A 72,089-nucleotide genomic window follows, 5' to 3' on the forward strand; every position below is an offset into this window, starting at 1 on the left:
AAAATCCAAATGCCTTTATTTATATAGAATATGATACAATAAGTCCAAAATACAATCATCAAATGATTGGCTCTAGGGCTCTAGCTAACAACGGGTACCACACGACCCGTGCCACGGCCGTGCGAGATCTGCACGGCCAGCTCCTCCCTCTCTTTGGGTAGAGTGGCACGACCGTACGAGATCCGCATAGCCAACTTCCTCTTCCCTTCAGGTTGAGTGTCACGGCCGTGCGAGATCTGCACGGCAGTGTCTTCCTTCAGCTCAGGTCTGCATTGCACGGTCGTGTGAGGTTCACACGACCGTGTGCTTCTTGGCTACTGGTCATGAGGCACGGTCGTACGAGGTTGCACGACCGTGTGCTGCTCTCTCTCAGGAATGGCCACACGGCTCTGTAGGGTTGCACGGCCGATGTCAAGCGGCTCCCTGCTTTGCTCTAATGCGTCGACAATCGCTATTTTTGCTCCAAAAGTTATCCCTGTCAACACAAAACCAAACAAAGATCAAATATCCGATAAAAGAGTAATTAATGCAGAATAAACAATAGGAGAGATGATCGTGTAAAGAATATATGTAAATTAAGCAAGTGAATGTGTGTTAAAACATGTATAAACGATCATAATATCTACACACATCACACCCCCAGACTCGAACATTTGCTTGTCCTCAAGCAAAACGCTGCAATCTATGTCCATGAGTTCCTATAGTGTATCATAATCTCTAGTGCATTCACCTAACTCTATCAATTAGTTTCATTGATAAACATGATTGTGGAGTAACCCAAGATGGCCTAAGCATAAGTTCTCTGTGCTCGGTGCAATAAGTGACTCAACTCTTCAAGTTTCAATTTTCTGTCCTAGTCAAGTCGTCATACAATTGAGTTCCTAATGTTCCCGGTGATAGGCATTTACCTGCTACACACTTGGTTCGTTTTCCTTAAATTATACAAGATCTCAAAGGATACTACTCGGAATCAAGAGAAACATAATATTTATTTTCCTAGTAACCTAACTCGGTCTCAAAAGGATAAATTGTTACTTTCCACTCATGACAACTATTTTTTATCCCTTATTCAACTCTTTTTTTTTAAGCGCCATAGAAGTGTAGCACTAATCACAAATGCACGATGCAAATATTGGGATTTAGATTTTTCCGAATGAGCTTCCATGATCCGAGGTCATCTAGTAACCAAAATGTAACTAAGGAATCCCCATGGGAACACAAGTACTAAACAAATTGGATGAATCATAATTATTTCAAAATATTTCAACTATTTAAGCTTAAGTAAAGTGAAAGTAAGATCCTTAAGGTTAGGCCAAGACTTATACTAAACTCCGTACAATACTTAGCTTATTTCATACTACTAAAGATAGAGAAAGGAGATACACCAAACATACTACCACTATCTCTACACCACATGAACTAAGAAAATATACGTGCTAGTCATTTTGCTATCAGACAAGTCAACAGAAAAAGTAGAAGGTTTGATGCTTTCAAGTATGCCTCAAAACTATTTTTTTCATTTTTTTTATCAAAATAAACACGATGAAAAACAACAAGTAAGAAAAGAACGTGCAATATGAGACTGAAAGATAAAATGAAATGCAAGTAGATAAAGCAAACTAGATAAATATGCAGAAAGAAAAAGAAAAGGACTCGACTCAACTCAGGTTGTGCAAAAACAACATCCCCCCAGACTTAGACTTTTCATCGTCTCGATGATAATCAAAATGATGGCGGGGGAGGGGGATAAGGGGATCCTTGTCGTGTGTCGGAGGAAAATCTAGGCATACCAGGGAGGTGGCCAATGTGCTGATGATATTGGTAAAGAGCGTCTACTTGTTGTCTAGTAATATCCATATCATTCATGAAATTCCTCATTATCTCCTGGTCAATCTCATAATCCTGAACAAATCTTGTCACCTGACTATGAAAGTCCCTAGTAAACTGAAAATGGTCCTGTACCTCACTAAACTAGTCGTCAGACAACTTGAAGAAACCCTCCAACAATTGTTGTAGGGTAGTGTGCTTCTCATAAAGCGAGTCTAAGGAGGCACGAAAATTAGAAAAATCAAATCTGGAAGGTCCCGTACCATAGGCAAAAGAGTGCCTAGCGGGTTCCGGATATCCGTAGGGTTGTGGGAGTCCTGATGACGAGGGCTCTTGGCGGTGCTCAGTATTTCCTATAAAGGAGGGAACAAACTAGGGTTCTGAATCAATGATCTCCCAGTTCGCGGGGTTGTGAACTGAAGTGCGCTCAGGACAAGGAAAGGGTAATGGGAAACCATCGTTCCTAGGAAAAGCAAACTCATTCTCATCCCGACAGATCATCTTCATTGTAAGGCAAGAATCGATGTCGATCTTATCATTACCATGAATGACCTCCAGCCTATCAAGCTCACAACCCATATTTATTGCTATTTGGATACTTAAACTGCCAAACACTATCATCCCCGAAGATGTTTTACCTGCTCTCAACAAATTTTGTAAGAAATGAGACCCAGAATCAAAGTTGACTTTATTTAGCATCACCCAAAGAGAATAAAGTTCCACTTTCCTAACAACTCCATCACTCTCACCTCGACCAAAGATTTTTTTCCTCATCACACGGTGAAGGTATCTAAAAGTGGGGTTTTGCATGCGGGCATCCCTTTGCTCTAGAGGGTTCATAAGGGTTATTTGATCTAGTGATTGAAGTCTAAAATTCCTTCCAGTTAATATTACTATCAAATCCACAGGCACCACCAGTGGGTAAATCAAAACAAGTATTAAAATCACTAAACGCCCATCGAATTTCTTTGTTCATCAACCTAAAAGTTATGCCCCCTATGTAGTCATCCTCAGAAGAAAATTTAACATCAATTAAACTTAAAAACTCAAGGACTAGGCGGGGGTAAGTTGGTAAACGTGTGTATATAATGTCATTCCATTCTAAGGAGCTAATTATCCAATTTATGTCATCCCTAATTCCTAACCTATCCATGGTAGTTGGATCCATATGTCTAGTGCACATGATTTTTCTAACAACAAGCATATCATATCTAGCTTTATGTTCTTGATTTCTAAAAATAATATTAAATTCATTGTCATTATCTTCGTTGCGTGCCACCCTTTTTCCTTTGCCCTTGGAAGAAGAAACCTTTCCTTGGCCTTTATCTCCTCCCGGCGCATCTCCTTCGCTAGATCTACTGCTTCCTTGTCGGAGTCTCTTCAGGATTTGAGACATGATATGCAAGGTGAATTGGGTGGAGGTGGATATTGGGGATAGAGGAGGTGAATCTTGAAGATGGAGAAGGAGAAAGAAGAAGAATAGTGGAATTGTTCCTCTCTTTTCGGATTTAGGGTTCGAAGAAAACTTAGATCTAGATCTAGATCATGGTAAAGATGAGTCTTAGATGTAGGTAATGAAGGTTGATGAGGCGTAGTGAGGAGAGAAAGGTTTTTGGGAGAGGAAGAGATGGGAATTAAAGCTTTTTAAGGTGGTTGTCAGCGCACACGAGTAAGACACGACCGTGTGCTAAAGATACGGTCTGGTGACTGGGTCGCCGCACGATCATGTCGGTTGGCACGCCCCCTTCTTTTCTCCTCTCGGTCGAGATTGCACGGTCGTGTCAATCAACATGACCCCATGCTTTCTTCTCCTCGGGTGGCTCCGCACGGTCGTGCCAGTTGGCATGGCCCCTCCTTTCTTCCTCTCGCTAAGAACGCACGGCCATGTCAATCGACACGACCCGTGCATTCTTCTCCTCGGATGGCTTCGCACGACCGTGTAGAATCACATGGCCGATTCCCTTGCGCGTGTAGTGCCTCGCCTTTTTCCTTTTTGACCCCTTCGACGTCCCCACACCCATGAAACGATCACGGCCAGCTCATGGAGGCTAATGCACTCCCTAAAAATAAAGACCTAACAATAAAAATACTCGATTGAACTAACTAAAAAAAATATAGAAGGACAATTGGATAACGAATTAAAACGAAACCCTTGGATTGCCTCACAAGAAGCGCTTGTTTTAGGTCTTTAGCTCGACCCCGTATCAGTTAATGTGGACTAAACCCATGGAGGCACGACTCTCCTTCAAGAGTTAATGCTCCAGTTTGCTCCTTCAGTTTCGCTCGTGCAGGATAAATATACTTCTTATTGCTTGTTGGAGGCAACCTCTCAAGCTTTGCCAAATCACGCATCATGTCCGGCTCCCTCCCATGGAAACTGCATTCCTCAGCTTTGTCTATATTCTATTTGTTGGAATTTCTCTGAGAAGATGAGATGCAGTCAGGAGAATCAAATAAATTGAATTCTAACCTTTCTTTACCGATCACCAAGGATAATTTATGACTTTTCACATCGATGAGGGTTCTAGCGGTGGCAAGGAATGGTCTTCCAAGGATAATTGGGATCTTGGGATCCTCCTTCATATCCAGGACAACAAAATCAGCGGGAATGATGCATCCGCCTATCTCTACTAGCACGTCTTCCACTATACCCATTGGGTATCTACATGAATGGTCAACCAATTGTAGTACCATAGTAGTAAGTCTGATGTTCTGGAGTTCTAGTTTCTTGCATAACGAGTATGGAAGTAGGCTGACACTCGCTCCCAAGTCACAGAAAGCCCTGTGTATGAGCTCAGAGCCTATTTTACACGGTATAGAAAAACTCCTGGGTCCTGGAGCTTTGGGGGAATGTCTGTCATGAGTAGAGCGCTGCACTTCTCCATCAATGCTACAGTCTCGAAATCGCCTTCTATCTTCTGTTAGATAGAATACCTTTAAAAAATTTGGCAAACTTCGGCGTTTGGTGCAGTGCGTCTATCAGAGATACTTCAATGCAAATTTCTTTAATCTTCTTAAGAAATCGGTGGAACTCTTCATCTTTTTGGGATGTTATTAGCTTTTGGGGGAAAGAAATCGTCTGATTTTATGGGGGAAGCGGAAGAGTCCCTTCAACTTTCTTGGTAATCTCCCCCCTATCCTTGTTCTGGACCAAATTAGGGATGAGAGGAGAGGACTCTTCTTCTAATTCAATTCCTTTCTGGGCAGTCATTTGGAGATCTCCCAAAGTCCTTCCACTCCTTAGCTCAATGCGGTTGCAATGTTCCACCAGATTTATGTCGGGTTTTCCCGGAAATGCTCCTGGCGTTCTTAAAAAGGACTGAGCTATCTGGGCGATCTACCTATCTTGCATCTTTTGATGCTTTTCAGAATTCTCCATTCTTTGATTCAATTTCTTAATTTTGTTCTTCATTTCTTTTTGCTCCAAGAGAACTTCTTCAAGCATCTTTTCAATTCTGGATAGTTGAGAGGATTGTTGTTGTTGATGAGTCTGTTGTCCAGATTGGTAGCTTTTTTGCCTAGGTTGGTAACTTGGCTTTGCTGGTCCTTGATCTTGATTGCCCTGGTAAGAAAATTTTGGATGGTTCCTCCACCCAAGGTTGTATGTATTGGAGTAGGGATTGTTTTGCCTTTGGTTATATCCGACTATCGCATCGCATTACTCAAGTTGGTTTATTTGTGATTGTATAGGCCCTAGGAGGCAAGTATCTTGAGCATGATCCGAACTTCCACAAGTTTTGCATACACACACTATTGCATTGGCAGTGTTATTCCCCATGGTCTCAAACTTCTTGGTCAGAGCATCCAGCTTTACAGACATAAGCGTGATTGCATCTACGTCAAATTTTCCTGATGCCTTGACTGGATACCTAGGGAAGGAACCTCCAAATCTCTCGATTGCCCACTGATGATGGTTCTGGGCCACATTCTCTATTATTTCTTCAGCTTCATCAAGGCTCTTGTTTATCAATGCCCCTCCTACAGCAGAATCGAGGGACACCTTCGTGTGATAGTTGATTCCATTGTAGAATGTGTGTAGCACCAACCACTTCTCGAGGCCATGATGGGGGCACTGTCTCAGCATACTCTTGAATCTGTTTCATGCTTCGAATAACGATTCTGAGTCTATCCGTTTGAAGTTTGCAATTAAATTCCTCATGTGCACAGTTTTACTCGGCGAGTAGAATTTGTCCAGAAATTTCTGCTCACACTGCTCCCAAGATGTAATGTTGTTTGCTGGTAAAGAATTAAGTCACTGCTTGGTTCTATCTTTCAGGAAAAATCCAAAAAGAAGTAATCTTACTATTTCTGGCGGGACCCCATTCACTTTCATAGTGCTACAGATCTCATAGAAAAGCTCCAGGTGATGATTTGGATCATCATGTGGTCCTCCAAATTGATTTTGCTAGACCATGTAGATTACTACAGGCTTGATTTCAAAATTGTTGGCTTCAATTGGTGGTCGTGTGATACTAGACCGAAGCCCTCGTGCATAAGGTGATGCGTAGTCCTTCAAAAGCTTATCAGCCATTTCGGAAGTTTCTTGTTCCATTTGGAGTTTTTGCAAGTTTTTTCTCCTCAGGTAAGTTCTATCAATTTCTAGATCGAACGGCGGAAGTTTTCCTGAAAGATTAGCTCTTCGCATGAAAAAACAAGATATTGAATAATCCAAGTATAGAGTAAAAGAAAGAGTTAAAAATCTTTTTTATGTTTTAATAAGAATGCAGAAAGTAAAGCTAAAATAAAGAAAAATAAAGTCTAGTCTAATCCAATATGATTATCACTAATATTATAGACGTAGTCCCCGATAACGATGTCAAAAACTGGTTACGCTTCCGCAAGTACACGGATACATTGTCAGTAATAAAAGATTATCGATCCCACGAGAACTAGTTATAAGCACTAGTGATTGTTCACGTAGAATTAGCTAAACTACCGATGGTTGTAGATGAACTATTTCTTAAGAAGAAAAAAACATGGGAAGTAGATGTGAGAACTAGTGAGAGAGAGAGAGAGTTTTACTCAGCTTGGGAAGAGCTCTAGGAGTTCGGTTTCGTTGTGGTGGTAGTTGATGTTCATGTTCTATCCTTTCCTCATTGGCAATCAACACGTACTCATCGGAAGTTCAAGTTATTACCCTTAAGTACTAAACAGAGAAAATTCTTGTGAAATCCTGTTACGGTTAACCCCTGTCACTAGGGTGTCTCGGTAGATCACAAGAATGCAAATCTGATCGGTATCATTAAGGATAGAGATAGGGGTTTGGTTTGGTTTCCTACTTCCTTGTGAGGAATTACCTCTCCTTTCAAGGGAGTATCCTAGATGTTCGTGAACGGGTTACCCCTGTCACTAGGGCCCCTCGGGTATACGATCTAAGATCTTATCTTTACGAAATTAGCAATTTCTACACAATCAATTAATACGACATGATAATCTGAAGCAAGTTTCATGCATATCAAATAGAAACAAGACAAGTGAAATCATTCAATGAGAAAAAAGCATAAACATAAGTCTTACACCAATACCTATCCACAACTACTCCCTGATCCTAGAATAAAGAATCTACTCCATAGACGCAGGAGAAAAAATCCGAAGATATAGTATAATTAGACATATAATCCCAAACAAGAAGAGAGAGGGAAAAGATATGCTTATTCAATGTCGTCCAGTGATCTTCGGATCTAATCCTTTGCTTCTGGAGTTGATGCGGTGATGGAGGTGATCTCGGATCATTGAACGGAGGTACAGGACAGCATGGAACAACACTAAGGTATATCTCTCTCTGACGGCTCCCCCCAGGAGAAGGGTTAAAGGCCCTTTTTATAGGCTAGGGCACGGGCGCCACACGGCCCGTGCCACGGTCGTGCGAGATCTGCACGGCCAGCTCCTCCCTCTCTTCGGGTAGAGTAGCACGACCATACGAGATCCGCACGACCAACTTCCTCTTCCCTTCGGGTTGAGTGGCACGATCGTGCGAGATCCGCACGGCAGTGTTTTCCTTCAGCTCGGGTCTGCATTGCACGGCCATGTGCTTCTTGACTACTGGTCGTGAGGCACGGTCGTGCAAGGTTGCATGGCCATGTGCTGCTCTCTCTCGGGAATGGTACGGCTGTGCAGGATTGCACAACCAGTGTCAAGTGGCTCCCTGCTTTGCTCCGATGCATCGACAATCATTGTTTTCACTCCAAAAGTTATCCCTGCCAACATAAAACCAAACAAAGAGCATATCTCTGACAAAAGAGTAATTAATACAAAATATACAATAGGAGAAATAATCGTGTAAAGAATATATGCAAATTAAGCAAGTGAATGTGCGTTAAAACATACATAAACGATCATAATATCTACGCACATCAGTAGCCTTGGCAACGTAAGTCCATTCAGCGATGTAAGTCCAAGTGTGTATCCTTAGTAACGTAAGTCCATTATTTTTTAGCATGTTTATTTGCTATTATATTTTTCCTAACTTAAACGTATTGTCAAACATAAAAAAGAGGAAGATTATTGGAGCAATCCCAATGGTCCGTGCCCATATGTTTTGGTTTTTGGGCAAAGGATTAAGTTAGGTTCACCCTTATATTTGATATGTGTATTTGAGTTGCGCAAGTTTACAAGATACACATATGACTCAAGTTGATGGCTTCGAGCCCAGTGAAGGATAGAGCATCCGAGGGACCATGGACAAGGCATCAAAGACAAGGGCCGAGGGAAGTGACTTCGAGGCATACGCCAAGGATGGCATTGGAGGCGAGCCGTGGGATTGGATACATCCGAGGGATGAGAGCCAAAAGGAGTAGGCTTGAAGGTAAGAGGTCAAAGCTACAACGAAAAAGAGTCAAGTGAGTCGTAAGGGTGAGGGTCCGAGTGCTGAGAGACTGTACTCGGGATACCAGTCGACTGATGGAAATGGAAGTTGACTGGTATAGTTGACTGGACAGTCGACTGGGAGCGAACAGAATACTTCTGTTCACTCAGTCAATATGGAGCAGTCGACTTGTACTTTCACCAGTCGACTGGTATTGAGCCGTTAGGTTGTAACGGTCAAATCTCAACAGAGGGCAGTCGACTTGCACTTTCATCAGTCGACTGGTGGGCGGGGTTTTCCAACCCGTGGCCTATATAACTAAGGCTTGGAAGCTTAATTAAGGTTGACGAAATAGAGGTGGTTAACCCCTATTAGTAGTCTACCTTGAAGCTGTGTTTGGTGTGTGGTGTATTGATCAAGGTTGTGTGAGGTTTGCTCCACCGAGAAGGAGTTCGTGCTAGCTAGAGTTCCGGGGCTTGATCCACCGAAGGATCACAGGGATCATCCATCTTATGGGCAGCCGTGGAGTAGGAGCAAGTTATCTCTGAACCACGTTAAACTGACGTGTTAGTGGTTTGCTTGTCTTTAACTTTCTTGTTTATATTTCTTTGTATTTTCGCTGCACAAGCTAACCATTGTAGGAAGCTATCGATTTGGGGGCATTGACTATTCAACCCCCCTTCTAGCCGGCCATATACAAGATCCCCAACAAGAACTACTCCATAACTTGGAAGAAGTCATTGGAGATAAATTGTTCATGGGGAACTCAGCAACTCGGACATCATGAGCCAAGAAAAAGTGGTGCTAAATCTGATCTCGGGTAAAGAGTTGACTCTCAACAATATATTATATGTTTTGGAGATTCATAAGAATCTATTGTCCGGATCACTTCTGAGCAAGCATGACTTTCACATTATTTTTGAGTCGGACATAGTTGTTCTATCTAAGAATGGAATATTTTTAGGAAAGGGTTATGTAACTGATGAGCTATTTAAGCTCAATGTAATGGCGATAACGCATAAGATTAATAAAATTGCAAACTTTTCATTTATATGCTTGAACTACAATGTATTGCATAAATTAATTAACATGCAAAGCATACCAACATTCCACCTTAACCCAAAACATAAATGTGAATTTTGTGTTGAAGCAAAAATGACAAGGTCATCTTTTCAACATGTTGAAAGATGCAATGAACCACTCGACTTAATTCACACTACGTGTGTGATTTCAAAGGTACACCGACTCGTGATGGAAATAAATACTTCATCGCTTTTGTAGATGATAACACAAAATCCTATTATATGTATCTTTTCAAAAGTAAGAATGAAGCTATAGAGAAATTCATTCTCTATACGAATGTAGTTGAAAACTAACTTAATAAGAAGATTAAGGTGGTTCAAAGTGACCGAGACGGTAAGTATGTTTCACCATTCGCTAAGTTGTGTGCTGAACATGAAATCAAACACAAAATAATAGCTCTTTATACTCCTTAGCAAAATGGAGTTGCTGAGTGAAAGAATTAAACTCTAAACGAGATGATGAATGCTCTTCTATTGAGCTCTGGACTACCAGAGTTTATATAGGGTAAAGTTGTCTTAACAGCTAATTACCTTTTAAATAAGGTACCCAAAAAAATAGATAAGAACCCTTATGAGTTGTGGAATGGAAGATAATCGTCCTACAAATATTTGTGTATATAGGGGTATCTTGCCAAAGTTTTGGTGTCTGATCCGAAAAAAAATAAAATAGGACCAAAAACTATTGATTGTATATTTATTGGATATCCACATAATAGCAGTGCATATCAATTTTTTATGTATGAGTTATAAATATCGGATATACACAAGAACTCGATAATAGAATTTCGAAATGCCTCATTCTTTTAGTATGTGTTTCTGTATAAAATTTGAGAGAAAGCAAGCTCCTCAAAACGGACATATGAAACACAAGAAGAAGATGATGATGATGAACTAGTTGAGGCTGAATTTAGACGAAATAAAAGAGCTCGGGTGGAAAAATCATATGGAACAAATTTTATCACTTTCATATTGAAAAGTGAGCCTCATAATTACTCAAAAGCAGTCAATTCTTATGATTGACCTCACTGGAAGGAGGTAATTACATCTGAAATAGAGTCTATCTTGTAAAATCACACCTGGAAACTTATAGATATTTCTCAGGAAAGAAAACCACTAGGTTGCAAGTGGATTTTCAAGAAGAAAATGAAATCAAATGGCACGATTGATAAGTATAAGGCCGGATTGGTAATCAAAAGATATTGACAATGAGAATGCCCTGATTACTTTGATATGTATTCTCCGGTGTCAAGAATAACTTCCATTAGAGTATTGTTGGCTATCGCTGCTCTATGAAATTTAGAAATACATCAGATGAATATAAAGACAACTTTTCTAAACGAGGATTTAGAAGAAGAAATCTATATGGAACAACCTAAAAAAATTTCTGTGCCAGGGTAGGAAAATAAGGTTTGTAGATTGGTGAACTTATTGTACGGTTTGAAACAAACACCAAAGCAGTGACATGAAAAAATTAATAATGTCATGAAGGAATGTGGATTTAAAATCAATGAATGTGATAAATGTGTCTACATGAAAATCACAAAAAATGACTATGTCATGTTATGCCTATATGTAGATGACATATTTATCATTAGGAGTAATGATAAGATAATTAAATCCACTAAAGACACGTTGAACTCAAGATTTGATATGAAAGACATGAGCCTAGCTGATGTGATTTTAGGAATCAAAATTTTTAGAATAACAGGAAGACTTATTCTCAATCAGTTCTATTACGTGGGCAAGATTCTTGAAAGATTCATCAAGGGTGATACTGCGTTGGCACGAACACTGATAGATAATTGTCAATATATATCAAAGAATTAAGGTGAAAGTATCTCTCAGATAAAGTCTCTTGAGTGATCAAAAGTCTAATGTACATGATAAATTGTACATGACGAGACTTAGCCTACGCAATGAGTAAACTGAGTAAATGCACAAGTAATCATGGTGTTCAGCACTGGAAAGGGATAACAAAAGTATTGAGGTACTTGAAGTATACTCGTGAATATGGACTTCACTATATGAGTATCATGCTATAATTGAAGGATACAACGATGCTAATTGAATATCTGACATGAAAAAATTGAAATCTACTAGTGGATATATATTCACTTTGAGAAGTGTAACCATTTCATGGAAATCTTTTAAGCAAACCGTAATAACTAAATCCATAATGGAATATGAGTTTGTAGCTCTTGATAAATGTGGTAAAGAGGTTGAATGGTTATAACAATTCTTAGAAGATATTCTGAGATGACTAAAATGGGTGTTGATAATTTGCATACATTATGATAGTCCATCATCAATTGGTCAGGCACAAAGTCATCTGTATAATGGTAACCCTAGACATATACGTCATAGACATAATATTATTAAACAACTACTCTCAACGGGAGTTATTATTGTTGACTATGTGAAGTCAAAGGATATCTTAGCAGATCCGTTAACCAAAAGGTTAAACGGAGAGTTGTTGCAAGCACATCACGAGGGATAGGCTTGATGCCAATAAGAAATGTTGATGCAAAGAAAACCCAACCTATGTAGACTTGAGATCCCAAGAACTAGGTTCAAAGGGATAATCTAACTACACTGATAAAGTTACTCACTATGGGCGAACAATCTAATAGATCAGTGAAGGATGAAGATTAAGCACATGGCTTTTAATGATCCAATAGAGTAATGTGGAATGCTCTTAAAAGATCACCTATGTGAGAAAAAAGTGGGGTTGCTTCAAAGAAAATTGAAGACACAATTCTTTGAGCTTCTCACAAAATCATACATATTTATAGCTAAGAACGAATACACTCATGAGAATTGAGTTGTATCAGAGAGAGTTCTGAATGAGATATGTCAATATTTACACAAACGGCAGAATAGTTCAAGGACATCATATCTACTGTCAGCCAGTAAGCAAACAAATCTTCATAAGGAAATGTTCAAAGGGTAAAATCTACCTGTCCTATATTGGATTCAACTGCTGAATACTATCACATACCCTGTTTCCATTCATGTGGGGGATTGTTAGAAATGTGAATGGAAAAAGGAGGAAAGTGACTCCTTTATGTATGGGTTTAGTCTCACATTAGAAGTTTCAAGACACTATGTTGGTTTATATTGTTGCACATATATTGATGATATGAACAAATGCATGGAGAGGAGCTCTCTCTCTGCGTGGGTGTACAAAGGAATGCAAATGTAGGGCTCGGATTGCACTGAACCAAGTTGACTCGTGTACGAGCATGATCTATGCTCATCGAATGTTGGACCGTCAGGGCAAAATTTGCCCAAGTGAATGAATCAACGTTTTGCCACCTAAATATTTTGCTTATTGCTTAAATATAATAGATGCATTAATCAATAATTAATGAAGAATTTATAACCTCTAGCCGTTGAGCTGGAGGGGTTAATAGACAATAAATGACTTTAATTTGATCATTGAATACTGCAAGGGTCTAAGCTCCTATATAAGAAGATTGTGATCAAGAGCAAGAAGAGAGCTAATAGCAAAGTTTTTCCTCCACCTTCGTTCCCCCAAATTCTCTCTTCGCCAAGCATTTCCGCCCGGTGATTTGCCCATGAAAGCAATCGGGTACTTTCTCAGTTCATCATGAACAATCAATGTTTGGTTGTGTAAATGGTTCTGCTGTTGTATCCTGGCAAATAGACATCCATCATAACCTCAAAGCATAGCCGGAGAAGGACGAATCTGTTTTAAGGAAACTGCTTGAAACAGTCCTCGGCATGTTCTTTTCAACACTTGGGACTCTCCAGTCTAGATTCTCTAGTCGGGATTCTGCAGTCGAGATTCTACAGTTAGGAGTCAGCACTCAAAAGTATGCAGTCTTCTATAACTCGAACTTTGCAGTCTTCTACAACTCGGACTCTCAAGTCAGGAGCCTCCAATTGGAACTCTCAAGTCAGGAGCCTTCAATCGTGACTCTTCAGTCGGGAACCTCTAAACGAGAGCCTCCAGTCAGGAACCTCTAGACGGGAGCCTCCAGTTGGGAACCTCCAGTCGGGACTCCGTATCCAGGAGTATCAAGTCGGGAGTCTCAAGTCAGGAGTTTGCACTCTGGAGTCTACACTTGGACTCTGCACTTGGGAGTCTGCACTCTGGTTCTGGTCAACTCAGTCATCCCAAGCAACTCTTCCTTTCCTGCTTGGCAGTATGAGATTATCAACTCAGGTCAACTCAACAGATAAGTCTGATGTGATTTTATCATTTTAATTCGGACTATTCCTCTATCTCCGATAAGATTCCGATAAGATTATCCAACCCAATATCAAACATAGCAATTAACTAATGGGACTCTTAATAATTCTCAGAACACCTTAATTAGATGGCAAAAATCTTCTACTCTCGAGTCATCGTATTGAGTATCTAGTACGCAAGCATATTCAATATCCTTATTCCAAAAAATTACATTGTCTAAGCCATATGGACTGACTAATTAAAAAGAATCCAGAATATGAATACGATTGATAACTGTCTAATTACATAATCATCACACAAAGAATCCAGAATATATTAATTCACAAAAGATCATTGTTAATTACGGAGTTGGGCAATAAAAAAATGATAATCCTAGTTACCCTCATTGACTATCTCTTGGGTGACCGGTCCAGTCCCACGGAAATTTCTTACCGATTACCAGGATAAATCAAGAAGTACACGTAACGATCAATCCAGAAACTTAGCATCCTTTGATTACGCTCCTCATTTGGAGAAAAACAGAGTTGGGCAATAAGCACAAAGATTGAGTTGTAAATGAGAGGGCAAATTCATGGGAAAAAATGTAGTTTTAGTTTGGGTAACTTTGGACCAAGCTTTCTCCATCTAGTCTCTCTAGCCATCCTCTCTAATTAAAACATGGAGGCAGGAAGTTAAACAAGCATTTCATCACAACATCAAGAATTAGGCGAACCGCTAGCGGAAGAAAATGGCCATCAACTACTAAATAGCACAATTGGAACACACGGAAGTGTAACATTCAAAATGGAACCATCGGATCATTAAATAGAATAAAACCTAGATTTACCTCCTATATATAATGACTAATAAGCGCCTGAAGTCATTATATAAAACCTCAAATGATATCACTAAGCAATGATAACATATTAATGACAATTACATTTAGTAATCTTTTTAAATAAAGGATGGCGTTGTAATTTTTATCCTAACTAGATGTTTGATTGTTTCCTAGTGTAAGACATCACAGAAGGGAATCACGAACAAATATTAATAAATAGTAGATAATTAGCGCAAAGAAGATCTACAATTTAACTGGATCACTCAGATCACTCCTAATTGGAGTAGGAAAATTCTGCATTGCTACACAACGCAGTACACATATGTTAATGATACACAATAACATAGCATATTTTGTTTCCTAAGAAACAAGCAAGCCCAACTAAAACAATTTCCTATAGTGACAATCTCTCAGTAGACTTCAATAATCTTGATGCTGACTGTAGGAGTGCCGCAGTTAAGACTCCATATCAGAGTGATCCAAGTCCTCTCTGTAAACCTCAAAATCTTCAGGTGTCCAACGACACAAAAGATGAAGGCGAAAAGTTGCCATCTTAATGTCAAGCAACCTCTGCAAGTATTTACAATGTGTTTCAATTAGTATGCGTCTTCCAACTTTTTAATCAAAGAATAAAAGGTCCCCTGCTTAGTTAGCAGCCATTTAGTGCTATAAATAACAAGTAAAATATTGTTGATGGTATGAATATAGATTTACCAATGTGCGAGCTGCTTCTGGTGACAAAGACATGCCTTCTTCACACACAACAAAGTCCGAAACCAGTTCGACGATTCCTAAGTTTAAAGGTCAAAAAAAAGCCCTCGGCGTTATTTATAATCATCTGAAAACATCAGTGTTTAAATTTTAAAATAACTTAAAACAAACACATGAGAAAGCATATATATATGAGAAGCACAAGAACCTTTATTTAAGCGAACTGGAACACCCTGTTTCCGAAGATATGGCTCCATTTCATGTGTGAACTGCTCCAATGGACCTTCTTTCAAGTCAACCTGCAATTTTATGGAACAGGAAAGTCAGATATGAACATTACTGTACTACAGCAATAATAACTTCCATGCCTTTTCAGTAGCTATGAACCCCATCCTTGCAAAATCATATCCTTCATACTCCCTGAATACTCTGCATAAGTATTGAGGAAAGATTTGTTAAGAATTTCCTGTGTAATAATAAATCAAAATCCAATTAAAATATATATTATCCAATAAATAGTAAGTCTGAAGTTTCATCAATGACATAGTGTTGCTGTGATCAAGATAACTTTCCTTCGTCAGATATATAAATTTTAGTTATGCATCTGCCTATAAGCAACTAGGTTGCAAGGTCAAAAATTTCTAGACAAATATTGTGTCACTATAATTTTATATTCTTTGTTAAATTCCTTAATTGGTTGTAAGGAAGCATAAAGGTAAACGTTTGGAGTCTGCAAACCTTAAAGACAGATTCACAAATGCTTAGAAGACTAGCTATTTGATTTATCTGATTAAAGCTGTGACAACAATAATATGAAATATGCATAGTTCAAGTACAAAATATAAAAATAAATCAATTAATTAGTCTTTTATCAGAATTATATACGGAATACAAATAAATTTTACCAGCTTTAGTCACTAAAAGACAACTTTATTGGACCAGCCAAAAGCCTTAATTTTAATCAAGTATCATAATGCCAATATAGTATAAGATTCATATCATGAATCCATAATTGGAGACGAAATAGAATATTCCTTCTATCATTTTAGTAAAGAAATTTGGTTGCTTTGTTCACTATAAAAGAAAAATGATTTATCAAAACATAATATACCAACATGAATTATCCTCAACTTGCTCCATTAAAAAGAACACAAAATCATAGTAAATAAGTAAATAGTTTAACATGATAATTATTCAGAACATAAGAACTCCCGTTTCTTGTTTTCAAGAACCTAAAGATATTAGCAATTGTTAAGTAACTTAGATAAGTAGAGACGTAGCTATTTCTTTACTAGATTTCATGACAAACAAGGGAACAGAACTTCTAGTCAAATAAAACGTATTTCTTCCTATCTCCACCTTTAAGAAAGGTACGATGATTGCTTAATTGGTAATAGAATCATTGTTACATGATTTTATCAGCATTTAAAAAAGGCTTTCCAAGGCATCAAAGTGTACAACTTAGTTTTGCCAGCAATTTGTGTCAAAGACAGGGAGGTAACTTAGACTAGATACCGTCCAACTTGTGGTCAAATTCTAAAAGTAATTACACAAAAAAGGTAACACCCTTGCATTTATTTTAATGCAGCAAGCAGAAATAAGAAAAACATAAAGAACCACAAATTATGTATAAAACCATGAGGTAAAATATGTAAAGCTAATAAAACCTCTACTCTCTCTTTATTCCTCTCATTTCTATCTTCACATTTGCTTTCATGTATACTTGCCTGCCAGAATGATATTCAGTAGGAAGTGATAATCCTATAATTAGTTCACTCTTATGAATTTGATGAGGTAATTTAAAGTGAAACTTTGCCACATGAACCATCCATGGGTTTTTCAAGGTGTGACAAGTGAACTTTGACTAATGTAAGACCAAAAAATTGAAGCAGCAAAGATTCAAACATACAAGATATGTAGACTTGCAGAGCAATTCAATTCTGAAAAATCCAAATTGACTCAAAAACAATGTTTATTTAAAAATTAAGAAACAACCAAATTAATAAGCCTACTAGATAAGTAGTCACTGTGGGGTGATTTCTAAGTAGACAAGCCCCTAGTTCTGGATTTATAAAAAGGAACCCCTTCTTATGAAGTGAAGCACACGAAGTGCAGATGGAGCAATCAGAGTGAAGGAAAAAAACATATCTAACAACCATTTGCCTAAAATGCAAGATATTGAAGTGGACTATAAATATTGAAGTGAACTATAAAAGACAAAATTTTCAAAATCTAGGCTCTAATAGTGGTGTCAAGTCAACCAAGTGAGTCATCGCAGAATAGTTATTGATCATTGTTTTTTAAATTGTAAATAAGCATTGAATAAATAATAAAATGAAAAGAATGAGATCCATTATTTCCCATAGCTCTTCCATAGATTAAATCATTAAACTCAATTTTCAATTATATAGACGATCCACTTATCGTTGGTAGGTGCTATTGTTACTAAAAATGACTTGCACTGATAAAAACTAGGGTAAATTGCAGCCTACACGTTTGTTACTTGAGATATTATGCCATTTTTTTAGCCTTTGAATTTCACATCATAGGTAAATCATCTACATTGCTTTGTTGTACAATAACATGCTAATGTAAACCTTGTACTAATGAAAGCTAAGTCTACCTCACTAATGTTTATTATAATTTAGAATTGAAGTATATAAAAGTATGGTGAAGCAGGTCAAAAAAGGATTACCTCTCAACTTCTTCTTTAGAGAGATTAGTGAAGAGAAGCCCAGCATCATGACGAATAAACTGACAAAGAACATATCTCGGCATGAACAATGGAATGATTAATTAATAAAGCAAAACAAAAAATCTCACTTTAGAAAGTTTATAAATGCCAGGCTTGACTTCATCAGCTACGGACCGCCCTAAAGCTAACTGCATCACTTTGTTCGATCCAAGAAAAAATCTGCACCAAGGGATTTTATCGTCTAGCCATCATTAGTAAAGAATAACAAGAAATGACATCAAATTTTCTACATCCAGAATATTCTCAACAGAATACCTGCTGTTGGACTTGAGCTGATCTCTGAACTCCTTGAATTTCTGATTCCTCATATTCTCGAAAGTAAATACGTACGCAGAAGGGTAACATTCAACCGCCTCCTTGATAGCGTTCACGATGGCCTCTTTGTGCTCCCTCCCCTTCTTCTTCGTCTTCGACAGGGTCACTGCGCTCATCAAACAAAGCAAGAATCACAAGTCGAAACACACCGAAAAATACCTTTTCGCTAAACAAGTAGATTGCTTGTCAGTGAAATTGATCAGCTACAAGATTCGCCTCACCGGGCCGGTTGCGTTTAGATTTCGGCATCTTCGCGGGGAGGATTTGCTTCTCTACGCCGCCTTTTGCTCTTCGCCAAGGGTTTTAGAACGGCTGTCTCGGAATCGTTTATATAACAAATTAGGGCATCGGACAAAGAGTCAAATGTTGTGACGGATGAAATTGGGCCACCAGTTACTCATGCTTCAGGAGTTAAAATAATTGGGCCGTCGAAACAAAAAAAATTCTATTTCCTTTTAGTTTTCTTTAAAATATATATATATTAGAAATTAAAAATAAAAATGATTTTTAAAAAATAAAAATAAAAAAAAAATTTGAATATTTCAACAGCATTTTTTACTTCAGGATAAAATTTTGGAAAGTATAATATTTGAGACGTAGTTTTCACATCTCTTACAATAAATAAAATCGTAAACTTGAAATTTCTTGTTTAATATTATTATCCTTCATCGTAAATATTAAATTCGGAATCGATTTTATAATAATTATAATTTTAAAGTTATTATAATACATATTTTATATGTAAAAATATTTATATTATAACAACTATATTTTATAATTATTACAATGTAAATTCAACCTACTATATTTATATTACAAGAGCTATGATTTATAATTGTTAAAAGTATTTTATAGTGATGGAGTGGGATGCCTCGTGGATGCCTCTTGATTTAAAATGATTAAAAAAAAAAAAAAAAAAAGATTAGCCATTCTATGATTTCAAAAAATAAGGGCAGTGTTTTGATTTTTGTCCCTAAAAAAATTGCAAAGGTAACTTATAAAATTGCAAGCATAACGCCACCCACTTTATTGTTTTTTAGGCCACCGACGTTCCTTTGTGCACACGCGAAGCGGATCGGCCACCGACGGCCTCACAACTGAAAACACTTTTAAAAACGTCCGAGTCCCTTCTGTTTCGGTCGCAGCTCGAAAACCCTTAGCAGGATCCGGCGATGATGTCCTCCGCCGCCGCCACTCCGTCGACTCTCCCCATCTCGAACCCAACTCCTTCCACCGCCGCCCCTACCGCCCCGGTCGCTACCCCGGCCTTCCGTCTCTTCCTCTCCCGCCTCTCCGATTCCGTCCAACGCTCGCTTTCCAACCGACGCCCGTGGTCGGAACTTGTCGACCGATCCGCCTTCTCCCGCCCGGAATCCCTCTCCGACGCCGCCTCCCGCCTCCGCAAAAACCTCTCCTACTTCCGCGTCAATTACGCGGCCATCATCGCCGCCGTTCTTGCCATCTCCCTCATCACTAATCCGTTCTCCCTCGCCGTCCTACTCGCCCTACTCGCTGCCTGGTGCCTTCTCTACCTCTTCCGCCCGTCAGATTCGCCACTGGTAATCTTCGACCGCACCTTCTCTGATCGCGAGACCCTCGCCAGCCTCGTCCTCGCCACCGTGTTTGTCCTCTTCCTTACCTCGGTCGGATCTCTTCTGATCTCGGCTCTAGTTGCCGGTTCTGCCATCGTCGGAGTCCATGGGGCTTTCCACGTCCCGGATGATCTGTTCCTCGATGAGCGGGAGGCGGGCGCCTCTAGCGGGCTCCTATCCTTTCTTGGTGGAACTGCTCCATCCTTCGCCTCGGCGGCTCCTGCCGTCATAGCGACTGCCCGAGTCTGATAAAGCGATACACTGCTCAGTGAGGCCCTCATGATCTTTCCATTTCGTACTTTTGTTGGCAGGATAAGAAGTATAGAAGAATCGTCGAATTTTGTAAGGTATCTGTGAGGTTTCCCCTTTGTTCTTGTTTTCTTTCTAATGAATGCCTGGATTGATAATGTTCTGTGGATCTGTGGAAGTAGTTTCACATCGAATTGACCTGCATTTTATTTGTATATATGTTGCTTGTGGAAATGCTAATTGTCATTTTGTTATCACAAGTGTTGATAGCAATAGATGTAGATCTTAGTTTTTGATAATATTTTCCCTCTTCTCAAGTTCTGATCTATAATGCAAAAAATGTAGAGGGAAAATTAGATCTGGTGCTGCATAATCAAGTTCTTTCTATTTACTGTATAGAGAAATACAAAAGAATAAAAGTAAGAGATTTTTCTTTCCTAGGAGGATCCTTAGTGATGGTCATTTGATGTTAAAGTTGGAGTTTCTTGTACATCTTTTGCTCTTTGTAGTTTATTATTGTTCAGCACCTACTTATCTTTGAGTCCCTTGATAATGTTTGATGAAAAGATTTATTCTTTGAAATTAACATATGCTATGAACACTGAGATTTTAGCCCTACTAGTCGTCAAGAATATATTTCTGATATGGGATTATCGCCATTAAGGTTTATCCTACTCAACATCTTGTTGCTTTCCCATAGAAATTCTCTCAAAATAATGTTGTTTAGAAAGCCACCTTACACAAACACATATTGGGAAATATCTAAATAATTCCTATTTATTAGATAATAAATTGACTTGCAACAACTTATGATTAGCAGTTTGTGAAGACACTGATGATTATCTTATTATTTCTTTGTTGAACATACAGATATTTTGAATAAGAAGTTTATCTGAATTTTGTGATTTTTTTTCTTGTGAATGATGTTTTGTACGTAAGAACTTTAGAACTTATTGTTGTACTGTAGTATTTAAAACTTAAATTTAATTGGAGTAAAATTATTGTTTTATACACAGATTCCAAATTTTAATTTGGTTCTAAATTTAGAATTCATGTGGAGCTCCAGTGTTAAAAGAAAATCATTAAAATATCCAAGCCTTACTAATTGTTGATAAATTAAAATTTTCGACCTGCCTGGAACGGCCGATGTGTTTTTTTTTCACAATATCCTTTGAACAACAGATGGCTAGCCAAAATTTTTTTTAATTATTGAGCAATTAGAAAAATATCATTTTAAAACATAATTACATTACTGAAAATTTTGATTTCTAAAGTATTATATAAGATTGAATATTTTTTTTATAAAATTGCTATTCATCTCTAGTATTCACTATAAAAAAAATTACAATTACTGATGGAAATTTTCGTCTTAATTTTGTCGGTATATTCGATGAGTAATGAAATTATGATGGAAATGGTTTGTTGGGAGATAATTTGTTAGAAACGATTTTATTGACAAAATCTAAATTTTGAAGTAAAAATTTTTGATAGAAACTAAATTTTCGTCAGTAATATATATTCTGTCGGTAAATATTGATGGAATATATGTTTTCGTCAGTAAATTTATTTGACGTTTACCAATGGAAATAGTATTTCTGTCAGTGTTTATCAATGAAAATAGTGTTTCTATCCGTGTGTTCCAACATAAACACTATTTTCATCCATAAGCCCTTTTGGTAATTTTTAACGGAATTTTTATTTCACCAAAAATTATCGATGGAAATAGTATATTTCATCAGTAAATATCAACATCGTTATTATGATACGTGACGAGGTTTACCGACAGAACAGTATTCGGTCGGTATTTCGTCGATAATAAAAAAAATTATAAGAAACAATTCATATTCAGGATGTACTCTGTTTATAATTTTCATATTCATGATGTACTCTGTTTATAATATCCATAATATCAAAAACACAAATAAACTAACATTCATACAAACAAACATACTAAATTATGGAAAAAGACTAATAAAACATATCTAAATATTCATAATAAAAACAAGCACAATCTAAACAAATCACAAACACAATAATAAAAACAAACTAAATTATCCAAATTTACAAAATCATATATCTAAATTCATACCATGATAGAAAAAACTCTAAATAATGCATCCATATAATAGTAATATAAAATCCTACAGAAAGTCAAATACGATATATTATCATCAGATTGATATATAATTAAAAATTTTACCTATATGTATAATTAATTTTACATGTAATAAAAAAGATACTTGGATAGAAATGAGCAGATGATGATGACGATCAATATATCAATAGGGGCTCCTAAAATATATAGTAATATAATTTTTAGAAATAAGTAGATTAGAATATAAAACAGAATAAATATATTTTATATGATTTATGTATAATAAATAAAAAAATTAAGTTGTCATTGAACAAATTTTTTTAAAAAAACTAATCAACACAGTCTGATGGATCTTGAGTTCCCTGTGACTCAAAATCATGTGATGTCGAGGTCCAAGAGGCAATGACTGATCATATATGGGCTAAGAGAGCTTCTTGATTCACATCCCGTTCGACCCTCCTCTGCTCCTCCTCAACTCTCCTCTGCTTATTAGCAGTCCTCCTCTACTCCTCAGCAGCAATCCACTGAACCATATAGGTCATCCTCTGATTTATTGAGTTTAGTTGAGTGTGTAATTCTTGATTTTTGTGTATTAAAGATTGCACCTCAGTAGAAGAAGAGGAACTAGCACAACTCCTAAGAGTCCTCAAACGATCGAATACAACTTTGACCTGAGAGTCAAGACCATAGAGAGTGAAGTGTTTTATCCTTCCATCGATAACATCATAATATGTCTCATTTATTGTCTTGGTGGATAGAGGTTGTGACTCCCCCTTCTGTTGGTGGCTGAAATGCCTCAGCCACTCCATTTGTCATTTGCTCCTATGTAAAAAAATATAATATAATTAATATCTAATTTGATCATAATTACTAAAGTTAATAAAGATCGGAATAGTTAAATATAATAAAGTTAATAATCTTACGTGTATGGCCTAAGATCGAGGATCAACAAATATATCATCCTTCTTCTTGTGGATCTTGAGAAAGACCTCCATACGAGTGGGTTGTCAGGCTAGATCACATTCTTACATACACAAATAATTTGGGACAAAATTATACAAGTTTGATAATAAATATAAAATTTACTTATATAATTTTAAATTAAACTCACTAGTCATGGCATGCTCAACAATAGATCTGGATTATGACGTATGTCGAGCAGTTCAATGCCCTTCTTTCTTATATAATATAAAAGGTCTCTGTACAGTTTTGCACAAATATATATTTCAAGTGTCTACAAATTGTGCCTCATGCTCCTCCTAGATATATTTTTTCTGCAATTATAAGTTAAAAATTTACTATATTAAAAGATAAATATATTATACAATATCAAACATATTAAATTTACTTACCACAAATTTGTTATAATAGAAAGTCTTCATCTCCTGGTTTACATGTCTCCATGTAGTACTAAAAGTGCATGCTCTCTCTTTAAATTTTCTACTGATATATATCACTACTCAATGGTGTAAAACTACATAAACAATTATTAAGATATGAGAAATATGTTATAAATAAATTCATATATGACCTTGAATTACTAATAACAAAAAATACTTATGACTCTCCAATAACCCTAAGCACCCATCTGGAGTAAAACTGCATAAAAAAATATTAAGATATGAGAAATATATTATAAATAAAATCATATATGAACGTGAATTACTAATAACGAAAAATACTTACAACTCTCCAAAAACCCTAAGCACCTTGTAGCCATGGAGTGCTATTGTCTGCTGCTCTACTATAATAATGTCTATAAAATAACATTACAGCATATCATAATAAATTTTACTAATGATAATATAAATACAAAACAATATAGAAGCATAACTTATTTAATGAACAATAATGTTAATATTTAATTATCATTAGCATCTGACTAATTAACATTAACAGTTTTTAAGTCCTCATCATTAGACTTTGTTAGTTTAACAAGATCCTCACTATTGGACATCTCTCCATATCTATTTCCTCGTAAGTGACATTAATATTTACAAGTAATTGAGATGTGGATTAAAGTTGTGAATCGACCGAATACCCCTCCACTTTGTTATTCTAAAATGCTTCATGGTTTTAAGTAGTAATGGTGTTCAGTATTTCTATGGTCGAGCAAGGCTTCATTCGACAAACAGACAATCATTCACTAGATCTTCTTCTCTTTTTAGGGTATTCAAGATAGAAAACTTGACCTGCTTGTATCCCAAAAATAAAATGTTCAAACTTATTGAACCTTTTGTTTGTATTAACCTCGACTAAATTATAGTTTGGATATATTCTGCTACCTATTCTTAGGGTTGAATCATACCATAAACATTTAAATGACACACACCTTTTTATAGGTAATGTAGGATATTTAACGTATATGATTTCGTCAAGTCTACCATAGTAATTAAACTCAATATTACTGTTGTCTATAGATCTTTTGATGCAAACACCAGAATTATAGGTTAATCTCTGTGAATCTCGTTGTATCATATGGAATTTAATGTTATTAGCATAGTAACCAGAGTGCGTCATTATTTTATGGAGAGATCTTGATGCAAGATTCATTATCTTATCATTTTACACATTTGATACTCTACGGTCTTTCACCTATAAAAATAGTTATGATAAATTAGGATACTTCTTAATACACATAAACTAAAAAAATTCACAAATTATCTAATTTACATATATTTGAAATCTTCTAACTTTACAGCTACCTCATTTGTACTTATTGATGGATTTTGTAGATATAGTTATTGTTCATACAAGCTGGAAAAAAGGTAATTTTATGACAATTAGAATATCAAGCAAACAAATTAAATGGGGGATAAATGCTTGATTAGATAAGTCAATTTACTTTATGTATGATTTGACTTCATCACAGTTTAAGAGTATGTATGTTCTTGTAGCATGATATTCTTCTTGAATTAATCATCTAGAAATAGATGCACCCATTAGTTTACCAGGAAATTTGAAAAGAGAAAGCACTGATTGTGGTTCCTTACGACTGACAAAGGAAGGGGGGGGGGGGGGGGAATTGCCCTGTACAAACTAAACAAAATACCTTTCTCGATCTTATAGCGCTTGATTAAAACACCTGTACAAAAAAATTACATCACTTTCTAAGTAATAGTTTTCTTCTTTTTACCTGGTATGTGAGTATGATACTTATAATGAGGGTGAGTACAAATTCTGTATTCAATCAGTTCACTGCCTTTATTCCAAAAAATCATATAATTATTTATACAACAATCAATCTTCTCTACAAGTAAACATAAACATCTAACCAATTTTTTTATACTGTAAAAATTATCGGTCATTATGTTATCAGAAGGGAGCAACTCTAACATCAATTGACATATGTTATCGTAACATATTTATGAAAAATCACTACAAGAAAATCCTTATTTAACAATACTCAAAAGACAACTATTTTATGCCAAAACCGCCGTTGTCTTTTACTCTTTCACAACGGTTTTAACAAAAATCGTTGTCTTTGAAGGGTTGTTCGGAGGCTACGACAACGGTTTTTATAAATCGTTGTCTATGTGTGTTTTTTTGGGCTACAACAACATCATTAATGATGTTCTACTTTCATATTTAATAATCTTGCAGCAGCTGATAGTTGGGAATGATCAGAAGGAATATCTTCCCACACTTCTCTTTCACTAGCCTTTAACATTTCATATAGTTGTTGATATTCAGGTATTGATATTTCATCCAGATTGGAATAATCAACTGCATTCATCACATTGTGAATCATTGATTGCATTGTAATATCATTAGCTGATGATTTCCCAACAATAGTTATGTCAGATGACGAACCACAGAAGGTCCAATTGGTTCATACAAATAAGGTTCTTCCTGACAGTACTAATTGTAGTAATTTGGTACAAAATTATTTCTACATATATGTACCTTCACAATATCCTCATCACAAAAGGCTCTATTTATACATTTGTAATGATTACATGAGCATCGTAACTTGATATCATTCATACATTCTGAATAACTCTTAGCAAAGTTCATAAACTACTCAACTTCAATAATAAAATCATTTCTAATAAATCCATTTTCTAATCGATTGTACATCCAAGTTTTGTATTGGTGTAGTAAGCATCAATGATCAAACTTAGGTTTGATTAATGACAAATGGATTAAAATTAGATGTTATGTTATCTAACCTCATTACCAAATATGCAGGACTTGACTGGTCTGAAGGAGCTAACACCAGGCTAAAATCCAGCTAAGTCTGTTGAACCTAATAGTTGGTTGGAAGTCCAAATATATCAATGAGTAGTCGAATATCTAGCGAAAAGTTCAGTTGGGTCTGTAGGACCTAACAGTTGGTTGAAGTTCAGTTAGGTATGCAGACCTAACAACTGGCAGGAAGACCTAGTGGGCCAAAGGAGAGTCAAGCGATTCTACATGGTAAGTGAGGTAAGTCATTAGAGGAGAGTGATCCAGTAAAGACATGTTCCTGTTTAAGGGAATAGTAGGCATTGGTCCAGCTTAGAACCATTTTGAATGTCTAATCTGAGAACCATAACTGATATTTATCTTGGTAAGACATGTCTAATTAATAATGTTATTTTTATATTGTGATAATTCTGTTTTGCAGGTTACATTTTATTTTTGGACTAATGCACCTTTGTAGGATTAATAAGCAAAAATTATTTTCGGATGAATAGTGTTGGAGGCACCTCAGAGGTGCTCGGATGCGCCTCGAATCCGTGTGGAAGGCACCCTAGATAGGATGGAGGCACCCTCGAAGAGAAAGTTTGCAGATAAGGTTTCATTGTGCGAAGGTGCCCTAGAGGTGCCTTGGAGGCGCATTAGAGGAGCCTCATAGGAGCTTGGAGGCACCCTCGAGCAGATAGGAATCGAAACTCACAAACCTGATCAAATCCGAAATTATTGAGATCAAATTTTAGCTTGGAAGCACCTCCAAGGAGGATTAGAGGCGCCCTCAACGCACTTTAAAAGAAGCATTCGGCCAGCAAAACCACAACAACTTCTATACGCAATCTTTCTAGATTTCGGCTGCTCCGACTTCGTCCTCTTGTTGTGTTGCGACGTTGCAATGCCCTCCTACTACTGAGAAGTCGTCCAACACCAAGCTCGATCTGATAATCTTCACGTGTTGGGTAATGAAATTTTTAATTAAGCTTTTAATTACTGCATAAAGGAAAGTGTAAGTTGTTATACTTGTTCTTAGTTTACTGTTGTATTTGATTCACTCTTTCGGTGGTTTCGGAAGAAGTTTTTAGTGGATTGTCCCCGTCGATACGGTCTAAGGGCTTGTCAGTCTTGGAGTAGGAGTCGTCGAAAGCTCCAAACCAAGTAACTGATTGTGTCTTGGTTTTCTTTTTCTCGCATTTTATTTAATTCCGTTGCGCACTTTGTTTTAAATTTTAAAAAAAAGACTCTCGTTTTAAAATCACATGATTCACCCCCTCTCACGTATCATTGATTTTACAAGTGGTATCAGAGCTTGGTACGCTCTGAATTTATGCAACCACCAATCGAGCAGGAGGTTCTCTTATTTTTTTTCTTTAAGCATCATTCAGTTTTAAGCTTTTTGATCTAGTTCACATTGGTGCAATCACCTTTTTTGGATAAATTTTCTCATTGCAAAATACTCAAAATTGGTACAACACCAATCAAGTTTTCTTACTTTTATCATCTCCTAGACTACTAATTCAAACCCTGGTCTTGGGATTCCATTATTGCTTGTTGTTTTTGTGTGAAAGACTCTCTTTCTAAAGATGACTAAAACGAAGGATACTGTTGGATCGTAAAGTTCGCTGGGGGGGGGTGTGAATAATGATTGCCAAGAATTCAAAAATCAAATCGAGTACGCAGCAAAAATAACAAGCACAACGCTAACAAAATTAATTTCACTTGGTTCGGAGTCTTCGTCGACTCCTACTCCAAGTCCCATACGCGAGAGTGTTTTCATTGGGCAATCACTAGTAGTTCGCAAAAGGATTACAAATTAAGTACAAGAACTTGTAAAATGAAATTACCGATAACAAGAAAATAAGGACTGAATCGTTGGTTGTCGGAGAAGCTTCGCAGCGTAGCAGGAGCATCTTGGAAGCAGCGCGCACGAGAGCAATCACAGAGAGAAGGTGTTCACCAAAGCTCTGGTGGAAGGCTCCTTTTATAGGAGTGCTCCGAGCGCCCGGATCCCTTCTAGGCGCCTGGACTGTGACATCGGCCAACCAATCGGCACGCTCCAAGCTGTCAAGATAAAATTTACCTTCCGAGCGTTCGGACCACTTCTGAGTGTCCGAACCATCCGAGCGTTGGACCTTCTTTTCCAACAGGCTGCTTTCCTGCAAGACAAAGTTAATTCGAAGTAAATACAAATTATACTACCCTGCAAAATAAAGTATTAGCACAATTATAGTCAAATAGAGTAGTAATTAGTTCATGTCCTCCGAAGACCAGGAACTAGTCAAGGTCTCAGTCTAGGGATCACAAATGGACCTAAACTAGACCGACGCCTATTGTCCCTCAATTGGGACGCATTCTCATAGTCACTCTCCTCCAGTGACTTACCTTCACTTACCGTTTGTCAGACATCCGGTCAGTCCGTCGACCAGTCTGGACTTCGTGCCAGCTATTCGATCAGTCCGTCGACCTAGCTAAACTTCCCTGCAACACTGAGTTAGCACAATAGATAAAATGATACGGCAAAATATCGTTAGCAGAATTTAAGCATAACCTAGGGTTATCTCCCCCTAGGGTTGCCTATCTTTACTTACCAGGACTTCCATTGTTCGGCTTCACTCACCAGGACTTCCTCCACCTAGCTTCACTCACTAGGACCCGACTTCACTCACCAGGACTTCCACTACCTAGGTTCACTCACTAAGATTTGGCTTCACTCACCAGGACTTCCACCACCTTGCTTCACTCACTAGGACCTGGCTTCACTTACCAGGACTTCCATTACCTAGCTTCACTCACTAGGGCTCGGCTTCACTCACCAGGACTTCCACTACCCAGCTTCACTCACTAGAATCTGACTTCACTCACCAAGACTTCCACCTTACCTAACCTCCAGTTAGGACTAGTCACTCAATAGACTTCTCATCTGCCTATCCTTTGGTTAGGACTTACCTTTGCTAGTCATCTATTACTGACTAAGCTTCTCTCTTCCAAACATCAAGTCCTGTTTGGATCAATCCTTGGTCAAACTAACCAGACTTAGGTATTTTGTCAAACATCGAAACCCTATAGGTCGATTGCACTAACAGATACAACACTGTTTGTCCTCCATTTTCAATGGAAATAATTTCTCCTACTGGAAAAGAAGAATGGAGGTGTACATGAAGATAGAAATTGACCAGTTGTTTAGCATACGATGAGGGTATAAAACTCCTAAGGATGAAACAACTAGGATTCCACTTAACCCAGAAAGATGGAACCTAGAGATGAAGAAACAAGCCCAAGTTGATTCAAAGGCCCTGAACACCCTTCAATGTGGGCTAACCGAGGAAGAATTCAATCGAGTTGGGTCAAGAACGCGAAGGAGTTATGGGACAAACTCATCGAATTACACGAAGGAACAAATTATGCAAATGTAACGAGATGCGATCTTCTTTTAAATAATTTATTTAATATGAAAATGCAAGACGGAGAGACGGTGAACCAGCTACATGTGAGGATCGAGGACATTCTCAGTGGGCTCCACCTAATCGGCCACCAACTGGAGAACAGAGACATTATAAGGTACACCCTAAACTTGTTTCCTCGAAATGCATTATGTGCATCTATTGTGGATGCCTATAAAATTTATAGGAATCTTTCAAATTAAAACTAGATGAGTTATTTTGTGAACTTGAGCTTCATAAATAGACTAACTCAAAATAGGTCGAGAAAGGTATGACTTTTCTTGCAGATTCTTCAAAGGAGGACAAGCCGAAAAAATTCAAGAAGAAGAAGAAGAAGGCCTTCAAAGTCACTTGGGACGAGTCATCCTCAGAGAAATTGGATAACAACGAATCTAGGTAAAACAACTACCTCACACTCATGACAACCAAACCAGAATCAGAAAGCCAGCTGGATCAAGATGACGAGTCTGAGTACGAGTTAAGTTATGAGTCCTTACTCATTTCTGAATATTCCGATGTGATAAATTCTAACTTAACTACTATGCTTTTTAAAATTATTGCATGCATGAATAGGACTCCTTGAAACAAATGAAACATAAGTCAAAGAACAAGTTAATTCCCAAAGAGAAAATACTAACTCAACTTAAGTCGAAAGACTTGAGGAAAAAAATTCTAATCTAAAAACTGAAATAACTAATTTAAAAGAACTATTAGAAAAATTCACTGTTAAATCCAAGTACCTAAATATGATATTTGGATCTCAACGAGTTGTGTACAATAAATCCGGACTCGGATACAAGTTAAACTCGACAAATAAAACTTTTATATCACTAATAAGCCAAAATAAAAATCAAATCAAAGTTTGGGTTCCAAAAGCTTGTCTAACCAAGCAAGTAGGACCAAACTAATATTATATACCTAAAAATAAAATCCACTACCTAAAACTAAAATGAGACAAAATTAATAACTCAAATCCAAAAATTAACCACAAACTCAAATCTTATCAAATCAAAATTTAAACTATAATAAATCAAATCCAAACTTAAACTACAAATTCCAATCAAATCCAAACTTAAGCAACAAATACAACTCAAATCCAAACTCAAACTGTAAATTCAACTCTAGCAAATCAAATCCAAACTCAAGCTATAATTAAGTCTACTATAACTACAAAATAAATCGACATAAACCTAAAATTTAACCCAAGTTCAATAATTTATGAGGAGACACCTAACTAGTTGGCACCTCCAAAATAATAGTCTACCTAATTGGGTAATTAGGTTTAGATTAAAAAGATAAGTTGACTCTGTAGGATCGAAAAGAATTTAGATATCTCCACAATAGCATGATATTGTCCACTTTGGGCCTAGACCCTCATGGCTTTGCTCTTGGGCTCTCCCCAAAAGGCCTCATGCCAATGGAGATATCTTTTCTCTTATAAACCCATGATCTTTCCCATGTGTTTCCAATATGGGACTATGTTTGCAACCTTGCAACCCCAACAATCCCCCCCTCAAACAAAGGACCATGGGCTTCCCACGTCCGATCCTTGACCCATCAGGACTTCCTGCCCCTCGGTCTACTCGACCTACTAGGACTTCCTGCCCCTCGGTCCACTCGACCTACTAGGACTTCCTTGCCTAGCCGCAACTAAGACTTCCTGCCTGGTGTCTGGTCCTCTTGATCCGAACATAGGAGCCCCCACTTTCTTTGTTCGAGGTCAATATTGTACTCACATGGTTCAATCAGACCATAGCTCTTGTGCACAGTTGGCGGTTAAACCTTCTGGCAGTCCAGGCTCTGATACCAATTGTAGGATCGAAAAGAATTTAGATATCTCCACAATAGCATGATATTGTCCACTTTAGGCCTAGACCCTCATGGCTTTGCTCTTGGGCTCTCCCCAAAAGGCCTCATGCCAATGGAGATATCTTTTCTCTTATAAACCCATGATCTTTCCCATGTGTTTCCAATATGGGACTATGTTTGCAACCTTGCAACCCCAACAGACTCTTGTCCAACCATAGTACCAGGGTTGGGTGAGATGACAGTACATTAGGAAAATTTGGTTTGGAAAGTTAGGTAGGGTAAGGCGTACCCTATTTTGTCTACTTAACTAAGTAAAACTAACCGAAGCTATCTCATCACATCCTAGGCTAGTTTGACCAAGGTGTATCAAAACGAAGATTAAATGTTTAATTTCTCAAAAAGGCTTTGTCTAGAAGTGGTCGTTACTCCAAATTAACTAAAGGTTAAACCTGAATCCAACACAAAGTCAAATGATTTTCAAATATAAATCTATAACTAATCATCTCACAAAATTATAGGATACTTTCGATTGAAAATATAGAATGAGTGAGATGATTAAAGATAAATTAAATTAAATTTAAATTTAAATTAACATTAAATTTAAATTTAAAATAAAATAAATTAAAATTAAAATTAACTTAAAATTTAAATTTAACTTTATTTAAAATTAATTAATAAACACTTAATTTAAACTTAATTAATTAAAAATTAATTTAAAACTTAAGTTAAACTTAATTAAAATTAATTAAAACATAATTTAACACTTAATTAAAACTTAGTTTAAACTTCATTAAAACATAATTTAACATTTAATTTAAACTTAATTAAAACTTAGTTTAAACTTAATTAAAGCATAATTTAACACTTAATTTAAACTTAATTTAAACCTAATTAAATAATTAAAACTTAATTTAACACTAAATTTAAACTTAATCAAAACTCTTTTAGAACTAATTAAACCTTAATTAAGCCATTTAAAATTAAATTAATTAACTTAATCAACATTAACTAAATCCTTTAAAATTAATTAATTAATTAAATCATTTAAAATCAATTAAACTTAAATAGTTTAATTTAAAAAACTTAATTAAATCTTATTAAAATCTCAAACTTAAACTAAATTTAATTAATTAAACTTGATTTAAAACCTAATTATATTTAACCTATGATATAAAAATGTAAAATATTTATTAATAACATTAGCTCAATCAACTTAATAAAAAATCCAGTGCATCGTTCAAGAACCAAACACATTAAATTTAAACATCACTTTATCAGGGATCATGTGGTTAAAAGAGACATTGAACTCAATTACGTTGAGTTCAAGTCAAATATAGCTCATATCTTTACAAAACCACTCACTGAATATGAATTTAGCAATTTACGCCGATAGTAAAAATGTACATGATAAATTAAGACTTAATCTCTTACTTCATTCTTACATGTTAAATAATTTTTCAATTTCTAGGCTACTCTTCTTTTTACATTTTCTCAAAATCCTCATTTTTCTAGTTTTCAAAATCTATTATGGACTTAACCTATGTCTTTCTTTAGACAGCATGATCCTATAGCTTTAGACATCCATCATCTCATAAGCACATTAAAATTACCTTGTTTGTGTGTTCAAAAATATAGAAAGGTGTGAGATGCATAGAGTATTGCTTGGACTTCAAATGATTATTTCAATGCATCAATATAAATTTGGATAAAAAAATACCAAGATACATTGATCAGATTAAATAATCTTCCTAAGTGAACAACTAATTGGATAAATCTATTTAACTTGACTAACCAAGTAAACACTACTATCTTCTATTAGTTAGTTAATAACTAAAGGGTAGACATTTAAGGATAAATTTTTAGATAATTATTTTCAAATAATATCATATTAAGGGGAAGGATCAGTTTTGAAAACAGATTACTTTGAAAATTTTCGTCAATTTTTGAAAATATTTGAAAACTCTTGAAAACTATTTCCTTGAAAAAAAATGATTACTTTAAAAATTACTTATTGTAAAAAATACTTGAGTTATTTTTTGGGTTGCTTTGAAAAATAGAAAATACCTTGAAAAATGTTGTGAAAAATATTTGTAAATTTTTATACCTGAAAAGGATTTAAAAATACTTGGAAAAATATTTTTAAGAAAATACTTTTAAAATGATTTTAAAAATTATCTTAAAAATATTTCCAAACTGCTTGTAATTTTTTTAGAAAACTAAAAATTAATTATTTTGAACCATGGTTTAAAAAATATTTTAAATATTACTTTGAAAAAAATTCTATAAATTATCATTTGAAAATTCTTAATTTGAAAGATCTTTTTGAAAATTTACTTTAAAAATTCACTTTATATTTACTTTGAAAATTCACTTTAAAAAATTACTTTACAAAATTTACATTGAAACTTTACTTTAAAAATTACTTTGCAAAATTTGTTTTGAAAATTTACTTAAAATTTGATTTGAAATTTTGGAAAGATGTTTCAAAATTGAACACACTTTTGAAACTAAACACAATTTTTTATGACTTAGAAAGTATTTTTGAAACATACCTTAAAATTGCTTTCAAAAGTGTTTTTTATACATTGAAAAACTTTGAATAAATATTTTGAAAACATTTTTGGCATATTGTGTTAAGTATTAAAAATCCTTGAAACCCCTCCATAAAATAGACCTGAAAACCTTGAGCATTTTACAAGTTTACTTATTTTATTTACATGTTTTATACTTTTTGTGAAACTTATTTACATATCTATTTTTGATGAATGTCAAAAGAAGGAAAGTAAGAGTTTAAGTAAGAAAAAGTAAGAAATTAAGAAATTATATAAAAAACTTAACCTTAAAAATGATTAAGAGAATAAACACAATCAAATCATTTATGTCTCTTAAATCATTTTGCATTTTCATTTTTTTTCTCTATGTTTTTCTAACTAACTCAGATTGTCATTGCATCAAAAAAGGAGAAATTGTTAGTGCAGTAAGCACCAATGATCAAACTTAGATTTTGATCAATGACAAATGGATTAAAGTTAGATGTTGTGTTATCTAACCTTGTTACCAAGTGTGCAGGACTTGATGGGTCTGGAGGACCGACACCAAACTTAAATGTAGCTAAGTCTGTTAGACCTAATAACTAGTGGAAAGTCCAGATATGTCAAGGAGTAACCTGATATATGAAGGGAAGTTTGATTGGGTCCATGGGACCTGACAGTTGACTGAAGTCCAGTTGAGTCTGCAGACCTAACAACTGGTAAAAAGACCTAGTGGGTCAAAGGAGAGTCAAGTAATTCTGCATGGTAAGTGAGGTAAGTCACTAAAAGAGAGACTCAATGAGGACATGTTTCCGTTTGAAGAAACAATAGGCGTTGGTCCAACTTAAAGTCATTTTGGATGTCTAAGTTGAAAACCATTACTAGATCTTAATTTTGATAAGATAGGGTCTAATTAATAATGTTATTTCTATATTGTGCTAATTCTATTTTTGGACTAATGCACTTTTACAGGGTTAAAAGGCAAAAATCAACATCGGATGAACAATGTCCGAAGCGCCTCGGATCCGCATGGAAGGTGCCCTAGATAAGGTCGAGGCGCCCTCGAAGAGATAAGGTTTCATGGCGCGGAGGCGCCCTAGAGGCGTTGGAGGTGCCTCGGAGGCTCCTTAGAAGAGCTTGGAAGCGTCCTCGCGTGGATAGGAACTGAAGCTCATGGAGCTGATCAAGCCCAAAATTACTGAGATCAAATTTTAGCTTGGAGGCGCCCTCGACGCATTTTAAAAGAAGCATTCAGCCAGTAAAACCACAACAACTTCTATATGTGATCTTTCGAGATTCCGACTACTCCTACTTCGTCCTCCCTTTATGCTGCGACATTGCTACGCCCTACTACTATTGAGAAGTCGTCTAACACCGAGCTCGATCCGATAAGTTTTTACACTTGTTGGGTAACAAAATTTTTAATTAAGTTTTTAATTATTGCATAAAAGAAAGTGTAGGTTGTTACACTTGTCCTTAGTTTATTGTTATATTCGATTCACTCTTTCGGTAATTTTGGAAGAGGTTTTTAATAGATTTTTCGTCGATACGGTCTGAGAGATTGTGGGTCTTGGAGTAGGAGTCGCCGAATGCTCTGAACAAATTAACCAATTTGTATCTTGGTTTTCTTTTTATTGTATTTATTTAATTTCACTGCACACTTTGTTTTTAATTTTTAAAAAATCATATGATTCAACCCCCCCCCCCCCCTCCCCCTTTCGTGTGTTATTGATCCTACACTTTGTTTATATACATTGCTACCTAATGAGAATACAATTTATATTTGTTACAAAGTATATGGGTCGTTAAAACTATTAAATTGAGAATTAAAAATATAATTTATTTTTCCAATATTGAACTTGTAGTATGTATCAACCTAAATCGCAAGAAACTTAGGATGCGTTTGGTTTATCCGTTTTCCATTTTAATTTTCTGAAAAATACGGGTTTTCTAGAAAATAAAAAATGACTTTTAGACATTCTCTATTTTTTATAGAAAATGTTATCTATTTTTTTAGAAAACAGACATAGAAAATGTAAATCAAACACCATTTTTCAGAAATACGCGTTTTCCAGAAAATGAAAATGATTTCAGATCAACAAATAACAAACTATACTATCTTTCATGTTCCGACCAAAGTTAATGAGCTCTAAAATTAACATAGATGTAAATATACCCACATTAAAATAACAAAATGATTATATCATGTTATAGATCATAATACTAACTTAACCTACATCTAAATTCAATCATGTAAAATAGCATATATGTACTGTTTAATAAATTATAAATGAAGATGAGTAGTCCAGCTGGAGAAGAGCAGCAATGTAGTATACTACAAAATAAAAAAAAAAGTTTAGCTAAAATTAATCACAAATAATCATAACAAAGGTATAGCTGAGCTTGCGACAAAACAAGTTTGTAGTCGCGAGCTGGCGACAGGCCAAGCTCATAACCACTAGTTGGTGGTCGGCCAAGTTCACAAGAAGACCAAGCTGGCAGCGGCAATCCCAAGTTGGCAGCGGCAAGCCCATGGTCGGCCAAGCTATCGGTCGTGAGCTAGTGGTCGACCAAGCTAGTGGTCGGCCAAGCTATCGGCCTCATGCTGGAGGTCATCCAAGCTACCAACTGTGACCGAGCTGCTAGCCGCAACCAAGCTCGCGGCCAACAGCTGGCGACCGCCCAAGCTACTGGCCGGCCAAGCTAGCAGTCGACCAAGATGCCGACCGTGTTCTGGCGGTTGTCTACGCTTCCAGCCATGGCCAAGCTGCCATTCGTGACCAATAGCTAGCAGCCACCCAAGCTGCGATCGGCTAAGTTGCAAGCCGTGATCTGGCGACCGACCAAGCCACCAACACGTTCTGGCTACCATAGTTGAATACTGGCGGATTCAGAAAGAGGGACAGACGGTGGAGAGGATAGAGTTTACTGATCACCGGAGCCACTGGAGACGATTGGGGAAGAAAAAGTCGTGCGTGTGAGAAAAATTGAGTCTGTGCCCTCATATTTTCCAACCCCGCCTTATTGGCGAAATTGCCGACGGAATCATAATTCTGTCAATAGCTCGGGCTAGGGGTTACTGACAGAATTAAGATTCCGTCAAGGATTTCCGACGGAATAATATTTCCATCAGTAGTTTGGGCTAGGGCTTTCGGACGGAATCACAGATTCCGTTGTTAATCCGAGTTAGAAATTAGGGTTTAACGCTGCACTCTTCCCTTCCTGACACAATTGAGATTCCATCGAAGATTATTGACGGAATCTCAATTCCATCAGTGTATTCCAATGGAATACCAATTCCATCGGAATACACCAAAGGAATAAAATTCCATTGGTATTTCCATCGGTCCCTCCTTTAAAAAAAACTTAATGTGATTATGTGTGATATTTTAGCCTTACCATTAAGAGTATTTAATCAAAGCTCAAAAAAATATGTTAAGAAAACAAATTAACAAGGTCAGTTTATATATACTCAATTATTAGCAATTATTTAGCAAGCATCTTCTGATTTTCCTTCTGACCGAGCAACATTTGGCCTCCATTTTTTTTAGTTGGCATGAAGTCTAACTTACGTCAATTAACCTTGGAATAATAGATCCAGGCACCTAAAAGACTTTTAGGGATTCCTGAGATAAATCAAAAAGTATTCATAGCAATTTAATATTTATAAGTCAACTATTCATTAAAAAAAATCAATTCGTCTAAATAGGATTCGCTCCCTAAATGTCTGAAAACTGAAAAAGCCATACAATTGATTCGATTCCTAAATGCCTGGAGAACTGAGAAAGTCATACAATTGCCCCAGAGCAAATAATTTGGTCACTATTTTTTTTTATTTATCCATTACACAATGTGATTTGTGACACAATTTGCAATCACATTATCTAAAATGAGAAACTCGAAATTCTGACAGTAAATCTAAATGTAGCACTTAAGAATTACATGAAAAGAACACCTCACCTTTCCTCGAGCAATAAAGTTGGAAGGAATAGCACATAAACCTTAAAACTATGATGAATGAGGATACCAGTAAAATCAGCAACTTTTCACAATAATAATATAATAATATGACCGTAATAAATACATGGACAGAAATCTTAAAAACATCTAATTGGATTACGTCTCTTGGAATGTTGAGTGCGTGCCAATGACATCTCAATGTTCAGTGAGAAAACCCTCGTCGACAGCAATCTCATTAATTGGCTCAATTGATGCGCATTTTGGATTTACCACTCGAAGTCAAGTTCTTCAGACGTTGAAACTAACATTGGCGCGTCACATCAATAATCCAACAAAAAATATTAAATACGAAGACTTCACGGTGGCAAGCCGCCTTCTTCACTGCATGACTAGAAGGAACTAAAAGATACATTTGATACTTGTTCAGTAATTGAAATGATAGTGATCAGACCATATTGTGGACCAGTAAGTAAATTTATGGACAGGTAGAATAGACCATTCAAAATAGGTCATTTGCAGCCAAAAACCATTCTCAGTGACCAACATCACAAACCCATCCTAAAAGCAGCCAATACTTAATTTATAATATGAAAGTGCAATTTTACATCTTTGAACAAAGCAAAGCAAGAAAATGATCAAAAATATAAATAAGAAAATAAAAGAAGCATAAACATAAAAAAGGAATTATGTACAACTTTTTACCTAAAGATGATTATTAGTGAGAGCCTCCAATTGCGATGCAGGAATTCTGACGAAGTGTGATCCTCTTTAGAGGAGGCTAATGAACATTGTAAGATACAAATTTCACATGAAGAGCAGGCTTATGCAGCCAAACGTGACGATCTGCAGCAGGTGCCGTTACCATCTCCTTGATTATCAAATTGCAATCAATGTTCCTTGATCAGAGGTCTGAAGGATTGTGTATGCAAAGCAAGTTATCTTGTTTGGTAACTGTCGTCTGCATAAATAGATACACAGGCATCCCCTGCACCAATAGCAAGGAGTACTTTGTACGGGTGGAAAGTAAGACAACTAACAGAACCTATTCTCTGAGCCATGAAAGTGGGGTAATTTCTGATCATGCCTAGCGGTTCTCCATTTAGGCTGAAAACCTTCACAAGTTGCTTAGCCGAACCACTCGCAATAATTGGGGCATGTCGATGAATTGCCAAGGCAGTAAGAGAGCCCCTATGTGCATCGAAGGTAAGATATGGTTCGGATTGGTTTCTGAAATCCAAGAACTGTATATCCCCTGCAAGCGATGCACTGACAATCTGCATTTGAATAACCAAAATCAAACAAGAAAAGATGAGAAATAAATAGCTACCATCCACCAAATATTAACTAAGGAAATTGCAAAGTGAGAATTCAAATACACCAGAAGTTCAAGCCTAAAATTCCAAACCTTAGTTGGATCAAATCCAGGCTGAAACCCAATTCCCACAACCTTCTCCACCTTCTGTGTATGAGGTTGAGCAGTGCAGACCGGCCTACAAGACCAGATGTAGAAATTCAGCAAATATATTGCAGCAGCAAATGATAATAAAAGGAACCTTCAATACCAGAGGAAAAACAAGTGATATTTATAATGCCTAATTAATTAAAAGGTTTCTAAATCCAGATATCATACTGTTTCAAAAAATATCACCAGGGAAAGAGTTTTTGCAATGTTTTAAGGAGCATGGACTCCATACTCCACAGAGACAAACAAATATCAATATCAATAAAAACATGCACACACAATAACTAAAGTTGCGTCCAAACATATTACAGAAATTGACACCTTTACCAAATAACAACGAGAATTCCATATAACAGACATTTCTCATGGGGTAGTTTCCCAGAAATTTAAAGATTAAACCAAACAATGAAACTTGAGTACAAATACATTGTAGCCATATGATGGCCTGGCCTGGGAGAATATTATTACTAATTTCAGATACAACCATGGCTGCTTATTGCTAAAAAAAAGTCTTCTTGCTATTTAAAATTTTGAGCGTGCAGGTGGTTTATGACTGGAACAATAAGTTTTTGGTATCGTATTGTGCTGATAAGGTTTTGGTACTTTTTAAATATAAAATATATTAATTCTTTTTTTTATTTTTCCTATCAATCCATCTCCATCTTTAAAGAATTGGTCTCTGTTTACAAGAGGGAAAAAAATTAACAAGGGCAAGGGGAGGGAAAACAATTAACAGTAAAAAAAATGGAAATATGAAAAAAAGGCAAGGAAATAAATGGCACTGTCGATCGGCCTCACTGCCAGATGAGGCCGCCACAAGGTCACAGCGGCCTCAAGACCTCATGGAGGCCTCCATGAGGCCAGTACACCTGTGCCGGAGCAAGTCGGCTAACGGAATACTAAATTCCGCATGTGTCAACTGACACGACGCAAGGTGACAACTGATTCCATGGATAATAGGATCAATTCAAATGTGCTTAAAGCTCCTATGTGAGAATCATTGAAGTAAAGCCATTTTTAACAAAGCATGTCATTCTCACATTTCAGGAGTGCGGATATCATATATCCTGATAGTGCCATCAACAAAGCCAGCTGCAAATTGACCACTGTGAACTTGAGAAGCAGACTGCGGAATGGAGATTCATTGGCATTAAGATTGAAGAAAAGTATAGAGAACCAATAAGAGACGTAGAAGATTTTAATACATAGAGCCAACCCAAGCTAGTAAAACAATAATTAGTGAATACAGAAATGTAGACATGATATCTGCACATACAATTATGAGTGTAAATAAAAAAGATAGAGCTAATCACATATATATATTTACAGAACTTGAAAATGATAGAAGAACACTTTCCCATACAGGTTTATTGTTTTTTCCAAGCACAAGAATGAGATTTCTAAATGAGCATTTTGAGATTTTTAATATTTTGAGATTGCAATAATTACAAAGGAAAAGATGCATACACAAAAAAATATAGCCCACATGTAATTTCTGAATAAGTAGGCCTGAATAATTTGCTGGATACATTTCAACTGTACTTTTAGAATTACTAATACATTGTACTACTGCAAGAACAAATTTCAGAATGATGATGTCATACAATGTTGCCAAAGTGACTGGGACAGCATACACAATTTTGTAACTAAATGAACAATCATTCAATAAAATAATGAGGAAGAACGCAACATGTCTTGTAAAGCAAAAGAGTCTCAACATATGATGCTCAAAAAAGTATTAAAGATGTGAGCATCTTAGAGTCTAGTTTGGATGGTAGATCTAAATGCTGGTGAGTAGGGAAGCTATGCCTCAAGGATTTAGGTTGAGATTTTATCTCAATTTCAGCTTTGGTTGAAATCCTGTAAGCAAACATAACCCATCCAACTAAGCTCACTACTAACAATACATGGATTAGACATTGAATAAAACAAATCACGAATATAATGTGTCTGAAGCACTCCTGATGAAGAATTGATTTGCAAAAAAAGACAATAGCTGTTTCTTGAATTGGATTGTAAGTTAATTTTGCTACAAATGCCTATTTCTGAATTACTCTTCTACATATCAAAGAAAAAAAATAATTAAACTAGCTCTCACCAATGCTGATATGCAGTTGTCAGAGGATGATGGGATGGAGTTAACTAGCTGTTCTTTGTCCAGATCCCAAAGCAGGACAGGTGATGTGTCACTAGAAGCATACTAAAATTAAATAATAATAATAATAATTGTATCAGAACCACATGATGACAAGATACAAAGGTAACCTATAACGTGGTACAAGAGTGAAAATTGTAGTACCAAATAGCCAGACTGTTGCTGCCAGTCAACAACTGCAAATGTACCACGAGCTGCACTCCGATGACCTAGGACTGAAGAAAATGCTGTTACAAGTTTCTGTTTTCCCCTTACTGTGAAATTTTTCCAAAAACGAACATTTCCATCACCTAGAGTACACGAGTATCAAAAGCAAAATCTGTTAGCTAAGAGAGCCTCTCCAGTAAACCAGTAGGTAATTAATGAGGTGGCTTACTTGAAGCAACTAGAAGCAAGCTGTCATCAAATTCATTCACTAGGGAGAGCTTGGATATCCCTCTATCAGATGATTCATGATTATTAAAATTGTTCAAAGAAGTAGGTTCTTCATAATTCCATACCCTGCAAATATTTCAATTTTAAGCTAATGAAACTACTATCTCAATACCCAGACCAAGTAATTACAGAATGATCAACATTTTACATTCAGGAGTAAACCTTATGGAGAATTTTAGCAAAGGAAATGTTGAAGTATAATTTATCTAACATTTTGGAAAAAAAGTGCAATAAATTAAGTCCTGTCTGCCAAATATAACCCATCATATAATACATTATAGGGTAGATATTTTAAGGTTCCATCGGATGTGTGAGGTTATTAAAAAAATAGAATAAAATATTAATACAATCAAGGAGACATTTAGTGTACTTCCAACAGATTCCAAAATGCGAGGATCGAGGAAACGGGTGAAGATGGGTGAAGTCCTTAAGATGGTATAAATGTATTAAATATCAAAGATAACCATTGAGATTCTATGATTAGATAAAAAGAAATGATAAACGTTGAAGGTGTTGGAATTAGAGGCAGACCAAGGAAAGTTCAAGTGATTCAATCATAGGATGAGTTTCATGTCACCATCCACAGACGGGGAATAACCCAGCTAGCTGTTGTTATATTTTGTTCATTGGATGTGATTGATCATGTAGTGGTGAATATAAACATTAGCCACACTTGAATTAAAAAATTATAAACATTCAGGTTTAGATTCTTAGGCAGCTCCACTAAGAGTTGTCTTTGTTCAATGTAGCATAGATGCATGACCTTTAATCAAAAGATTTAATATAGATTTATGCAGATTTCAGCATATACACTCTAATTCTTCTATGTAAAATGATGACAAGAACATTAGGACTATCTTGAAAGCAGGGTTTAAAATACCGTTCTGTGCTAGACGAAACGGACGAAACTTACCATTCCGCCCGCAGACCGAAACTAGCAGTCCAAAGGTTCCGAAGCCCACAACCAGCCTCAAAGGTGTCACACGAGCCCTGCGGCCGAAGGTGTCACACAAGTCCCGTGGTGGCGGCGGACTCCTTCCGCGAGCTTCGTGACCGCGACGGACTCTCTTCAAGCGAGCCTCGCGGCCGCAGCATACTTGTCGCGTGAGCCGCCGCGACGTACTCATCGAGCGAGCTGCCTCGACATACTCATCGCACAAGCCCCGTGGCCGCTGCGGACTCATCGTGTGAGCCCCGCAAGCAAACTCGTCGTGCAACAGGCATCGGTTTAATAATTTCAATCAATTCCTAGCAATAGTAGAAATATTTTAATAGGCTTAACTAGACCCAAATAAAATTATCCCATTAATTATATATTTTTTAAAAAATAATATTTTTTTTATCTTTGTATTTTAAATATTTAGATTATTTTTTATTCTTAATGAATATATTTTATACTTAAAAAATATCGAAACCATACCGGCACGGCACGATACGAAGCTATATCATTCCGGTCTAGGACCGAAATCTTAGCATGAGTCGAGATTTTAAACATTACTTGAAAGAGAACTTAATAAACATCAAGTACTAACAATACTGGCTTTTCATTAGACAAGCAACTCACTTTTGACCATAAAAACCTAAAGATACTGCTGCTCAATTGAAACGCTGTAAAGAGAGGCAATTATATATGGAAAAAATCAATTAAATCATATTAATTTTCATAGACATTTGGTCTGCTTATTTAATCTAGAAAAGCTCAATGCACTGTAGCTCTCTTGGCAAGCTCACATTCTTTATTAAAATCATTAAATTGCATAAATGCTCATTGAGTTTAAGAATAAATAAGTCAAATCAATGAGGTAGAGCTCATTCGAGGAACAAGATTCATGTGCCAAAAAGTTGGACAAAAAAGATTTAAAGATGAGAGTGAGAAATGGAATTATGTCAAACTGCATCTGTGGTTCAATTAAAGAATCCCAACAAAGCTAACGGAATGAATCATGGTCATGACATTGAAATTTCCGGATATGCCAAATATTTCATCATGGGGCAGATTATAACAGACCTAGAGTGCTATGAGGCGTTTATAACATCTAGTGTTGTGAATAAGACAAAATTCAAAGAACAGAAAAATAAGGCAAATATTCTAGAAAGCAAGTTTCATAATATTAATATTCTAGTGTAGTTTATAGATGTTCTAACAATTACTTTGTTATTAATATGAAAGAAGTTATGGGAGAAATTTGAGCTTATATGTGTTACCTGATATGTTCATTCTCATCAGCAGCAACTACAATTGGAGAAAATGGCAAGAGCAATGAAACCTTCGTGCCTGTTTCAAACTTGGTGTCCCAGCTAGCAATTTGATTGGCAAGTTTTACATTAGCTGGTACAGCATAAGGTATGCTAGTCAAATTTGCCCAGATAGATAAAACAACCAACACAAATAATATTATGAAAAACAAGTGCAATACAAATAGATGTTGTATGGCATAACTATCAGCCTACTCACAAGAATGTTGGCACTTAACCATGCAATCTAAAGCAATTCTCTCTCTTTCTTCTCTTCTAGAAATAGTTTCTTCATTGTCATCAGCTCCAGCAAGAAGCGGTCTAGAAAAATGACCACAACTCCAGTTATAAATAGTTGAATGTGGAAGTAAGCTACGTTCAGAACCACCAGACAATCCAGCAGCTCCTAGAAGTGGATCAGCTAATCCAGTATCTGGAGAATTTAGTTGATGTGGCCTGAACTCCAGAGAGCATACTCGGCGCAGTCCTGCCATATAATTTTGACGAGGAGGGCTGACCGGAGGGGTTCGGAATGCCACAGATATCTGACCTGCATTAACTAGTATTTATATATTTAAAAATGGAGAAGTTATGGACTTAGAATAACAGTGTAATGCAGAAAATTTGAATCAGTATAATGCAGAAATTTTATGCAATGGTATAGGAAAATTCAAAGGCTTACAAGTAAACAAAAAAAAGACAAGTACCAGCATTCAAGTCAAACCATGAGGATGAACGTGCCAATCCAGGAAGATTAGAAGTGCGAGATGGAACAGAAGAATCTCCCGGGTGTACACCTAACCTTGGAGCTTTAGTAACCACTAGTTCAACACCAATTATGGAGAGTGATCTTTGGGCAAGGCTTGCAACACGAGGAGAAGGATCCTTTGCCATGTTACACAAAGCCATAGTAAACTGAGAACATAAAGCATTATCCAAAGGTCTTGCTCTAGAGAAATTAAGGACCCCATTACTACCAATTTCTTTGGCCAGTATCCCAGAATCAGAATGATGAGAAGAATCATCAGACAGTGGAGAGCCATGCATTATGCCAACCGATGAAATAGGACTACTTCTGGATATCCTTCCTTCTCTACCAGCTGTATTATTCTCACGGTTACCTCTTAATACAAGACCACTATGTGCGATGGTTCTTCCTGACTGCATAAATTGACTGGGTGATAAGCTGTTAGGATGATTTATGCTGGCCAGAGATGGCAAAGAGCTCAGATGCTTCCAATTTTCAGCAGCAGTTAACTTAAGAGGTTTGTTGTAAGCAAAGGCAAAGCGTGCAAGAGCTGTGAAACAATTGAGTCTTAGTTAACAACACCATAGTTGTGAAATCAAATTAAGAGCGGAAACTTGAGAATCCATTAAGAAAACAACGAAGTCAATGACATTTTGATGCGTAAATAAGTAAAGCTTTAATAGTTGCACATACCTACAGCAACCTCAGCCCTCACCAAAGGACTTCCATCCACAGCAAGTTGTAGAAGATTTTTAATGATATTCAACTCGGACTTTAACTTTTCATCATCCTCAAAGTCCTCATCAACTCTATGCCCATCATCAAATGTGACAGATGCAACATCAATAAGAGTCCCCAAAGCAAAAACAGCAGAAGCTCTAACCTGCCAAACAGATGTTGAACTACAAGAATTTTCCTAATAAAACAGACTGCAAAGATGTATAAGTTCTACCTCAGGCTGTGGCTCCAGCAATAAAGGTAAAATAGTTGCTGGTCCATCTGCATGAGAACCTATGATTTGTGCTTCCGGAAAATCTTCCCAGAGCTTTCCCAGACATAAACAAAGCCATTGGAGAAGTAAAGGTTCAGTTTGCCCATCACTTGGATTAGCAATTTGTAAATGCTTCAGGCACACATTTATCAAATTTGCTTGAATACATGCTTCTTGTCCCCGCCGATGTCCATCCACTACAACTGCCAAGACAAAAGCAGCCATTGCTCGCTGCTCAGCATAGGCATCCATGCTATCAAGAAACCTGATAAAATATGTGTGACCACCATCTTTCACCAGATCTACCTGACAAGACTGATATCATTAAAAAAAAAAGTAAACAATAAATTAGTCATTCTATAGAAGATAGCAAAATCATGAATTTGAAACAGTCAATTGTGAATGTCTTAAACCTATGCTGCAATTCAAAGTTCAACACGAAACAAAACTACTAACTTCATGATAATACCTTGTCAAGAGCAAGAATTTTGGTCCAAATGAAGACCAGTATTTGTCGCAATTCAGTAGCAGTGGTTTGTAAAAGCTTTAAGACATAAGGAAAGATGCCAACAGACAACGCCTTGAAGAAAAAAAAAATCAATTAGAACCAGATAAATTTAAACAAATTCATGGCTCTTGGTCATAGAAGTTAGGAAGGAACAAAATCAACAAGCAACATTCACTAACCAGATCCACAGCCCAAGGTCCCATATCAAGGAATTTTCCTAAGAGGACCAATGCACGGAATCGATGAGACTGGCTCAGTAGAACCTGAAAAGAGTGAAATAGATGTCAGTTTCCATTGTATTGTTGTATATCATAATTATGGTTATCAGCTACACTATACGACAGCACAATAAACAGGATCGGAAAAAATGCCTGTTAATTAAGCTCTGATGACAATTAAACAGGAAAGATGCTAAAAACTTTCAACTTGTCACGAAAAATAATTTCAATTATTTAAAGTATGATTGTTCTATCATAAGGTGAGTTATTATAGATGTAGTCTAGTATCTATAAATTTTATTCTACAAAGGAACACCTAGATCAAGGTCAGCAGTCTAGCAAAAGATAAAGGATAAAAGTGGATTAGCATGGAGGATGGTTGTAATTGTATCAGGTAAAGTATGTAGGAGTATATTCAATCAGTATGGAGCAGAGATGAATGGTTATGTGTGTGCCTAACACTGACAAAATAAGGGAATGACAGCAAAGAGCATCAACACAACCAGAATCATGTCACATGGCATTTGTCAATGGTTATCCCAACAAGAAGGGTCCTATGCATGCGCTACTAAGCTCAGTGGACAAGGGTCAATGAGTAGTCTTCTCAAACAAACAAAAACATGGTACCATGTAGGTCATTCTCCTCCTCTTATCTGTATCCTTCCACTTCTTCATCTTCCACCCCATAATCCCCCTCTCGATCATTAGAGAACAGCACCAACTAGAATTAACAATCTGGCACAATGCCAGACTAGCATGGAAATGATCCAATTCCAACCCCATGATTCAGCACGCATCTTACTCAAACTTATTACTTATATGACATAGATGTGGATCCAAGTGTGACATAAATGTTTCCAATTGTTTTTACACATGATCAATAGAGATCTTTGAAATTTCACTCGAAGTGCTGGGATCAAAGCCACAAGTATGAATTGGGTAGATAAAGACAAAAGAGTCTAAGTATCAGAGTCCAATGCATGTCATAACAAGATCACACTCCTTTAGCAAGAGAAGTGGTTGGTAGATGGCCTTGTCCAAATATGCATTAGTGGTTGTGTAGAATATCAACTCTATGAAGATGGTCCAAGTGTGAAGACACCATGGGTAGATAAATGTTATTACTATATTTGACGTTCTACTTCACTAAGGAACAATTCCCTAAATTAGGAAAATCAATGGTACTTAAGAAAATACTCTACTTTACATAAAAGGTAGAAAATTAAGGAGTTGGAAATTTACTAGTATGTCTTAAGTGCCTACCTGAAGAACTATTGGAAGCTGTTCTGGTGGTTTCTTGTGTTTGGAGCCATGGGCCAGCCACACCTCAAAAGCTGTCAGTTGCTCTGTAAAGAATGGGCTTGGCTGATTTAAACAAAACAAGAAATATCAGTGAAGAGTCTCAAGAAATGACAGAAAAAAGGAGATCGATAAAGTAGGCCAACAGTCTACTAACAACCACAAAGAACATAAAGAATGTAAATCTATACTGCAAGAAGATAATGGTACCTGGAAGTCAGCATTTGGATTATCAATCAACTGTGGAAGTTTAGACAAGCAAATTTCAGCAGCCATATCCCATGCATCCCTGAAATGAAAAATACATATGCCAAGTATATCCGCGCAAAAGGCCCAGAGTTGTGCAAACATGAGAGAGGAAAAATCACCAAATACCTACCACATATGATGCTGATGAGTTGGTGGCAACAATGGATATGAAATAGGAGAGCAGTTAGCAGCTCTCATAATTCGCTCAGCAAGTAAGAAATTGCGAAAGAGACTTGCAACTAACAGGTCTTGCCTAAACAGTCTCTGGAAAAGATCTGCACAATTGCATTTAACACTATTGTACAATCCTTTCACCTTCTAGAAACCTTAAAAAACAATATTACTAATACCACGAGGAAGGACATTCCATGCAATTGTGTCGGTAACAGCAGTAAAAATCCAATTCAGCTCCCCTAGAAGCGTCTTTCGTTCATTCTGAAGCCCAGGAATTTGATCGATAAGAGAGTAGTTGAGAGAATCACGAAGTAAAGATCGAGAGGAAAACCTGAATAACAAAGATTGTGAAATCCTATATTTCAAAATCCTAAAGCCTTAACAGAAGTTGCAAATACAAAAAAATATCAACGCAAGATTTTGAAACCTTTCCATTAGACCAAGGTAACAAGATATAAAGAAGGCACTGAGACCTAAAAGATAAAGAAAGCCACAGAGAAAAAAACATAACAATTGAAAATTTCAGAAAATCCATAAATATATGACAACCAATCCAGGCACTATCTGCAAAAGTGCAAGTGAATTCAGGTGTATGCCAATGTAATTAATTTCAAATAATCCAATAAGATGACCAAAGAATATTGATGCTCTGAGGTCCAGAGATTGATCGCTTGGACAGAAAACAATGAGGAATTAAAATGACCAGAGACTGCAGAATAACTTATGAAGACTGAACTTCACAACTTTACCAGCTTTTCTGTCTCTATCACTTAGTCTATTATCCAGTTATTAAACTGCTGCTTAGCAGATTAAGATTTTTTTCACTTAGTCTATTATCCAGTTATTAAGCTGCTGGTTAACAGATTAAAGAATATCCAAGCTGCCAAACTTGCTAGCAGCCAGAGTAACTTCTGTCTTTTCATGTAGTTTCCCACAAAAACCATTGCTAATGTCTGTCAACATTCAGAGTGCAATCTTTGCCGAGTCAGTGACAATTATTACAGTTGTGATTGCCTAATGGAGATAGTAATAGTCTGACTTAACCAAAGCATCCACAGTTGAGAACAAATGTGGTCTGAATCTGTTCATCCTGTTTCAACCACAAGCCATCACATAGACCCAGCACGATACATGCAATCGCATGGAGATAGAAACACACAAGTGAGCACACTGGCTGAGACACATCCCAAGCCTGATACAGGCTCTGATACAGGAAGATAAAGATTGAGAACAAACCCAACAACTTTGGCCATTGAAGGTTTTCATCTATTTAAGACTCATCCAGCATCATATCTTCCCATCCAAGATGATATATCAATCATTAACCCAACTCTCTTTTCTTCTAAACTCAATCTTTCTTCTTGGATGTTCAATTTCTGAAACATATCAAGACTAAGCTTTCTACAGGAGGAAATCTTGCAGCAAGGTATTAAATAAGTATCGAACTAATAGTTCCTTTTTTTGGCTTTGCAGTGAACAAAAAAACTGTGAGATAGAGATCAAGACTTATAATCAATGTTGCAGAAAGCACTAGGCACCAGTCAGGTGCCCGACTGGCGCCTAGCGCCTAGGCGCTCTAGTACTTTTAAATTAAATATATATATATATATATTTTAAATTTCAGCATTAATAATATTGATATTATTTATAATTATAAATTATTTTGAAGTAATTTTTAGTGTTTCAATACTAATATTTATGTTTTTTTAACTTTTTTTAGGTTGGAAGACAAAAAGAAGTTCAAATCCACCTGAAAAGTTCCCTTGAAGACATTAATGTCATTTAAAAATTGTTTAGGCTTATTGAAATTATTGTACTTTAATATTTTAAACTCATTATACTTTATTTTTACTATGATCTAATATCTATTGAGTACCAAACAGGCCACCTATCTGGCGCCTAGAACGAACATGCGGCGCCTAGGACCGCCTAGACCGCCTATTCGGTGCCTAGGACCGCACATAAAACGCCTACTTTGGCAATTAGAGGGTTTTCGGTTTGGCTAGGGGCCGCCTAGCGCCTAGGCGGTTGCCTAGGCCGAAATCTGCAACCATACTTCTAATCTTATTTTTACTGGACCACACGCATTGAATGAATATTTTTGCCTTTGTTAAATTAGATTTATGTAACCCTAGCCATTCAAATTAGGCAAAGACATCCTTATCAAAGAAATAAATAAGAATATCTTAGCAAAGAGTCAAAATTCAACCACTTTTATTTCTTTTCACGGCCTGTTGCACAACCAGGTAAATGCCTAAATCTACTTTCCAGACCACTGTTGGGAATTTGAAAGGAACAATCATCATATCCATCATCGAATACTAGGATGCAGTTAGCAGATTAGTCAAATGACATCCAAACTAAACCTTGACTCAATAATATTTGTACCCCAAATTCAGCATAATGCTAATTACTCGAGGCAGCACAGGAAGTTTAATTTTCATGAGCAAATGCAACACAAAGTAAAACAAGTGAAATGCAAAGCCTTAAGATAACTGACCAACGCAATGCCATTTTTATAGGTGTAGTGAGGCAGGATGTGAACACATCAGCAGGAAATTCAACACTTTGTGGAAGAGTCTCATGTGCTTCACAAGCAGCAAGCATAATAAAATCCTTTGATGAGGAACCAGATGCAGCAGAGGTATTCCAATCTTGGCGCTAAGAACGTAGAAGATTTGAATGCATCAAAATATTGGATATCAGTAAACAGTTTGTTAATGTAACAATCAAATTTATAGTCTCTGTTGACTAAGATAGAAAACCTCTAGAAAGGCTTTGACAATCATCCCTGCTGCAGAGCAGTCAAACACATAGATTGAAGGTGTCTTAAGCCATGAGTCGAGCTCATTGATAGGTAATGGAATATATTGTGTGTAACTCTGTTCAGAATGAAAAATTATATACAGTAAAAATACCAAACAGCACTCTCTGTCAGAAAGGACCACATATTAATCACAGAAAAACCTTGTTGAAGACCCAAATTTCTCCATTTGCTGTAGGCTTAGGCACTCCATGCCCATTATAATGAAAGAGAACCCTTTCTGACTTAGCATATTTCCGGCAAGTATTACAAAGCTTCTTCACTTCCTCCACTGTGGGATCAAGTTGAAGCTTATAACGAACCTGTTGCTGTTGCCCAGTTAAAGGTTATAATAATATCCAATAGTGAAGCTCATAGATGAAAAACATTGCAGAAGTTAAATTATGCTATACCCGACGCTGCCAACATTCATACTGAGCATGCAATGCCTTTCCAATTGTTTCAAGAGCTTTTGGAGCAGCCATAGAATGAGGATCTGAATAACAAAAAAACTGTCAAATAGCAATCTGAAGTCAGATGAGAAGGCCAGCTAAATTCTTATTGCTAGAAGAACTGATACAATGATTAGTAGCACTATAACTCCACAATTGTAAGCACAATAAATTGTGTTAAGGAAATTCTAAAGTTACACAGGTAATTTAGTGTTTACAATAACTTGGTGCCCTCCATACAGAATGGCACTTCAATCCCACATGGTTGTGCCTAGGGTTCTGTGTAACCAAGAAGACAAAATGGGAGGAGAAAAACAAAAGAATAGAGAACCTGATGAGTAAAAGATGGTATTGTTGAGCCTATGCTCTGAAGAACATTTGATATTGAAGAAACAATCATTACAAGATCAACAATCTTCTACATACTAGTGACAATGATAAGGAAAAACGAATCCAAAAGAAGGAGAGACATATCATGGTCAACCAAAGCTGAATCTTGAATCTTAACAGAAAGAAATAGTACAAATAATAAAATTTTGAGCATATAAAGACCAATGGCCATTCGACGCTAGTTCCATTATGATAGAAAATTTCAAAAAAAGTATATAAAAAATAAAAATATATTTTAACAATGATAGTCCAACCAAAAGTCATTGTCTGCAATTGACATGATCCCCACCACAAACCATGTCAAATACTATAACAATGAAAGTGCAGATGTCAAAATGCTCATATCTGACCTGGCCTTACATCGATAAGAGGACAGACACAATGCATCAAAGAAAATGAGATCAGGAAAAAAGGCTGAAGCCATGTAAAGCGGTACAGCACAAATTCCTATGAATTATGACAGACACAAATTGACAGAAAAAAAAATCAACAAATAGTAAAAAGTCAAGCCCACACAGAATGGCAATCCCCTCAGAGATACGCCATAGGCAACTCCTTGCTTAAAGTACAAACCATCTCCAAAGGCATAAAAAGACAATACAACTACACACAAACCAGTTTAATATTTCATTAAGTTTTCTCAGGTTTACTAAACAGTTCTCTGTTTTTTTTGGAATTAAGGGGAAAATGCCTCCTCTATCCTAGCTTGTAAATTTTGTCACTGGAGATATCATTTTGAAATGCCTTCCCTACATCGCTTAAGTTATCAAACGATTATTAACGAAGTGCATCTCGATGACAATTACAAATTCAGTACAAAAACTTGGATGAAGTAACCTGGCAAATGCACAAATAGTAATTAAAACAATTAGATTGAAGATAAGCTATAATTTCTTAAAGATGATTGTAATGAATTGCAGAACCTATTTAATTCAGTTCCCTGACTATCAATGGATAAGAAGACAGAGCATGGAACATCCATAAAGCCAATCCCAGATCCTAAGGGGGCAACTTGATTCTCATTCTAAATCATGCTAGTAAAGTGAATTTAAAAACAAATAAACATAAAACATCATACAATCACAAGGCAAATACTTCATAAAATACATACTTAGTACAGCAAATAAAGCATGACTTCAAAATTTTAGAATAAACTAAACTCAATATAAATGACAAGAAAGAGTGGAAGTAGAAGTCAAAATTCACCTATCCAACACTCCATCTGGGCACAAGGAGATATTTTTATAACATCAGGCGGGTTCACACCAATATTTAAACATAACACGAGTGCTACACAACCCGTTTTAAGCTGCATTAAAAAACTCAAAATTAATAAAGAAGATGACAGCCATTCAAATTCAAAATTTCAAGAAACGGGAACCATATCAGCATTGTCAATAAAATATAAGGAGAAGCATAATGAACAAAAAATTGAGAATTTAATAAAGAAAAGTCAAGGATAAACACCACCATCTAAGTATAAAATAAATAAATAATTAACAATTAAGACATATTTCTCTCTCTGTGATTTTTTTCCCCTTGCTATCAGTTTAATAGGAAATCTTGAATATTTTACCCCCAAAATCAACACGTCTTCCTCAAAACATATGACCATATGCTTACAAACAGGATTTAAGAATAGAAAAACAGTTTTTGTATGTGATGTGCCATTTTGAATTGGGAAAGCAATTGCATAGTCACCATCTCCATTAATATTGTATAATGAAAGCAAACCAGTATCTGAATTTGACATGTATTGAATGCCAATTTGTGTGATACTTTCAAACAGAACTGTCAGCTTAACTAAGGATTCTGCTAAAACATGATTTGGCTAATCATATTGGGAGATAATGCAAATACCAACTCATATCTGAACGGAAAAAAGCAACACAATTGAGTCATTGTAATAGCAATAACCAGAGGGATTTATCCGCATACCATCATCAAATTTTATCATGAATTCATGTTACATCTTAAACAGATTATAGCATTGATAGTTTAATGAAGTTGTTAATTATTTCTATATCTTATCCCCTATTCACAATGTTCCATTATCCCCAGATAATGATCTTCAAGGCAAGAGGTAAATTTTCAGGAAAAGTTTGCTCATTCTCTCTAACTGATACCATGCTGCAGCAGAACATATATATTGGATATTCCTGATAAAAAATACCAACTATGCACCATTTTATTCTAGGTTTTTTTTTTTTGGAAGAGTAACGTATACAATATTCTAGTTTAAAACCAAGTGTAAGATTATAATCAAAATCCACTTGCTAGTGTAAAAATTAATGACGCCAATAACCATCTTCAGTGTCAAGTCTATTCTTGTTTGATTGGCGAAATGAAATTTAATTTATGCATTATCTGATCAATACTAATACCATCCTTGCTCAAGTAAATGAAATGAACTCCTGAATCATTATATGAGATTCAATTATAAGCCCATTGGAAACAAACAATAGATTATAACAGATTCACTTAGACCTAAACAGGGTGAATTTTACATTTTCTGATTGGCTTCTTAAAAAAAACCCTAGGTTCCCAGAAAATAATGCAGCGATAGTGCATTCATCATTTATATCTTTCCAGTGCTAATGTTGCTTACTCTTTCGTATCCATACTATAAGGTAGAGTTTTCTCAAGAAAACAAGAAGCCATGAACCATCTAATAAAATTAGGGGCATCTTTTCACCGTGGAGACAAGCATATCATAGCAGCTGAAAGGAAAATAATACAGAAACACATTACCCGGTCCTTGGGCCGCCACTTCGACACCAACCCGTTGTCTGAAGGCCCTACCTCCGTGCAATCCTCGAAACCTTCATGCAGAAATTCCGAGAGAACGACTGTCTGAGTCAAGTACACCATGCTATTGCCTTCGGCAGCAGCAGCCGTCACCTGCAAGTTGCTCCCAGATGGCTGCGCCGCCTCCAGCTCCCTCTCTCCCACTTCGTCTTCCCCATCCTCCCGGCCAGAGAACTCATCCAAATGATGCGAAACGGACGGCGACGACCCGGACAACCTGGACGACATCAGATCTCCCAGCGCCATCCAGTTAAAGGTCCTCCAGCCAGGCCGCAGCCATCGCCTCAACCGCTACTCGACAACCAACCCGGCTCGTTTACCCGTCCCCGATCGGTGGATAACGGACTCGCAGAGATCTGGAGCAGGAAGCAGAGGCAATCCAGCCCTATTGCGACGCTCGCCGGCGCGGCCGGGGCAAACCCTAGGTTTAGGTTATTTTCCCTCCGCGAGGGCCGTCGAGGCGGGGGGCGAAATGGCTAGAGAGATGCGCCGACGAAAGAAAGAAAGATGAAAAAAAATAGTAAAAGCGATAAAATTATCGATAAAGAAATCTTACATTTCAGTTATTTTCTTAAGCCAAAAAAGGTAAACTAACTAGCTAACGAGAGCAAACTTAAAATTGAAATCTTCACCGTGCCGCCCTCTAGCGCGCTCTGCGTCGGCCTGAGGCATGAACCATTCCCTGCCCTCTTTGCCATTCGGCTGCAATCTCAGCCGCCCGATAGAGAGAGCGGGTGACGATGGGTGATCGGATGAATGGTTGGCTCGCACCAGATCTCATCAGGTGAAGTGGAAGTGGCTTGCACCAGATCGGATGAATGGTTGGGCCAGAAAGGAGTTGAGGGTGGATTAGACCTGACCATGGTTCGGAATCGACGGTTTGACGGTTCGAAACCGCCGGTTCAACGGTTCCAGGTAGGTCGACCCTTAACCTTAACCGCCCAAGATGATTACGGTTCACGATTCAGAACCGCCGGTTCACGATTCGGTTCACGGTTCGTCACAGTTCGTCACGGTTCAAGATTAATATGTTAAAAAAATTAAAAATTAAAAATTAAACATTAAACATTAAACATTAAAAATTAGAAATTAAAATTTATTAAAAAAAGGGCTTGCACTTATTTAAGTTGCCTACGTATCCCTTTAAGAGAATCAAAGCCCACGTAGTTCTTTTACATTTTTATCCTTTTACATTTTCATTCACTTCCATTTCCTGTTCCTGTCGTATTTGTTCCTTCAGTATCAAAATCTTCAATTTCGTCATCTGAAAGTTGCATTCCTTAGATTCTTTTCTCCGCTCTGGTCCAATCGTCCAGTAATGCTTGGGTTCACAATGAGTCGGGAGACAAAGTTGATCGTCGTTCATCTAATATGTTGCCGCCGGCACTAAACGTCTGCTCCACAGCAACAGTTGACACGTGACAAGCTAAAATTTCTTTTGCGATCACGGAGAGAACGGGAAAGCTTTGAGCCTTCTATGACCACCACTTTAAGATATCGAAGTTTTCGCTATCTGCTTCATTAAAATCAAAAGAAGTCGTAAAATAATTCTCAAGTTCCTGTGTGGAACTTGAGGATCCTCGTGGACGTTTTGTCCGTTCTTTTAATAAGAGTTGTACTTTTGTAAGTTTTAAATTACTACTAGTAGTTTGTTGAATTTCAGAAATATTAATTTGTGTTCTATATTTTGCATAATATTGATTATAAATATCATATAAATAAATTCTAACATTATATATAATATTAACTGGATCAGGGGAAAAGGAATCTTTAATTGGAATTAAAGCGTCATAATATAAAGTTAACATTTTTTATAAAACTTCTAATTTAAATCTAGGATTTAAAGCAAATACAATTAAATAAATTTCAGGAATTAAATAAAAATATTTTTCTCATTTAGTTTTCATAGCTAAGATGAAGGAGATAAAGATTCATTATTAATATGTTCATTTAAAACTAATACTATATTAGAAAAATTTTCTAAAACTAATTGAGCAGTAGGATAATAAACACCGGAAAGTTGTTCGGTTGCATCATTAAATACTTTTAAAATTTCACAAATACTACTACAAATATTCCATTATTGTGAAAATAAATATATATTAGTATTAGTGTTTTGTGCAAAAAATGAACATAATAATTCTTTATATTGAAATAAATCTTGTAATAATTGGTATGTTGAATTCCAACGTGTTGGTACTGGAAATTTTTTATGTCTCATTCTATTAATTTTACAAAACCTACTCCATTGTTTCATTATAGATGGATGAGACCATAAATAAGAAATTACAATTCTAATTGGTTTAATATAACTTTCTAAAATTTTTAAATCATCTTGAACACATAAATTTAAAACATGGCATACACAACGAATATGAAAAAATAAACCTCCAATAATAGGTTGACAAACAAATTTTAGATCATCTATACAAGCGGTATTAGAACTAGCATTATTTAATGATATTGAAAATATTTTATGAGTTAAACCATATTCTTCTAAAATTAAACATAATAATTGTGCGATATTATGAGCATTATGTGATTCATCAAAAACTCTATAAGCTAATAATCTTTTTTGCAGGTTCCAAAAGTTATCGATCCAATGACAAGTCACACCCATATACGAATGTATTTGCCAATGATCACTCCAAATATCAGAACATAAAGAAACTTTATTATCTTATTTACTAAATTTATTAATTAAATTCTTTTTTCATTGTTTTACTAATTTTTTAATTGTACGAGTAAGTGTAGTCCTAGGAACACGTTTAGCACATGGATTAAGAGATTCTTTACAAAAATCTTCAAATGTGCATTTAGATCCAAAACTAAAAGAAAGATGTTCTACGGAAACAAATTTAGCTAATGATTCTCTTAATTTATTATCCGAATATAAAAATAAACCGAAATCGGTACTACAGCTAGTTGAAGAAAATCTTGATAATTGTGTTTGAGAACGGTCGAGTCCATATTCCGTCGGGTACTTCGTTTCTACATGTCGTTTCAACGACCCATAGCCGCCGCCGGCTTGGAATTTGTAGGAAGCATTGCAGTGCTTACATTTTGCACGCATTTCTCCCGACGGAAGAGTGACCTTCTCAAAATGTTTAGTAAAAATAGAAGACTTTAGAGGAGGAAGTTCTCGAACCTTAGAAATAATTACATCGGTACTTCCTTGTATTTCGGATGTCGGATTCGGAAGATGCTCGATCTCATCATCGGTGGATTGAATGTTGGAGTCCTCCTTCCGCGGATTCATTATTTGCTTTCCCTTCCGAGCTCGAGATGATGCACCTCCGCGGCCTCCTTCCATTGTAATTGAAAATTGAAAACGAAAGCGTGTAGAGATTAGAGAATACAAAAATGAGATTAAGAGTAGAGAAGATGTGTGTGAAAAATGATGAAATGAGCTCTCTATTTATAGAGTTTTGATAGTAACAGACACTAAATCATAGTCATTGATCAAAAAACGGTCAAATGATCCTAACCGTTGAAAAAAAATACCCAAAAACCCCTTCCAATGACTACGAACTGCCGGTTAACCGGCGGTTCCAACGGCTATGAACCGCCGGTTAACCGGCGGTTCAAGCCGTTTAAAAAATAAAAATAAAAATTTACGGCTGAACCGCTGGTTCAACCCGCCGGTTAACTAGCGGTTCGCCGGTTTTACAACCAATGAACCGGAACCGGCCCGACAACTTGTCGGGACGGTTTCGGTTCGATCCGGCGAACCGGGTCAACGGGCAACCGCCCTGTTGACCCGGTTACGGGCCCGGGCAGGATCCGGGCCAGACCCGGGCCGGGGTCGGGTCTAGGGTGGATAGCGTTGTTGGGATAGAGATTTTTAGATTTGGGTCGTACATTTCTTTTTTAAATTCAGATATTTAACATTTCAATCCAATTAATTTTTGAAGATGATTTATCCGAGTCCATAAAATTTTCTCATTAACTATAAGCGACACTTGTTAAAATTGTCATCCCAGTAAAAAAAATCACTGAAATTTTGATCATGGCGAAAAAAAAGAAATTGATTAGCCATATTGGTAAATCTAAGGTGATTGATATGGTCCCATGAAAATTTTATATCGATCATCAGGATAAATCAGGAAGCGCTCGCAGCGGACAACCTAAGAGTCCAACATCTTTTAAATGTGTGGTCCATTTAAAAGAAATTTTTTTATAAATTCGTATAGTTAGAACTCAAACCGTGGATACCTAAGTCATAACTTAAATACCTTACCATTACACTATAATCCAGAGGCTAAAATTTTGACCATGAAGATCGTTTGATAGGAGATAATCAATTTTCTAATATAATCATAATTATATTACACAATTCATTATTTTATTTAGTATAATTTTAAATTTATAATAAATATAAATTATAAAAAATAATAATTTTTTTAATATAGATTACAAGGATAATAATACTTAATCTAGATTACATTCATATTATAAGGGGTGCTTGGTTGGATGGAATGAGAGTAAAGAATGGGAAAGGGATTGAAAGTGGATGTTTGGTTTGGGGAATTAGTGGTGGGTCCCATGGATTCATTACCCTAAACATGGAAATGAGTCATTCCCTAGTAAAATGAGGGGAATGGAAAAGCCCCCATTTTCACTCTCTACTTCTATCAATCTTAGGGGGCGTTTGATTTAGGGTAATAAGATAGGGGAATGGGAATGAGAATCATTGATTACCATTGTTAATGTTTGGATTATAGGAATAGGAATACAAATAAGGGAATGAATCATTGAAATTGGGTAATAACTCATTCCCATGTACCTCCCCTTCAATGAGTCATTACCCTATTTTCATCAATCAAAATATTTCCTTATTCCAAAAATACCTTTGACTTAAAACTAAAATTTTCTCCATTAATATCAAATATCAAAATATATTTATTTATTTTTTCTTTCATTTCACTTCTCTCTCTTTGTTCTCTCTCATCATATTTTCTCTCTCATCATTTTATCACACACTTTCTCTCTCCTATCACACTCTCTTTCTCTTTTTTTTCTCATTATACTTTCTCTCTCATCATACTTTCTCTCTCCTCAATCTCTTCCTTTTTTTTTTCTCATCACACTTTCTCTCTCATCACACTTTCTCTCTCCTCAATCTCTCCCATCACACTCTCTTTTCTCTTTTTTCTCATCACACTTTCTCTCTCATCATACTTTCTCTCTCCTCAATATCTCTTGTCACACTCCCTCTTTTTTTTCCTCAACACACTTTCTCTCTCATCATACTTTCTCTCTCCTCAATCTCTCCAATCATACTCACTGTTCTCTTTTTTTCTCATCACACTTCCTCTCTCACCATACTTTCTCTCTCACCATACTTTCTCTATCCTCAATCTCTCTCATCACACTCTCTCTCCTTATTTTTACCTCCCTCCATATCCGTGGGACCGGCTCTAGGGGGGCCGCTGATGTGGCGGTTCCACACTCTCTCTCCTTATTTTTTCTCATTATATTTTCTCTCTCTTCATCCTCTCACATCATACTTTCTCTCACATTATATTTTCTCTCTCATCTTCTCTCATCATGCTCTCTCCAATCACACTTTCTTGTCTCATTTTCTCTCATCACACTTTCTCTCTCGTTATTCTTTCTCATCATATTTTCTCTCTCATCATTCTCTTTCATCATATTTTTCTCTCACGTTCATCTTTCTCTCACATCTAATTTTTTCTCTTATTTTCCTTTAAGGGTAAAAAAGGAAATTTTGATTTATTCCGATAAAAGATATGCAACTAACCAAACATTGCTTTTAAGAGTGATATTCATACTCATACCCATTCCCATTCCATAATACAATGATTCCCATTCCGATTCCTATTCCTAGGAAATAACCAAACGCCCCCTTATTTTTATTCCCATTCCTTTCAATGAACCAAGCAACCCTAAGATTTAATATGTCAAATATACTTTTAATCTATTTCTTATATTAATTGATCATCGCTATCGTCGACAATCGTCGTCGTCGGTCATTATCGACATCGATCATTGCCACCGTCAGTTATCACCATCGTCGACCATCGCTGATCGTTAGCCTTCGCCGCTACCCACAATCACCGATCGTCGACTACTATTAATTGTCACCGACAAAGATAACAAATACTTTTATTATTTTATAATAATATAAATTATATTTATTATAAAATATAATGAATGTTTAATATAATCAAATATTAAGAGTATATGAGCCTAAATACCTGATTATCGCTGCATGCACCGGGTCGATTTAAGGTTAAGAGATATTTTTTCCCCAGTAGTCAGTAGATGTCAGTATAAATGTGTTTTTTCTAAACGGCCATGTTAAGAAATATATATATGGCGAACTCCGTGAACTTGCAACACTACAATTTTTTCACTTTAACTATAAATCACTACGTAAATATTCATAAAGTTTCTGATGTAATTTTATAACAAACAAAAATTATTATCCGATCATATTCGAAACTATTCGGTGATTCCTGAAAAGATCAATCCGAATTTCACGATTATTAAGGGATATGATACGATACATATTTGGTGGGGTCGATAAGATGATATGACTTGAAGTCAGGCCAGCGTGACTGGTCAATAGTCCAGCTGACGAGGAGGTCAAGAAGGTCAAAGGTCAAGTCAGCGTGGCTGGTCAATAGTTCAGCTGACGAGGAGGTCAAGAAGGTCAAAGGTCAAGCCAGCGTGGCTGGTCAATAGTTCAAGCTGACAAGGAGGTCAAGAAGGTCAAAGGTCAAGCCAGCATGGCTGGTCAACAGTTCAAGAAGATTAAAGGTCAAGCCAGCGTGGCTGGTCAACAGTTTAAGCTGACAAGGAGGTCAAGAAGGTCAAAGGTCAAGCCAGCATGACTGGTCAACAGTTCAAGCTGACAGGGAAGGCAAGAAGGTCAAAGGTCAAGCCAACGTGGACAGTCAATAGTCCAGCTAACGAGGAGGACAAGAAGGTCAGAAGGGACTCAGCCCTGATAGTGAGTAGTAAAAGAGTTCATGGACCACGAATAGATGCAGAAGGAGACTACTGGCAGGTCTACTTTCAGACCCAGCGTGCAGGTCGGGACGTTCATACCATGGATAACAGCAAACACATAGGGGTCGGCGGACAGACCCAGCGTGCAAGTCGTGATGTTCATGCCATGGATAACAGCACACATATGGGTCGGCGGACAGACCCAGCGTGCAGGTCGGGACGATCATACCATGGATAACAGCATACGAACACAGGTCAGGAATCCGACCAAGCGTGCAGGTCGGGACATTCATACCATGGATAACAACAGATGGATTCAGGTCATGGAGCGAACACAGACGCAAGTCGGGGAGCCGATCCAGCGTGCAGGTCGGAACATACATGCCTTGGATAGCAATAAACAGATACGGGTCGGGAATTAGACCCAGCGTGCAGGTCGGAACATACATGCCTTGGATAGCAAAAAACAGATGCGGGTCAGGAATCAGCAGGTCGTCGGGATGTACATACTTCGAATGACGTAGACTAAGGTGGGTCAGGAGGCCAGACACTACATGACAAATAGGCTTGCAAGGAATCGTAACCACCTGTTAGAAAACAATCATCACATGTCAGGGAATATTCTAACAGTGAGAGGCTCATACTCCTCTTGGTTCCTCCGCCAGCCTATGAGAGAAAGCCACGTGTCGACCACCGCCAGACAGAGCCTGACACCCGACATTCCCTGACATTCGCCAGGTTCCAGAAACCTCAGTTGCAGTATAAAAAGGGATGTTGTGTCCCTTACGCAGGCACGCTCACTCATCATTTTCTTACCAGTCTTTTACTTTTCATGCTCTCCCTATGATTTCTGGGGAAAAAGTACCTTACTTGAGTGTCAGAGGACCTGACCCGGGGACTTTTTCCCTGGGTTCTGGTCTCTAACAACCGGGTGATTTGTCTGAGTGTGTGCAGAGCGATAGCATCATCATCCTGGTCCTTTCCTTCTGTACGATTGCCCGTGTGCACCTGTCCAAGGGGTACCTCGCTGATTCAGCATCGCGACAACTCTTCGTCAACTTTTAGCACAACAAGGCCCGCCTCCATCTGACTCAGCTTCCGTACGGGATCAAATTTGGCGCCGTCTGTGGGAACACAACAACCTGATCCGGAACGTGACGATGGAAGAGTTTGGCCGCATTCATGTTACTATGACCGCTGGGGAGTATGAACTCTTCAAGGAGGCCAAAAGATTGGCAGCCTCGGAGAGACAGGCAACTGTCTCGTGACCACGACAAGCCCCTGCTGAGGCTTCTAAGGAGCCTCTCCCTATTTCAGATCGGGGTTCCAAAAGAAAGCAGTCTGAGGTGTTTCCTCAACATCCTTATCGTGAGCCGGGAATAGGATATTATCAGCCAGAGCCCCAAGCGCAAAGCCTGAAGAAGGAGCAGCCTCAAGCATCTGTGGCTGAGAGCTCACAACCGCGGGATTCGAAGAAAGGAAAGGCCCTCGTCATACCTGAGGCATTCCCCGAAGATCCGGACGAGAAAATACCTTTCTCAACCAGGATTCTAAATGAAAGACTGCCTAAGGGTTATAGAGCTTCATCGATCGGAGAATATGATGGGAGCAAGGATCCGGAAGATCATTTGCGAAAATTCAAAAACGCAGCCCTGCTGCATCAATATAGCGTTGCTGTCAAATGTAGAGCTTTCCTGAATACTTTATCTAGTTCAACCCTAAAATGGTTCGATGGGTTGCCTCAAGGGTCTGTCACTTGTTTCTTGGATTTCAAGACAGCTTTTCTGCACTGATTTGCTAACAGCAAGAAATATCAGAAGACAGATCATTGTCTTTTCGCTCTAAAGCAGGGGCCGACTGAGCCCCTGAGAAGTTATATCAACCGCTTTAATCAAGTGGCTCAGGATGTCCCCACTGCCACTTCAGAGATTCTTATGAGCGCTTTCTCTCATGGATTGGGGGAGGGAGAATTCTTCAGAGATCTCATCAAAAATCCTGCTCGGAATTTTGATGAGATGGTGGAAAAAGTTGCTTCCTACATTAAGGTGGAGGAAGCACAAGCAGCTCGAAGGAAGGCCGAAAGACCACCTCCTTCCGCCAAAAAGCAAGAGAGAAGAGTGCCTCAACCACCCCCTCAACCTTTACCGCGAGTCCGGGAAGCCAGACCTGCCTTCCATCCTGGGCCAGAAGTTCGACCTGCCCCTCGGGTTGCTGCTGTACACATCCCCCGACCAGGGCCAGGGAATAATAGGTACTGTACCTATCATAGGTCACGTACACATGATACTAATCGTTGCTTTCAGTTCGCTTGAGACTCCAAACGGACTGCCGAGATGGGGTTGCCTCCGCCTGAACTAGCTCCCCAGTTGATCAGGATGATGGAAGAACAAAGGGTGTCAGAACAGGCCGGACCATCTCGTCCCGACCTTGCAGGACCTAACACGTATCAGCCTGGCAGGGGAAAAGAGCCAGAAGGATCACGAGAGGTTGAAAATAGAGGTAATGCAGCTGTTAGAGAGATTGACATGATCTCTGGGGGGCCAACCGACGGAGATTCAAGGAGAGCACGTAAGTCTCATGTTCGGCGATTGGAGGTTCATGCTGTTGGATGCAGTCAGGAGCAAGCTGCTGGCGCTGTTCTTAGTTTTGGGCCGGCAAACCTGGAGGGTCTGGAGTTGCCTCATGACGACGCGCTCATCATCAAAGCTATCATTGCCAATAGCCGAGTGGCTCGGGTTTTTATTGATATCGGGAGCTCAGTCAATATTCTCTTCAGGACTGCATTTGAAGAGATGCAGATTGATGTCGCGGAACTTCAGCCAGTGGCTACATCTTTATATGGATTTACCGACAATGAAGTGAAGCCTATGGGCCAAATTAAGTTGGCTATATCTTTGGGTATCGAGCCATTGGTGCGCACAAGGAGGAGCACGTTTATAGTAGTGGACTCCCCTTCTTCTTACAATGTTATCCTAGGGAGGCCAACCCTGCATGAATTTAGGGCTGCTGTCTCGACCTTTCACCAAAAAATCAAATTTCCTGTGGGCAAGCAGGTCGAGGAAGTTAGAGGAGAACAGAAGGTTTCTCGGCGGTGCTATATTGACATGGTCCGAGTAGAGGCTCGGAAACATCAAAGGATGCAGGACGGAGGTGTTCATGTTGTCCAAGAGGAGCCCCTTCCTGTAGCTGAGGAGCCCATCCCTTGGGAAGAAGTACAGCTACACGCTGATCGACCCGAAAGTTTAACTCGGGTGGCTAGTGACCTTCCTCCTCCCCTCAAAGAAGAATTAATTCAGTGTTTAATCCGTAATTGGGATGTCTTTGCCTGGTCTACTGAGGAGCTGCCCGGGGTCAAGCCAGAGGTGGCTGAGCACAAGTTGCATCTACTACCTGGCTCCCGACCCGTGAAGCAAAAGAAAAGAAATTTCTCAGCTGACCAGAATAAAATAATAAGAGCTGAGGTAGATCAACTCAAAAAAGCAGGACATGTTCGGGAGGTTCAATTTCCATCCTGGCTATCTAATGTAGTCTTGGTAAAGAAGCCCAACAATAAGTGGAGAGTATGTATTGACTTCCGGGACCTCAACCGAGCTAGCCCCAAAGATTGCTATCCTCTGCCCCGGATTGATCAAATGATAGATTCCACAGCCGGATGTGAAAGAATATGTATGCTGGACGCCTACCAGGGGTATCATCAGATACCTCTAGCTAGGGAAGACCAAGAGAAGGTTAGTTTTATTACGGCTGACGGTACTTTCTGTTTTACTGTCATGCCCTTTGGTCTCAGGAACGCTGGAGCCACCTACCAGCGAATGATGGATAAAATCTTCCGGGAGCAGATTAGACGAAATGTGGAGGTTTATGTAGACGACATACTCATCAAATCCCTGCTGGCCGAAAACTTGATCAAAGATGTGGAAGAAACATGTAGAACTCTCCGACAGTATGGACTGAAACTCAATCCCCTAAAATGCTTATTCGGGGCTAAAGGAGGAAAATTCTTGGGTTATCTGGTGACCGAGCGAGGAATAGAGGTCAATCCTAAAAAAGTTCAAGTGCTCAAGGATATGCAGCCGCCTCAGAATTTAAAAGAGACACAGAAGCTGGTCGGCAGGATAATAGTCCTGTCAAGATTCATTTCCAAATCTACAGACCGGGCCGCTCCTTTTTTCAAAGTATTAAGGAATGCCTCCAAGTTCTAGTGGGACGAAGAATGTACTAAGGCTTTTGAAGAATTGAAGAAGTATCTGGAGCCCTACCCTCTCTTTTTAAGCCTGTTGTAGGAGAGCCCTTATGGGTTTACTTGTCAGCCTCCCCTGAGGCTGTAGGGGCAGTGCTCGTAAAAGAACAGGACAATGTACAAAGACCAGTGTATTTCTTTAGCCATTTATTGAAGGGAGCCGAGTCCCGATACACGGCACTCGAGAAGTTGGTTTACAGATTGGTTCTTATGGCTCGGCGATTACGACCTTACTTTTTATCGCATCCAATCACAGTCTTAACCAACAGCATCATGGGAAGAGCACTGACTAACGTTGAAGTTGCAGGTCAACTTATTAAATGGGCCACAGAATTGGGAGAATATGACATACAGTACCAGCCGCGCACTGCTATTAAAGCACAGACCCTGACAGATTTCTTAACAAAGATACATCAAATCAGCCCTGATGAAACATGGAAGATCTATGTGGATGGGTCCGCTAATCATCATGGAAGTGGGGTCGGGGTCTTAGTAATATCTCCTCAAGGAGATATACTCTAGGTGGCAGTACGATTGAATTTTCGAGCCACGAACAATGAAGCAGAGTATGAGGCTTTATTGGCTGGACTGCAAGCAGCTCGGCATGTCGGGGCAGTTCGGGTAATCATCTATTCAGATTCCCAGTTGGTGACTCAGCAGGTTACAGGCAACTTTATTATAAATGGTGATAAATTGCAAATGTATCAAGAAGCTTATGAGAAGATGAAGGCAGAATTTGCAGAGGTTACTGTGACAAAGATACCCAGGGTGGAGAATGAGCGAGCAGATGAATTATCAAAGATGGTCAGTTCCTTAACTACTTGGGTGCTGGATCGGTCAATGACACAAACCTTTTTGATAGCCCAGATAGACTTACAAAATAATGTAGAAGCAACTATGGATTGGCGGGCACCCATGATCAGTTATCTCCGGCAAGGTATCTTACCTTCAGATCCTGAAAAATCTCGATTGGTAAAGAGGCAGGCTCATGCTTATGTCATGATTGGGGACCAGCTCTACAAGAGGTCTTTCTCTCGACCCTTACTTAAATGTTTGAGTAGGGAGGAAGCTGACCAGGCCTTGCGAGAGATGTATCTAGGATGTTGTGGTAATCATGTGGGCGGTCGAACATTATCTCGCAAGGTGCTCTTGGCCGGGTATTTTTGGCCTACTGTATAGAGGGATGCTCACAAACTGGTGAACACATGCTTGTCATGCCAGAAACATCAAAACTTAACCCATCGACCTACAACCCTGTTGAGAACATCTATAGTGTCATGTCCTTTTGATCAATGGGGCATGGATATCATGGGACCATTTCCAATGGCACCAGGTCAGAGGCGCTTCTTGTTGGTGGCCTTGGACTACTTTTCTAAGTGGGTAGAAGCAGAAGCCCTGGCCCGAATTACGGAAGATGCTATCATCCAGTTCTTGTGAAAGAACATCCTTTGTAAATTTGGTATTCCTTACAAGCTGGTGTCCGACAATGGAAGGCAATTTCAAGGACAAAGAATACAGGCTTGGTGCAAGGGATTTGATATAACGCAAGCATTCACTTCAGTAGGTTATCCTCAAAGCAATGGTCAGACCGAGGTAATTAATAGAGAAATAATTAGGGGTCTGAAGGTCAAGCTGGATCATGTCGGAGGCAGTTGGGTGGAAGAGCTGCCAAGCATTCTGTGGGCCTATCGTACAACACTCCGGGAAAGCACAGGTCTGACACCGTTTCACTTGGTTTATGGCAATGAGGCAGTGGTACCCATAGAAATTGGGGTACCGTCGGTCAGAAGGATACTATATGATGAAGGAAATGCATAACGTCGATTAGTTGAGCTAGATCTTATTAGCGAGACCCGCGACCAAACCGCGGTTCGGTTGGAGGCTTATCGACAAAGAATGAGACAAAATTACAACAAAAGAGTAATTTCTCGATTCTTTGGAGAGGGAGATCTGGTCTGGAAGCAAATCAAGCCAGTAGGAGACGTGACTAAGCTAGCACCACAATGGGATGGACCTTATAAAGTCATTAAAAAGTTAGCCTCCGGAGCTTATTATTTACAAGATGAACGAGGCAAGAAGCTAGATCGGCCCTGGAGCGCTAATTATCTACGACTTTATCGAGTTTGAAGGGATAGGCCGAGAAGTGCAGATCGAGTGAAAAGCTGAGCTGTGACTCATCTCACAGGTGGGGTTAGCGGATCGAGGAAAAGTAGATCGGAAAAAACGAGAAATGTGAAAGCAGATTATATGTAAAACGTTATGACAAAGCTAAGCAATTTAAAGCAAGCATTGGAAGGTGAACACAAAAACAGCAAAGTAGTTTACAAGTAATTTTTGAATCATTATGTATAAAAAAGTCAAAAAAGGTCAGTCGAAAGGGGCAAATATTTCATCTGGAATCTCTTTGATAATCCGATCGTGGTCTAAGAATTCAGGAGGTGGAATGGACCTTAAATAGTCTTACTCATGAAGTTGTCGCAGAGCCCCGCCCGCCCCGTAGATAGCAGATATGGAAAAGCGATGTCCCACCTGTGCACAAAATTCGGGAGAACGCAGATACTCGGCCCGGTGCCGCAGGTAGCGATCGTTTTCCCCTTCTCTATAAAGGGCCAGAGCTGTTGACACACCCTCTGTGGTGGCCCTAGCCTGAGCTAGTTCACTTCTGGCAGTGGCCAATTCTGTTGCTTGGGAAGTCAGTTGGGTCTCTCGAGATTTCAAAAGGACCTCTTGCGATTTTAATTTTTGGTCCTGGTCTTGCATCAGAGTTTCAGCCGCACGCAGTTTTTGAACCAACTGGTCCATGGCTCTTTGATGCTCTAAAGCCTGTTGATTCATACTTTGTTGGTGTACATTATCAGCCTGACTTTGCTTCTCCCGAAGCTCTTCAAGTTCGTGCTCAGTTAGGGCTAGGGACACTTCTAGACTATTTTTCCTGCTGGTCAAAGATTTTATCTCTGCTCGTAGAGCATGGTTGGCCTGGGCAGGATCATTCAGTTGTAATTCTAGTTCAGCAACACGGTCTCGTAACATCTTATTCTGATGATGAGTAGCATGGAAGGAATGGTTCATTATCAGAGATTCTGCACAGGCCTGAAATATACAAGAAGTATTTGATAAGAGCAGGAAAAACAACAGTTGGGAAATTTTTGAGGGTTACTTTGATATATAACTCTGCAAATTGATCCATTTGGGTCGGGGGAGGCAAAGAATCCATATGCCGCAGACTTTCTTCCTATAGAGTAGCCAGACGACCTTTTATTTTCAGAGAGCTGGTGGGAACGTCTGTCCGAGACCATAACTGCGCTTCAGAAGGAAAAGTAGTGTAGTAGTCCTGATAAGTAAGTGGAGGGGGTCCTGAGGGACCCGCGACTGAGCCGGGAGTAGCTGAAGGCTCGGCGGTTGCACCAGAGGGGAGCAGAAGATGGTCCCTGAGGGGGCTCTGCAGGGGGGGGGGGGTAACCGAAGGGCGTGTTGAAGGGCCAGCTTCATCACCCTGAGCATGTTGCACGCTGAATGGTTGAGCCAATGGGGGCTCGGCCTGATTACTGGACGAAATAGGAGGGTCATCTACATGACTCGGGATTGGAGGTGGAGTCACCTGATGGGATGGGGTAAAGTCAGCTGCATGTGGAGGAGAAGGAATAGACGAGGGGCTCAAGTCTGGCATCACGCGAGGAGCTCGGCGCCGAAGCCTCTGAGATAGTGGCTGGTCGTCAGAATCGGAGTCATCTGAGGGTGATCGAGCCCTGCGTCTAGAAGGACTGGAGACATTCTGGCTCAAGCGATCATTTGCAGCACGGGCTCGACGAGCCGCTTGGTAAACATCACGAGAGGCAGAGCTAGTAAAGGGAACATTGCCTGTGCCCCCACCAAGGCCCGTCAATCTTTCGCTAAGTCCCCGACCAGGGATGTAAGTAGCTCGAGGGTAATTAGCCGAAGGTAGTGGTACTGAGGAAGGAGGCCGGGCTGTACGTGGGGCTCGGGGGTAATTGGGAGCCCGGGGGCGAAGGGGAGTATCCGACCTAGGTGGACGAGCAGCCCGGGGGCGAACGGGAGCGACCGATCGAGGGGCACGAGCAGTCCGAGACCGAGTAGGAGGGGCCAGTAAAGAAGGTCGGGCAGCAGAAGAGCCTCGCTGAACGGGTCTGAGCGTAGGGTTGGTCGATGAAGCCCTGCTAATTGAGATCGAAGACGAGCGGGGAAGTGCTCTTCTCTCCAGGATGACTCACCCTCGCCTCATTATCTCCTTGTCACTTAGAGGAAGGGGATGAACCTCTGAAGCATATGTTAAGATTTCAGCTGCAACGGGCAAAGTGTGAAATTAATTTCCCTAGAAGAAATACAATACTCATGTAGTGATGACAAAACAGAAAGAAAAGTTTACCCAGGGAGCGAGGCGTCTCCTAGGTCATATTACTCAGGCGAAAGTAGGACAACAGTTCCTTGGATAGAAGATGTATTAAGTTAATGCGTCAGCCGGCCAGGCGAGATGAGGCTTCCAAATAAGAAGCGTCTAGATGGAATTCACCCAGCTCGGGAGAGGAGGGAAGTGATTGTTGCCATCGCAGAGGCCACTCCACGTCGCGAGGAAAGGCAATAAAGAAAAATTGGTTTCTCCAGCTAGGGTCGGAAGGCGGTAAGGAGGAGAAAAAATTAGTGCGAAGACGGGGTTGAAAATGAAATGCGCCTTCTTCTTGGCGCCGTAGGGTGAAGAAGCAATGAAATAAGGGGACGGACCAGGATATTTCGCACACTTCACACAGAATTACAAAGCCACAGAGGATTCTTATGGAATTGGGTGTTAGTTGCCCTAGAGGAATATGGAAATAGCGGCCTATGTCGGTAAAGAAAGGATGGATAGGAATGCAGAGGCCAGCCACAAATTGTTTTATGAAAAAGGTGCTGGAGCTAATAGGGGGATCAGAGAATCGATGTACTCCAGTGGGAATGATCACTTGCACGTCATCCTCGACCCCATAGGTGTAACGTAAGTCATCTCGAGCACACTCATCGAAAGAGGAAGAGCCGGAGTACAGTATAGACACCAAAGAAGAGAGAAAAGAAGGGGACGCCATGAGAAGCGGAAACGAAAAGAGGGAGGACTAAGCGAAAAAGGATCGGGTTGAAAAGAACAGGAGCAGGAAGGATGCAAATAAAAGGCAGAAGGGAAGGACGTCAAGTGTTGCAAGATGAAAGCGTGGAGACTATTTGTAGACGCCTAATAAAGGGGTAATTTCGCCAGATTATCATCCATCGGCGCAAAATAATAGGCGGGAACAACAAAAGTCGTAGGATCCGCTTCGGAAGTAACGCCCAGGGGCATATTCGGAAGAACACTAGCGTGGTATACGAGGAGGATCTCGGGAAAAGGTATCTGTAATTGTTAAAGTGCTCAGGTTTTCCCGAACTAGAGATAATTATCAGATTCCTCGGTCTGCATATTCAGACCTGGATCGCGAGGTACCCCGATCTATGCATGACTTCTACTTTTTGACCTTCGATTATCCAGACTAGGAATAAGACACAGGTCGGAGTTAGACAGAGGCTGGTCTGTGGTTAGTCAGGCC

General features: G+C 38.0%; 3 protein-coding genes and 1 pseudogene across 11 annotated transcripts; 2 read left to right on the forward strand and 2 right to left on the reverse strand.

The window, feature by feature from the left end:
• Positions 1-5,882: 5,882 nt before the first annotated feature.
• Positions 5,883-5,954, forward strand: LOC121994619 (annotated as a pseudogene).
• Positions 5,955-14,954: 9,000 nt separating this feature from the next.
• On the reverse strand, positions 14,955-18,904 carry LOC122052570 (mRNA turnover protein 4 homolog). Its single transcript, XM_042614157.1, has 8 exons — positions 18,750-18,904; positions 18,469-18,634; positions 18,282-18,372; positions 18,154-18,212; positions 15,827-15,887; positions 15,667-15,757; positions 15,462-15,538; positions 14,955-15,317 (listed from the first exon to the last, which is right to left on the reverse strand). The coding sequence occupies exons 1-8, from the start codon at positions 18,775-18,777 to the stop codon at positions 15,204-15,206; spliced, it is 687 nt and encodes a 228-aa protein (XP_042470091.1). The 5' UTR covers positions 18,778-18,904; the 3' UTR covers positions 14,955-15,203.
• A 653-nt stretch (positions 18,905-19,557) lies between these two features.
• Positions 19,558-20,623, forward strand: LOC122052576 (PRA1 family protein B1-like). The gene has a single exon (XM_042614170.1). The coding sequence runs from the start codon at positions 19,701-19,703 to the stop codon at positions 20,367-20,369; it is 669 nt and encodes a 222-aa protein (XP_042470104.1). The 5' UTR covers positions 19,558-19,700; the 3' UTR covers positions 20,370-20,623.
• An 18,310-nt stretch (positions 20,624-38,933) lies between these two features.
• Positions 38,934-55,815, reverse strand: LOC122052585 (regulatory-associated protein of TOR 1-like). Of its 9 annotated transcripts, none has more exons than XM_042614208.1 (23): positions 55,248-55,814; positions 53,703-53,805; positions 52,068-52,150; positions 51,819-51,977; positions 51,617-51,733; positions 51,352-51,512; positions 49,028-49,182; positions 48,808-48,952; positions 48,639-48,717; positions 48,393-48,494; positions 47,091-47,174; positions 46,873-46,983; positions 46,365-46,718; positions 46,106-46,295; positions 45,372-45,962; positions 44,885-45,214; positions 44,635-44,758; positions 42,371-42,495; positions 42,139-42,284; positions 41,938-42,039; positions 40,880-40,965; positions 39,783-39,867; positions 38,934-39,651 (listed from the first exon to the last, which is right to left on the reverse strand). In XM_042614208.1, exons 1-23 carry the CDS (start codon positions 55,548-55,550, stop codon positions 39,313-39,315), a joined length of 4,074 nt encoding a protein of 1,357 aa, XP_042470142.1. In that variant the 5' UTR covers positions 55,551-55,814; the 3' UTR covers positions 38,934-39,312. The 9 variants fall into 9 exon arrangements, 8 of the variants coding, with proteins under 8 accessions (XP_042470142.1, XP_042470119.1, XP_042470133.1 ...); XM_042614185.1 differs by having other exon boundaries at positions 44,885-45,223; XM_042614199.1 differs by having other exon boundaries at positions 44,885-45,223; positions 46,365-46,709; positions 51,819-51,983.
• Positions 55,816-72,089: the final 16,274 nt, after the last annotated feature.

The sequence above is a fragment of the Zingiber officinale genome, chromosome 1B, assembly GCF_018446385.1.
Source record: "Zingiber officinale cultivar Zhangliang chromosome 1B, Zo_v1.1, whole genome shotgun sequence".
Classification (NCBI taxonomy): domain Eukaryota; kingdom Viridiplantae; phylum Streptophyta; class Magnoliopsida; order Zingiberales; family Zingiberaceae; genus Zingiber; species Zingiber officinale.

What these genes read in the sequence shown, in the direction of transcription:
- LOC122052570 (XM_042614157.1), bottom strand. Translation starts at nt 18,777, where the DNA reads ATGCCGAAATCTAAACGCAACCGGCCCG. An exon ending in TCTAAAGAAGAAGTTGAGAG is followed by an intron (nt 15,888 to 18,153) that starts GTAATCCTTTTT and finishes ATACTTATGCAG; the next exon opens with AGTATTCAGGGAGTATGAAG. An exon ending in CAGAAGCAGCTCGCACATTG is followed by an intron (nt 15,318 to 15,461) that starts GTAAATCTATAT and finishes AAATACTTGCAG; the next exon opens with AGGTTGCTTGACATTAAGAT.
- LOC122052576 (XM_042614170.1), top strand. Translation starts at nt 19,701, where the DNA reads ATGATGTCCTCCGCCGCCGCCACTCCGTCGACTCTCCCCATCTCGAAC.
- LOC122052585 (XM_042614179.1), bottom strand. Translation starts at nt 55,550, where the DNA reads ATGGCGCTGGGAGATCTGATGTCGTCCAGGTTGTCCGGGTCGTCGCCG. An exon ending in AAATTTGGGTCTTCAACAAG is followed by an intron (nt 51,734 to 51,818) that starts GTTTTTCTGTGA and finishes CATTCTGAACAG; the next exon opens with AGTTACACACAATATATTCC. An exon ending in TGCTGGAGCCACAGCCTGAG is followed by an intron (nt 46,296 to 46,364) that starts GTAGAACTTATA and finishes TCTGTTTGGCAG; the next exon opens with GTTAGAGCTTCTGCTGTTTT.